General features: G+C 40.1%; 1 long non-coding RNA gene, 1 other non-coding gene and 1 pseudogene across 6 annotated transcripts; 2 read left to right on the top strand and 1 right to left on the bottom strand.

Moving 5' to 3' along the window:
• The first annotated feature begins 3,315 nt into the window (after positions 1 to 3,315).
• LOC119543813 lies at positions 3,316 to 5,308 on the top strand (annotated as a pseudogene).
• Positions 5,309 to 16,560: 11,252 nt separating this feature from the next.
• On the bottom strand, positions 16,561 to 45,942 carry LOC119544823. 5 transcript variants are annotated; one of them, XR_005218930.1, is made up of 5 exons: positions 45,860 to 45,942; positions 42,230 to 42,343; positions 41,431 to 41,592; positions 22,735 to 22,864; positions 16,561 to 18,361 (listed from the first exon to the last, which is right to left on the bottom strand). It is a non-coding gene; the product is annotated as an uncharacterized LOC119544823 (long non-coding RNA). The 5 variants fall into 5 exon arrangements; XR_005218929.1 differs by having other exon boundaries at positions 41,431 to 41,534; XR_005218931.1 differs by lacking the exon at positions 41,431 to 41,592 and adding an exon at positions 40,965 to 41,374.
• LOC119545076 lies at positions 45,852 to 46,014 on the top strand. Its single transcript, XR_005219052.1, has one exon. It is a non-coding gene; the product is annotated as a U1 spliceosomal RNA (small nuclear RNA).
• Positions 46,015 to 72,089: the final 26,075 nt, after the last annotated feature.

Raw genomic sequence — 72,089 nt, 5'->3', positions numbered from 1 at the left:
CCCTGGAACTTTGGATATCTGTGTGACACCTGAAACTCAGAGCTAGAACTCGGCAGATGTGAATGTCAGTATTAGAACATATAGCAGCTGTTAAAAAAGCTGAAAAAGAGTCCAGACTCCACCTAGAGATATGGATGAAGCAGATGTGGTTAGGACTAGGGCAAATCAGTCCAAAGGGTAAAGGACAATACCCACTGCATTTTAAAACCTCAAATTCCATGTGAGACCAGGGGAAGAGATGGTTAGTTGGTCCAAAAGCTATATTTCCTAAACAATTTAACTAGTACAGTTTGTTCAAATATCATAATCACATGGAACTTTTAATAGGAAGTGAGACCTGGTTGGTTTGCATAGGTTAGTGTGGATTAGTGACATATCCAAAAGTAATTTGGACAGAGAAAAAAAACATACATGCAGGGCCTCCCTGAGTAGCTGGGGGAAATGTAGAGGTGTTGGGCTCCCTCACCTGGATTGTTGCTGATGTTCTCACAAACATTGAGGACTGACCATTTAATGTGCCAAGTCCTCTATCATGGCACTTGCCCTTATGAGGCTCGTTACTTCAAAGGAGAGGCTAAACCTGCTTATAATTTTGCATAAGAGTGTCCCCCAGAGTACCTCTCTGTTGCTCAGGTGTGGCCCTCTCTCTCTAACTAAGCCAACTTGGTGGGTGAACTCACTGCCCTAAGCCCTACATGGAATCTGACTCCCAGGGGTGTCAATCTCCCTAGCAAAATGGGATATGACTCCTGGAGATGAATCTAGACCTGGCATCGTGGGATTGAGAACATCTTCTTGACCAAAAAGGGGCTGCAACATGAAACGAAACAAAGTTTCAGTGGCTGAGAGATTCCAAATGGAGTTGAGTGGTCACTCTGGTAGGCATTCTTATGCACTATATAGATAACTCTTTTTAGGTTTTAGTGTGGTCAAATAGCTAGAAATAAATACCTGAAACTATAGAACTATAGCACAGTAGCCTTGATTCTTGAAGACAATTGTATAGCAATGCAGCTTACCAGGGGTGAGAGTGTGATTGTGAAAGCCTTGTGGATCTCAGTCCTTTTATCCCAGTGTATGGATGGATGAGTAGAAAAATGGGGACAAAAAAACTAAATGAAAAATAGGGTGGGAGGAAGGGATGATTTGGGTGTTCTTTTTTACTCTTACTTTTTATTCCTATTTTCACTTTTTCTGGTGCAAGGAAGATGTTCAAAATATAGATTGGGTGATGAATGCACAACTATATGATGGTACTGTGAACAATTGATTGCACACTTTGGATGATTGTATGGTATGGGAATATATCTCAAAATTGAATTAAAAATTTAAAAAAAAATTCCCCAGTTGAAAACCACTACTTTATGCCCGTTTCATAAAAAAAACACATTCCATCTCAAATCTTACATTAATGGTTACAAAGTCATAGCTCTCTCCATATCCAACCTATCTTTGAACTGCCAAATAAAAGAATTGGAATTGGGAGGCAGGGGGTGGAAAAGAGAGGGGGAATTTGATTTCTGATGACTTCAGGATCAGAATTATTTTCTTAGTTAGGTCAAGTTGATAGAAATCTGATAAACTAGATCAAGCTGGCAAATTCAACAAATCAAAATCCAAATAAAACTAGAACGACCAAGAGAAAAAGAGAGAAGTAGCCATTACTAAAATCAGAACTGAAAGAAGGAACATGTCTACCAATCTTACAGAAATAAAAAGGATTATAAAAGAATACTATGAACAACTTTCTGACAATTAATTAGATAACTTAGATGAAATTTACAAATTCCTAAAAAGGCACAACTACAGAAACTGACTAAAGAAGAACTAGAGCACCTGAACAGACCTATAACAACTAAAAAGATTGAATTAGAAATCAGAAAACTTCCCATACACACATTAAAAAAAAAAAAAGCCAAAGTCATGGCTTCATCAATGAATTCTATAAAACATTCAAAGAATGATATCATTTCTTCACAAGTGGCGAGAACACACTACCCAACTCATTCGATGAAGACATTATTATCCTTCTACCAAAACCAAAGACATCACAACAAAAGGAAACTACAAATTAATATTTATTATGAATATAAATGGAAAAGTTCTCAACAAAAAAACTTACAAACCAAAATACCAGAATTATACACTTTGGCCAAATGAGATTTATCCCAGGAATGCAAGTGTGGTTTAACATGCAAAAATCTATTAATGTAATGTACCATATCAACAGAATAAAGAACAAAAACCACATGATCATCTCAATAAATTCAGAAAAGCATTTGGCAAAATTCAGTACCATTTTATGATAAAAACATTTAACAAACTAGAAATACAAGGGAAGTCCCTCTACCTGATAAAGAGCATCTATGGAAAACTCACAGCTAACATCATATTTAATGGCAAAAGACTGCAAGTCCCCCCACCTAAGTCAGAAATAAAACATTGATGTCTGCTCTTACCACTCCTGTTCAGCATTGTACTGGGCAATTAGGCAACAAGAAGAAATAAAAGCCAAGCAGATTGGAAAGGAAGAAGTAAAAGCATCTCTATTCACAGATAACATAATCCGCACAGAAAATCCTAAGGAATCCACTAAAAACCTATTAGAAATAATACGAGTTCAGAAAGGTTGCAGGATCAATATACAAAAATCAAATTGTATTTCTACACACTTTCAATGAACAATCTGAAAATGAAATTAAGAAAACAATTCCATTTAGAACAACATCAAGAAAAATAAAGTATTTAGGAATAACTTTACCAAAAGAAGTGCAAAACCTACATTCTGAAACTACAAATATTATCAAAAGGAATTAAAGAAGACCTAAATAAATGGAAAGACAAGCTGTATTCATGAATTGGAGGACTTAATATTAAGATGTCTACACTTCCCAAATTGATCTATAGATTAAAAACTATCCCTATCAAACTTCAAGCTGGTGCCTGTGCCAGGCACGGGCGGAGCAGAACCCCCTTAGAGGCGGGGCAGTTTCCTGCCAATCACCATTTGTTTCCCACCTCCTCACCCCCCAACCTGGCGGTAGCCAGCTGCCACCAGGTAGGGGAGGTCGGGGAGGGGGCGATAAAATGGCGCAGGGGGCAGAGTAAGGTACAGTGGTTCGCCCAGGCTTCGGCCCAGCTTCTGGAGGTGAGCTCATCTATAATGAGGCTCAGAGACTTCAATCAAATTGCTGAGGAAAGTGGGCGTCAATCATTTTGACAAGTCCCCTGAAAGGAACAGCTAACAGGAGCTGAAACCATTTTCCATTTGGTCTGGTGGCAAAGGCAGAGATTGCTCCAGCAGCTCCACACAAGATGACGTGCTCACTAGTACCCTCTGAAAAGTCTTCTGGTACCTGTCTTTTGCCTAAAAACAATGCCCCGTTTTCACAGGGTTCCTTGGATGAAGATGAATTGGATGACTCCTTGCTGGAGCTTTCTGAAGGAGAAGAAGATGGTGGCCATTTCAGTTACACAGAGGAAGAGATTCAGGAGATCTTGAAGGATGATGACCCATCAACTGAGCACTTTTCTTGGGGAAGGGAATTGCTTAAAGATGACAGTCGACATGTTGAGAAGGGAGGGAGAGAGAATCAAATTCTGCTTGATGCTTCCCAAGAGAAAAATTCATTTCATAACTTGGAACCAGTATCTAAGACCCCTGGCCTCTTGAGACTCCCTTAACTAACTACAACAGTTGGTCACAACTCCTACTAAACCATTAAATAGACACTTTGCACTAAAGAAGACTATTATAAAAATAACTGTTGTTGCACCATTTAATCCAACAGTTTATGATGCTGTGCTTGACAAGGATAAGACAGATTCACCCAAAGATATCAAAAAACCCTCCTCCCTTGAGGAATATATGAGAGAAGATGGTCTTAGCCCAAATGAGAGCAAACTGCACTGAATCTGAAGGGATCAACACCACTAACTTTACCTGGGATGGGCCCCCATTCCAATCTTCTTTGAACAATAACTTTTAACAAACTGCATGTGATAAAAATACACCTCAGATATTGGACCATTCAGGGAGTCCTTCTAATACAGGCTTATCCTGGAGAAATGATGGATCACATAAATCAAGTTGTGAAATGAGGTTTCTGATTATTTCTAGTTTGTCAGACAAAGATGTTCTTGACAAGGATGCTGGGAAGATGAAAGCCAGTGTTCTAGTTTGCTAATGCTGCTAGAATGCAAAACACCAGAGATGGATTGGCTTTTATAAAAGGGAGTTTATTTGGTTACACAGTTACAGTCTTAAGGCCATAAAGTGTCCAAGGTAACACATCTGCAATCAAGTACCTTCACTGGAGGATGGCCAATGGTGTCCAGAAAACTTCTGTTAGCTGGGAAGGCACGTGGCTGGTGTCTGCTCCGGAGTTCTGGTTTCAAAATGGCTTTCTCCCAGGACGTTCCTCTCTAGGCTGCAGTTCCTCAAAAACGTCACTCTCAGTTGCTCTTGTGGCGTTTGTCCTCTCTTAGCTTCTCCAGAGCAAAAGTATACTTTCAACGGCCATCCTCAAACTGTCTCTCATCTGCAGCTACTCTCTCAGCTCCTGTGCATTCTTCAAAGTGTCCCTCTTGGCTGTAGCTCCTCTTCAAAATCACACTCACAGCTGCACTGAGTTTCTTCTGTTTGTTAGCTCATTTACATGGCTCCAGTGATTTAATTTAGACCCACCCTGAATGGGTGGGGTAACACCTCCATGGAAATTATCCAATCAGAGTAATCACCCATAGTTGGGTGGGGCGCATCTCCACAGAAACACTCAAAGAATTACAATCTAATTAACACTGATAGGTCTGCCCCACAAGATTACATCAAAGATAATGGTGTTTGGGGAGACATAATATATTCAAACCGGCACAGTCGATGAGAGAAGACTAGGCAAACCAAAACAAGGACTAATGTGCCAACGTTTTCACAGTCAATCTAAAACAGCAGAAGCAAATTTGTCTCAGGAGAGTCATTGCTCATATAAAAGACCTGGTGGACTCTAATCAAGGTCCCTTAGGGGAGCTATGTGCCTTGTTGGATCAAGTGCATCATACGCAGAACCAAAAATGGAAGCATCCTTTGGACCTCACCATGCGAAACTATGCCCAGTTCCTACAGAAACCTCTGCAAAGACACAGCCTTACTCACTGGATTGATAGGAACATGCGAAGCCACCATCGGTTCCAGCATCTTCCAGATTTCCCATACAGTCTATTTGTCTCATCCCATCAGCAGGGAAGGTCCTCACCCAGGGTCCTGTCCAAAGCAGCATCTCATTTTCTTCTGCTGTTTTGTGCTTTGTAGATTTTGGATTTCATTTTTCATAAGATTTTTATTTAAAGAACTTGTCACTATTTGGAAATGCCCATTGCTGAGTTGACTTTTTTTGGTATGAGCTCCCTCTTGTTTTTGGTATGAGGTACATGTTTGTTAAGCAATGTTTAGTTTGTTTTTTGTTTGTTTGTTTTTTAATTTAAATTGAAGATGGCTGCCTTCTAAAAGCCAGCATTGAGCCAAAACATCCAGTCTCAAGAAAAACACCCACTCTGTGCAGAGGTGAAGTGTACTTCTAATCTCCCTGCCCCAAAATCATCTTTCATTCTCTTATAAGGAAGAGATCCTTACTAGGCCACCACATAACAGTGTCAATTATTGCTGATGACTTGTGAACTGACACAAGTCATTTTTTACACTCCCTCTTTTTAATTTGTATTTCTGAATACTTGTCAGTATTTTAAAGTTGGCAATCCGGGCATTTGAAATAGAGTGGAGTAGGACAAAATTCCTGTCGAAAGGACAAATTAAAGTGTAAACCCACTCTCTTTCTGTACCTACTAGCTGCCTTTATTTTGTGGCTTTTCTTCATTCTTCATTAAACTTATTTTGCACACACACACACACAAAAGCCAAGGTGACTCCTTTGCATAAATTAACAAGCTGATCCAAATTTTAAACAGAAATTCAAGGGACCCCCAAATAGCAAAAACAAACTCAAAAAAGAAGAACATCAGAGGACTAACACTTTCCAATTTCAAAACCTACTAAAAAGCTACAGTAATCAAAACAGTGTGGTACTGGCATAAGCAATAGAATATTAATCAATAGACTCCAGAAATAAACTCTCTAACTTATGGTCAGTTGATTTTCAACAGGGTGAAAAATGACAGCACCAGTCCAACAGAGAAATAATGGTCTTTTAAGCAAATGATGCAGAGACAGCTGGATATCCACATGCAAAATAATGAAGATGGACTCCCCACCTCACACCATATGCAAAAACTAACTCAAAATGTATTAAAAACCTAAATGTAAGATCTGAAATTATTAAACTCTTATAAGAAAATATTGGAGTAAATATTTCTGATCTTGGATTAGTCAATGGTGTCTTATATGCAACACCAAAAGCAAAAGCTGCAAAACTAAAAATAGATGAAAAGATGCTCAATAGCATTAGTCATCAGACAATGCAAATCAAGACCACAGTGAAATAGATAGCATTCCATACTCAATAGGATAGCTATAATCAAAAACAGATAATAACAAGTGTTGGTGAGGATAAGGAGAAATTGGAAACTTCATGCACTCTGGTGGGAATGTAAAATGGTACAGCTGCTTTGGAAAACAATCTGCAAGTTCTCAAAAGTTTAAACATAGTTACCATACGACTCAGTAATTCCATTCCTGAGTATATACCCAAGAGAAATGAAAACATATGTTCACAAAAAATGTATGCACTAATATTCATAGCAGCATTATTCATAATACTCAAAAAGTGGAAATAACCCTGATGGTCATCAACTGATGAATGAATAAACAAAATGTAGTATATATATACAATGGAGAATTATTCAGCCATAAAAAGGAATGGAATATTGAAACATGCTATAACATGGATGAATCTTGAAAAAATTAAAATATGTGAAAGAAACCAGACACAAAAGGCCACACATTGTGTAACTTCATTTATATGAAATGTCCATAGAGACAGAAAGTAGATTAGTAGTTTCCCAGACCTGGAGGCAGGAAGGAGAGGGGAGAGGGGAAAGGACAGGAGCAGTAGAATTGGGAAAAATGGAAAGTGACTGCTAATAGGTACAGAGTTTCTTTTTTGGATTGATAAAAATATTCTAAAATCGAATATGGTGATAATTATACAACTTGAGAATATGCTAAAAGTAATTAAATTGTATACATTTAATAGGTGAATTTTTTGGTATGTGGATTGCATTTCAATAGAGCAGTTATAACAAAAATCCACATGAGGCTCTGGAGCAGTTATTATGCATATTTCTTCATCCTGCAAAACCGAGCTCAACCTCACCTTCTCAAATGCAGCCTCCCTGACCCTCCTAGACTCAGGCACTCCATCCTTTCTGCTCTCACCATATTTTGTTTCTGCTTTACATTTATCAAATTCTGTTGCAATTATTCCTTACATGTCTCCCCTTTTGGTCCATGAATTACCAAAGTAAGGAACTATATATACCTTATTTATTTCCATTTTTAACAGTGACTATTAAATAGTGGGAGTTGAACAAGTTGGACTTAAATTGAATTGAAAGTTCCAAATACACTGATCTTCTTTTAGGTGAAACCTATTCAGAATGATTGAAACTGATTCTATTTAAATTACTATATTTTTTGTTTGCAGAATTTCTACTTATATTTTTCATATCTACTTATTTCTTTTCTGTATAAACAGTTCTTGTTTTATGAATCCATTCCTTCCTCCTTCTCTTTAATGTTGTTTTTTTTACTTTTTTCTTTTTTTACATTTACATATCCTGACTTCTTTCTTATAATGCCTATTATTCTGGGTCTTCTAAAAAGCAGAAACCAAAATGGGATTAAACATGCTAGGATTTTATTATAGGAAATGCCTGTGAAAGAAAATGGGGAGAGAAGAGGGGAAGGCTGGGAGAACCATTAGAACATGATACCAGTCTCCCCAAGTGTAAGGAGAAAGAGAGGACAGGTTGGGTGGAAGTGCCCTGGACTACTGTGAAAGTTCTGACAAGGCTATCAGGGATCTTTGAGCCAAGGCAGACCATTAGGAACAGACTTGCTTTAGAATTCCTGCTGCGCTTAGTCACTGGCTGGGAGTAGTGTGTGGGGAAAAGACCTCAGCATCAACCAGGCAATGGATGTCAGAGCGCAGCAGCTTGGGCCCTTGGTCAATTACCCTCTGTAGAGTAGGGGCTCTATGAGGCTTTTTTTCATGGTTGCAACAGTCCACCTCTTGTGCCACATGGATGCACTTCTCTACTCCTCTGACTTCCTCCACTATCCATTCTAAATTCCCCTCATCCTCAGCTATCACATCATCAAGTCTTGATGGTTTACCTGGTGATATAATCCAAACCTTCATTTGTGAAGGGTCTGAGCCCTTGACAATCATACCCTTCTCAGTTCTGTGTTGCTACATATTTATTTACAGCTACAATGGGGCAAAGAACTACCAGGAGGTGTCCAGATGGGTCATCTGGTTTCCATCCATATTCCTTCCTGTCCCCACTGTGCAGAAGCAGCCCTGCCTTCTCCTGTGAAGAGGGTCAGTTACTTCTACCAGTATTGTGACTGTTCTTCCAGCCTGTTGGTCCTTGGACACAAGGACTCCAAAGCAGTACAATGGGGCCCTTGCTGTGTCTCCTAGCAAGAATGGGCCCCTTTTGGAGATCAGGACCTCCAACCTTACAAAGCCCAGGGTAGCAGATATGGGAAGCACAAAATCCCCTAAGGATCATTGGGAGTGATAGTAAATGGGGCCACTTCTGCTTCCACCCCTTCATTTCTGGACTCATGTATCCTTCCTATTGGGACATGGCTCCATATAGGAGTCTCTGATTTAATAAATACTTTGCATCTGAAGGTTAGCATTCCATCCTTTCAGAGTGTTTCCCTTAAGCTGATGCTTCAGCTACACCTTTAGCAGGCCTTTGCAGCTTTCCATGAGGCCAGATGTCTCTTGGGTACAGTGTGTGATATGACCACTGGATCACATAGGCCCATCCCATTATCTCCTTCAGTGTTAGATGAGTTCCTTGGTCAGATGCTATTGTGAGTAGAATTCTATGCATGTGGACCAAGCTTTACATAGGTCCCTAGGTAGTAGTGTTAGATGAGACTCTGCAAGCAAGAAAGGCAAATCCATACTCAAAACAGGTATCTATCCCTGTAAGGATGAGTCACTTGCCTTTCTAGGATGGAAGGTCTCAATGTAGGCAACTTGTCACCAAATGGTCAGTTGGTCTCCTCAAGGAGCAGTGCCAATACTGAGGTTCAGTGTTGCTAACAATTTGGACATTGTTAGGCATCCATAGTTAGATCTGCCTTAAATGAAAGTCCTTGCTACTGGGCCCATAGGTTACTTCTATTTCTGACACTCTGTGCATGTGTCTATTGTACCAGTTCTGGGGATGGCCAGTGACAAAGGCTGGCTAATGCCAACTGGCCAAATCACTGTGTCTACTTGATTGTTCAGTGCCTCTTGCTTGGTGAATGCTTTCTGGTGGGTGTTAATTTATGATATAAAGTATTTTCACTTGTTCCCACTTGCATATGTCCAGCCACATGACTCTTCCTCATACCTCCTGTTCTCCAATTTTCTAGTTTTTTTTCCTTCCAGGCCCCTGTCCAGAGAGACTGGCATATCCCAGGATCTATTTTCTCATTTCAAGCCTCTTCTCCTTCCACTCAAAGAGGATGGCCAGGTGTGTGGCTCACAGCTCCATCCACTGGGAAGATTTTTCCTCTCCACTGTCTTTCAAGGCCACCCTTGAATGAGGTTGTAATGCAGTCACTGCCAGTTTTCAGCTTGTACCCATATTCCAAGCTGAGTTATCCATAAACAAAGTTCAGGCTTTTTCCTCCACTAACCGCTGGTCATACTGGAACACCCTTTTGGCCAAGGGTGCAGACTGGGGGAGGTGCAATTATAGTGGGTAACATGGAGGTCTGGACTACCTGCTCATTCAACTTACACATGCCCTATAATCCTGCTTGGACTCAATACCAGATGTACCATTTCCAACTTACAGTAGACTGCATCTGTGTCCATATGACTTCATGACTTGTTGGTGCATCTAACAAAACAGTTCATAACAGGCAGTTCCAGATGCATAGTCACTTTGGGAGTCCTATGATCAGCATCTCTACCAGGGTTAGTAACAAACCAAGAGCTATTTCTCAAAGGACATATAATTCCCTGCTGCAGATGGCATGGTCTTGCTCCAGGATCCCAGAGGCTTGCATTGTGATTCTCCTGCTGGAGCTTGCCATAGCTCCATACTGCATCTTTTTCCACACTGACTCCTCTGATACCACAGGTTCTTCTGGATCATATAACCCAAGTGAAAGGGCTGATTATACGATAGCCTGGACCTGCTGCAGTGCCCTTTCCTGCTCTGATTCTCACTCAGCCTTCCATGTCTCCCAGTGCACAGGTGTGGGCAACATCCCTAGCTGTGGAATGTGTTGCCTCCAGTACTCAGAGGCCTACCAGATTCTGTTTCCTTTTTTGTAGTAAGAGATGAAAGATGCAACAATGTGTATTTTACTTTGGAGGGGATACCTCAGCGTGTCCGTGACCATTGAACCCCTAAAATCTTTACTGAAATGGTTAACCCTGAATCTTCCCACTCAGTAGAGTACCTGTGGTTTACCAAGGTCCACTGTATTAGTCATCTTTCCCTCAACCTGTCCAATTAAACGTGATGTCAACCATATAACAGATCAATGTGATATTCTCTGTGATGTTCAAGCAGTCCAGATCTCTTCAGACTATATTATAAACAGGGACAAGAGACCAACAATAAATTATCTCCCAGGTGAATGCAAACTTTTCTTATCCTCCTTTCTAATTAGAATGGAGAATAATATATTCACCAGATCAATGGCTACGTACCATGAGCCCGAGGCTCTACTTATCTGCTCTAGGAAAGATACCACATCTGGTATAGCAACTGCACTCGAGATTGCTGCTTGGTTAAGTCTATGGTAGTCTACAGAATTATCAGGATCTATCCGTTTTCTGCAGGGTCCTTTAAGAGTGGCACTAATTTCTACCATTCCCTCACCCCAAGATATTACTTTTGGGGATTTATGATTTATTATATTGGCTGGAGTGGGGGTGGGCAATTTCAGAGGTTTCCATTTGGCTCTTATGCCACAGACCAGGAACCATGTGGGGGGTTTATCCAATTTCTAAATATATCTATCCCAATTGTGCATTTGGGGACTGGGAAAAAAAAACCTTGGATGGGTCCACCAGCTTTCCTTTTACTACCTGGCCCCGACTCCAACATAGGGCACCAATGAATATTTGGGTGTCCAGGTATTGATGTCAGCTCAGATCCTGTGTCCATTAGTCCTCAAAATGTCTGGTTTTTCCACTTTCCCTCATCCAAGTAAATGGTCCTAAGTCCCTTAGAGAAGGACTGAGGGAATTGTCACAGTATATTATTGCCATGGTGCTGCAGAGTCCCTCCTCCTAGGGACCTTGCCATCTCTTCCATCAATGGACTCAAGATCTGAAAATTGGCTCAGGTCTTGGAACTGAGCAACAGATCATGACTTTTTATTGGGACAACTGTCCTCAGCCTCCAGATCCTTTGTTTTCAACTTTTTTTTCCTTGCAGCTTCCTGGCTTCCTGGAACTCCATCATCCCCATGTATGTCAATTAGCCCAGCTCTGGCAGTCTCTCCTATCAAAATTCCTAGCCTTCCAAGGAAAACCACCACTGAGATGCTGATATCCACCAGCATATTCCTCTTGGTCTCAGTCTATGGCTTGTCCTTTGGACACTCTCATGGAACATAATCCTCTGGTGAATCTTCCGGCCTCATTCCAGCTTGCCTACTTATTCCGTCTCTTTATTCCTTCCTCTACTCTCTTCCACAGCAACTCAGGCATTTCTCCTTCACTGAAGTCTGGCCATTGTTTTATTCAACCTTCTAAGAGCCACCCCATCTGTGAGTTTGCCCCATCCCCTAACAACCTTGCTAGGGTATTAAACCCTAAGTCTCAAGAAACTCTCCTTAATTCAATGAATTCTTGCTTATTCAGTCTTCTATTCCAGCCTCCTCGATCAAGTACCCTCAAAATCCAAACCCAGGAATATTCCCCTGGTTTCTATTGATACATGCTGACTAATTCTTGCAATTTTTAAAGCAGAGAGTCTCTTTCTTCCCTTATCAAGCCCATTATGACCCCAGCCTTGGTAAAGAGGGATTAACCCTAGTTATTGGCTTAGCAAGCAGAAAAGGAAGTGGGGGCAGGTCCTAAAGCTGGCATCTATTGCCTTATGGAGAATAGACTTCTGCAGCATCTTCCAGCACTATAGAACTTCTAGCCCTTACTATGGAAGGTGGATCACCTCTGCAAGCCCAGAGGGTCTGGAGGTTGCAGAGCCAACTTTCTCAGGGGTACAATCCAGATGTCCCTACCCATGTTTCACTTATTCCATATTTTCCCAACAGGGCCCTCACCTTTGCATAATAGGCCTTCCTTGACTGAGCATTCAAACATCTCTGGAGCTCTATGACTCAAACAATTAGGTCTTCATCAGCTAAGTCTGTCCTTTTGCTGCAGCAGATACAGACCTCTTTGAAAACTACCATAGACACGCTTTGGCTCTCACACCATTTAGCTGCTTGCTAACAGTCCTTAGTCTGTCGTTATCCTTCTGCAGGACATTAATGCAACTTAGGAGTATACAACCAACTCCAGTTTATTTGTATGCATTGTTCTCCTCCCATATTTTTCAACTGCCTTGATCACCACACTTTATTCAGCGGATCACCACACTTTATTCAGCATTTGCCTCCACCTGGAGGTTTTTCCAGGTCACCACAGGTGAAATATTTAGCAATTGAGCCTCCACATTGTGCCAGGGACTATATATACTCTGCCTACTAATCAGCATTGTGTCCTTTTCACCTGCCGATTGGTGGGAAAGCCAGCCCCAAATTCCCATCTTACATCCTGTTTCCTCTGAAAAACAAATCCCAAGATGGGATTAAATATGCAGAGATTTTATTAGGAGAAATGCCTGTGAGACAAAATAAGAAGGGAGTTAAGGGAAGGCTGGAAGAGCCCTCTGACCATTAGGCAAGTCTAATTCTGAGAGAAAGAGAGAGGGAAGGAAGGTTGGGTGGAAGCACCGTAGACCGCTATGCAGCCTAAGGAAGGTTCAGCAAAACTTACAGGGAATCCTGATGCTAAAGACAGCTCTCAAAGGGGCGCTGTAGGACAGGAAGGGGCCTGCCTCGGTATCACTGCTGCAGTCGTGGGCTGGGAGCAGCCCATGGGGAGCTTCAGCACAAACACAATGATGGATTTCACAGTGTAACATCCAGGGCCTTGATCAATTACGCTCCTTCTAACTGGAGGTCTGGAAGCTTACATGGTAGCTTGTAATTTTTTTATTTACTGTGAGCTCATCTTCACTGAAATTGTTTACTGTTGGCATCCTAAGACATCAGGTGTGGAGATATCCCTATGGGGCAGTTTCTAGTTTGCTTCTTCCAGAACCCCAGCAGTTTTAAGACTACTTTTAACGTCATTTCCTTAGTTTGGGTTACCTATCCCATGCCGGCTATTCTAACTCAAATCCTGTGCAGTTACCTGGTAGTCTTCCTTTCAGATTCCTCAGACAACAGGGCTTAATTTTTGCAGCCTCTAAAATTAATGGGTGGGTAGGATAATCATTCATAGTTCCTAAACTTACAAAGGTTCCAGGTTTTATCTCAAAATTAAGGATTATTTTTATTCTTTAAGATTAATTTCTAGCAGTGGGATCATGAGTCAAAGAATGGTATGACTCAACATAGACATATAAACTACTTAGTGAAGTGTATCAATTTACACTGCCACCAGCACTACATAGATTTTGCAGCTTTTCTGACAAGGCTATGTTTTTCTTAATGTCTGCTAATTTTGTAAATGTGAAAGTCTTCTCCTTATTTTAGTCTGTTGTTATTAGTTACTTTTTGGTCATAAACCTGGGTGTTAACTGACTAGAGAACAGCAACATCCTAGAGGCTGTTGTCTGGGGAATGTTTACTAATAGTCCACAGCCTGGCCAGGTGGGTGGGGTCCAACTTCTCGGAGATCCCAGCCTGGCTCTTGAGCCCTCCATTCCCTTTGTAAACTTTGATCCTGTTCATGTAACTCCTGCCTGAGCTGCCCTACCTTTTCCTTAGCCTGGTAAATTCATCCTTTTTTTCACGAAGTCTTTTTTCTCACCCTCCTCACCACCAGCTACCCCTACAACTACTGCACCTCACCGGTACTTCTGGAAGCATACACAGCACTCCATTGCCCTTGGTACATTCCAGGTCTTCTTCTCCCCATATTCTATTCCTGGAGGGCAGGGACTGTATCAGTTCTATTTTAATGTCATCAGTATCTTGAACAGTAACAGTGCACACAACAAGGATTATCTCTGAGAGGAAAAAAATAGATAACATAGCTTTACATTCATGTTTTTTCCCCTATCTACCTTATTTGCATTTCTTTTCTTTCCTAAGTCAACACATTCAAGCATCCACCCATCCCACCATGCATATTCCATGGTGGTTTCTCAAAGACAACAACCAAACCTTCCCACAAGTGCAGACAGCCTGAGTCAACATGTTTTAGAGATTCCAGGTAGGTTCTAATAGGCACTTAGACTTTTCTTAGATCCAGATTTGGAGTGTTAAGTTGAAAAACATGAATGTCAAATCAGAACTTTTCCATGTTAATCTCTATATTTAGGTATATGTAGACACAGTCCTACTTTTACTGGGAAGCTAGAAGGAATGTTATTAAGGCTCACAGCTGCTCTTATGAATTTGTAAGTTCCAAATTGCATTAGAGTCCATGGCACTTGCTGGGTGTCCAGCATGCATAAGGAGGAAGTCTTAAATGGTTTCCAGATGCTCATGGAAAGAGACTTCAGTGGCTCTGGGCTGAGAAATGGAATTAAAAAATAATAGAATGCTGTTCTTAAGATTCATGCAGCACAGCCTCTTCACACATGAAAGCAACCCTAAAGTAAAGTTGTAAGTCCCATGAACTTACAACATACAACCCTGGTCACACACAGCAATCATCTCAGCAGTATTCTTTCTGTCATTCCCAAGATAGCAGTAACTTTACTGAGAGCATGGAGGGTGGGAGGGAGTCCCCAAGAAAAAGACCCTCATCCCTATTTCTACCTACATCTCTCCCACAGTTCTAAGCCTCCGTATTTGTCCAGAAGAAACAAGGCTTCTCAGGTTCCTGCCTATGGGCATTTGCATAGCACTAGAAATATATGAGGCGTTGGGTCTTTTGGGAGGGAATCAAGCAAAAATATTTGTGAGCTGAAAAATATGTTGAAAACATCCTCCTAGATCTAATAACCTAGGGTTTCAGTGGCTTTGCTAAGCCAAAAGAAGGAAAAAGGAAAAGAAAACCATATCTCTCATTTCTAGATTTGCATCAGCTGGAGTATGTGAATTTTGTCCAATAGGCTCCAATAAAGTTGAATTTAAGAGGTGGCACCTGTTTCAATCTTTCTATATATAGCTTATAAAATTATGAGGGTTATTGGAGCTACATCTATAAAACAGAAAAGATAGTCTGTAAACCAAATCTGGTCAGGGGAAAGAGGAAGACAGAAATGTTGCCTGACACAATTTCTGCTTTGCCCTCTTTCCCACCTGTCCCCACTGTCCCTCACTCAGCCAATACATTTCAGTTCAAGGTCCTTCTCTATTAAAGGCAGTTGACCGCCTTTAGTTCCTGTCTAGCCCTGTTTGGTCCTGCAAAAAAGGCACTAGTTAGAATTGAACATAAAATCACAGGAAGTACTCACACCCTACAGACCTTCCTGAAATACACTCTATTGCAGTACTGCCACTGACTGCTACCTCCTTTACCAGGAATTATTACTCATTTGTGTACCACGTGCTCTGACCTAGAAAGAAGCACCATAGTGGAGGACATTACCCATAATGCTTAGGAAAGGAGAAAACATGAATGATGGTTGTGAACAATACTTATGCAAGCAGATGTCTCTATGTTCACACATAGTACATGGATAATAAATTAAGTGGACTTGATTCTTATTCACACTAAGATTGTGGTGGGATAAGATTGAAGATCTGGATATAGAAAAGAAAGGGTAGACCATGATAAAAAAATTTAAATCTGGCATTCCGGTTTGCTAATGCTGCCGTTATGCAAAACACCAGAAATACTTTGGCTTTTATAAAGGGGGTTTATTTGGTTACACAGTTATAGTCTTAAGGCCATAAAGTGTCCAAGGTAATGCATCAACAGTCAGGTACCTTCACTGGAGGATGGCCAATGGTGTCCAGAAAACCTCTGTTAGCTGGGAAGGCATGTGGCTGGTGTCTGCTCCAGAGTTCTGGTTTCAAACAGCTTTCTCCAAAATGTCAGTCGCAGCTTCCAGTGGCTGTCTTCAAAATGTGTCTCTCAGCTGCAGCCAGCTCCTTCTGTCTGAGCTCTTATATAGGGCTCCAGTAAACTAATCAAGGCCCATGCCTCCATGGAAATTACCTAATCAGAGTTATCACCTACAGTTGGGTGAGTCACATCTCTATGGAAACAACAGAATCCAAAGATTCCAACTTAATCAACACTAATACATCTGCCCCACAAGATTGCATCAAAGAACATGGCTTTTTCTGGGCGACGTAATACATACAAACTGTTACATCTGGTATAAAAGAAGATGAAGGCAGAAAAGCACCCTGTTAACAAGGAACATGATTCATAAAATTAAAGACATATATAAGGAGACCATTTATATTCATTTTTTTTATTGTAAAAGCTATGTATGTTACCTACATAAAAATTATAAAATTCATTAAGCACTATAAACTCCTATATCCAGAAATAATATACTAATAAAATGATATATGATGTATACATATTAAACCATGAGAAAAGGACCATATCAATTTTGTTCATCACTGTTAACTCAATGAATAGTTTTTGAATGAATGAATGAATTTGAGATATGTTTTCTATGCATATATACATGTAAAATGGAATTATACCATATACACTGTTTTGCATTTTCCAACAAGTCATAGATAAATTTCCATGTCAATACATATTCATCTACAACATTTAAATTGCTGTATTTTATGATATGGAGATATTATTACATAACTGATTCCTTTTTGGTCTAAGCCCCCTGGTTGAAGTCTTTTCCTTCTTTCTTATTCTCCTTCATCAGGAATCTTGTTCATTCCTTTGTCTCTCTTTTTCCTTGAGCTCTATTAAATTGAGCTCAAACATTCATGAACATTGTGGTTTCCCAAAGAAGTTGTTAAAAATTGAGACTCTTGAGCTCCACCCCTAAAAATCTGAATTCATTTGATGGAAATGGGCCATGGGAACAAGTAATTTTAAAAAGGATCCCAGATGATTCATCTGCAGGGACCTGAAGAGACCACACTGCAAGAATCACCATTTGGCCAAACTACAGAATGTTGTGGGCATATATTCACAACATACATATTGTACAAATATTGCTCAATATTTGTAATCCTTAGCCTGTTTTGAGAGGAATATAAAGAGGTCTGCTTCCACATCCCAAAGATACAAAATGAAAGTCTTGGTGCTTAAGGATTCTTAGCCATTGGATGCGCCAACATTTAGTGAGAGACACACAGGTTTCATCAACTCTGAGGCTTCTGAAACAACCAAGCATTTGAGACAAACCAATAACAAAGAGACCTTCCTGTTGTCCTCTGATAAATTTTGACCCTCTGATAAAATTTTAACCTAATTCCAATTTTACAGAGGTCTTTGGTGTTTAGTTATGTCTTAGCGGTCATTAGCCCACAAGAAGTCCAAAAATGTTAGAAAACATGTTTGAAAGTTCCATCATCCTCCTGCTTTGTCTGTCCCTCCACCACTGCCCCACACCCCTGTCTTTGGAATGGTGTGGCAAGGGACTGGAATAGGAAGGCAGATGGAGAAGTTTCACCTGTTATGACTTTGAGTGAGATTCTCTTCCACAAGCAGGCCTGGAATCCCACGACTTATTGGAAGCCAAATAAACTTTCCTGGTGTTCTGTGACCAGACAGTCTCAGGCTTAATGTGCATCTTTCAAAGATGAGCGGGAACCACAATGACAAATGGAAATGAGTTCTCATCCCTATAATAAGGTTCATGATGGATCTGGAATCATGTGACAGGAGGAGCAGGAATCAACCAGTTCTGGCCACCCCCACCTCTCACCAGAATGACTACAGCAGCCCTCCAGTTGATGTCTCTGACTCCGATTAGTCCCCTTCATCTCTTCTCCAGAGGCTGGCACCGATCTGACCACGTGAGATCCCTTCCATCACATCTGGTATAAAATCCAAACACGTAGGCATGATCTAACCAGTGCTTTCATCTCTCCAGACTCACCTCTTGCCTTTCTCTTCCCTTTAGCACCCACTCCGCACACCCACACGCACACACACATACCATGTGCTCCAGTCATAACAACATCCATTCAGACTCTCAAATTCACCACCCTCCCTCTCACCTCTGGGCCTTTAACAGATACTGTTTCCTTTGCCTGAAACATTCTGGATCATTCTGGCTACCTCTCCTACTAACTTCAATTTATCTTTTATATCTCAGCATAAATCTTGCTCCATCTAGGAAATCTTCCCTAATCCTTATCCCTCCAACCTGGAAGAGATCCCCTTCTCTCTTTGCCCAAGGCATTCCCATCATAGCACTTACAGCACTGAACATTATCACCTATGCACTTGTCTTTAGAATCCATGAAATTAGGATTAGAAGTAGTATTTGTTCCATTCCCCCTAAGGTATCAACAGTCCTTAAGCAGGGACTTTCACATAGGAAATGATCAATAAATATTTGTAGAATCAATAAGTCAATACATGAATCAACAAGCAAAGCTTTGCTTGGAGAAGAGAAAATAGGGGCACCTAATAACAATTACTTGAAGAGCTATTATTTAAAAAGACGAAGAGGAAACAAAAATGTATTGAATGACTGCTGTCAACCACTATACCAGATGGTTAATGTATATTTTGTCATTAATCTTCAAAACATCCTTGAAAAGTAGTTACTACTGTCCTTGGTTTACAGAAGAAGTGGAGCTCAGAAAAATGAAGTAATTGACCCATGATCACATAGGAAGGAATAGACAGCCATGAGGGTCCTCGAGGTGTGACAAGGTCCCAGGGGCAGAAGTCACAGGGGAGGCAGAGTTCACCTTAGAAAATTTTTCTTTGTATTAATAATCAGAGCTATCCAACAATGAAACAAACTACCTCAAAGAGCAGAGAGCATCACTGAAAGTGCTCAAGCAAAGGATTCATCATTCATCAGGCTGCAAAAAAAAAAAATGTATGAACTAGAGGGAGGTTGGTGTAGAGTATTAGATGCCCTTCAAGGATCTTTCCATTTCAGACTGAGGTTCTTGGGCACACGGTGAAGTTAACGAATAAACAGATTTGTTCAAGGCTTAATAAACACATGAATTTCTTCCTGTGGGCTGTAAAATCTAGTAGAGGATTAGGAATTGTCTTAATTGCCTCCTATTCACCCCATTGGTGAGCAAGGAATTCCCACGCTAGGATTATGGGGATAGCCAAACACACAACACGCAACAATGGGCCAGTGAGATCGACAGCAGTTTATTAGTCTCATACAGTCACAACCCAGGAAAAGAAGACACTGCACACCAAGCAGGGGTTGTTCAACCAGGCCCTGTGGGAGTCAGGCTATGTAGTTTCAAGAGAGGATTGCTCCCTGATTCCCACAGAGCGTATGACTGGCTTGGTTGAATAATTCCACAGGCTGATAGTAAACTGAAACCTCTACTCAGGGATAAACAGGAGCTGTGTCTGGCCCTTTTGATAAGGAGGGTTGTTTATCTAGGGTACCTTATCCACAAGAGCAGACTGAGGAGGGAAACTTGTAGTTAGGCCATTCAAGGCCCCTGTGGTTTCCCCCAGATGTTGAGGCAACCAATAATATCAGTCTTAATTTTAGGCCTTACACCACAGCAACCTACCACTCACATACCAAAACAGAGGTGAGTGTTGGCCTAGCCTAAGAGCACAGTCCCCTTTAGGACCCTTCTTGCCCCATCTTTGGGCCAGTTATCCACCTTCCCTTTCCTTGCCCTCTGTAACCTAGCTCTTACAAGGACCGATCCACAGCATTAGCCCAAACCTCCTCCCTATCTCCTGATACTAAACTAGGATCCAAGTGTTAGGGAAATCACTCGAAAATTGTCTGATTCCAGTTCAACATTTCCCAAAGTGTGTTCAGGCCCACTGGATGTTTCATGAAAGGCAGTCTTCTGGAGATGGGGTTTCTCCAGAATAACTCCAAGATACAAGAGGCATTATAAATAATTACTTTCTTATTTTTTAATAAAACCACTGAAATTAACTTATTGTCATCTCATTTATCTTTCTCCCAAAACCAGGGTGCAAAAAATAAGATTGAGACGCTATAAAAGTTTCACTCCCTAAGTTTATTTTTCTGAAACTTAAATCCACCAGAGAGTTCCTATGGCAGATAAGTCCTAAAACCCAGAGGCAACAGCCTCTTTAAGAACATCAACCAGATGCAGCCCTCTTCCCCATACTGTTGACACCCCTTTTTAAGATGAACAAGTCAGGGTGGTAACTGCCTAGACACCGCTGAAGATCGAGAAAGTGATTAAATGAGAGGAAGCAGTAGCAACAGACAAGATAGGATTTGACAAAGGATGACAGATAACTGAATCTTCATATAATTTTTTTAGATGTTAGGGTATTAGACTAGCTAGAAGGAAATAATTGAAATAATGGAACTGTAACCCATAACATTCTTTGCAATTTGCTCTCTAACTTGTTAAATTGTACTTTGAAAGCTATCACTGTTCTGTATATGTTAAATTTCACAATTAAAAATGTATTTTAAAATAAAATTCAGCTAGCCTTCTGACCCCCAATCCTTCTTTTTGACATGCACACTTCAGGCTTTTCTTCAAGTCCTCATTTATCCAAGTTCCTAAACTGCCCTGTTTTATTGCTCTTTCTCATCTTGTCATCATCTCCCTATGAGATTTTCTCAGGACTAGCCTTCTCTTCCCAGGCCTCTTGCTTGCTACACTATAGCCACACTTGGCCAATTCATTCCCATGTGAAGACTTTAGCAGTCTGTGCCCTCTACCTAAAATGCTCTTCCCCTATATATGAATAAGGCTAGTTCCTTCCTGTCATCCAAATCTCTGCTTAAAAGTCATCTCGTCAATGACATCAGTGACCACCCACCCTAACAAAGCCCTCCAGATCACTCTCTAGTTTCCTTACAGCACTTATCATTGCCTGGCATTATCTTGTTTATGATCTGTCTCTCCCTACCAACTTGATAGCTCCAGTGCCAAGAATAATGCTTCATATAGAAGCACTCAGGAAATGTTTATTGAATGGGTGGATGGCTGAAGATATGAATATGTTTGTAAGAAATGCTCTTCTTGCAGAGACTACTAGGGAGGACGGATTACTCTTGGTACTTCCAGCCTAAGCCCTGTCAGTTACTTAACCTTTGCATCTCTGAAGCTTTGATGGGAAGGGTAAAAACTAGAACTATCATTTCAAGGCTGTAAGTAAGCACTTTTCTCTCTTACGAGGTGGGGACTTGAACTAATCTTTGGTACAGACCAACCTATCATTCTGGGAAACTTGCGGGGAAAGGCTTTTTGGTTGTAAAAACACAGAGCAAAGACCCTAATCACCAAGACAGGTACCTGAAATGATGTCACACTAAGAAAGCACACCGCTCTTCCGAGAATGAAAAGTTGTCTATAGGGTGGGCAGACCATGTTTTCTTTGAAGAAATGTTTCTTTTCTAAGAATGAGCCTGGATGGGGCTGTGCTGTGCACCCGCTCTGGTTCTCATGGAGAAGAGTTTTGCGTGACAAGAGGTGTGCAGGAGAGCTGTTGCTGCGAACGTGAAGACACAGAATGCACAAACTCAATTTTCATTTCATGTAGAAGTGAATATAGCTGGGCTTAGTGGAGTCCAGTTAAGACTCTGCCATCATGTCTCCACTAATGTTGCTATTGAAGACTGAGTAAACCCAGACTTAGGAGAAGACAGAGAGAGAAAGAAAGCAAGAAGAAAGCAAGAATGCAAGGAAGCAAGGAAGAAGTGAGGAAGGAAGAGGGATGGAGGAAGGGAGGGAGGGAGGAAGGAAGCAAGCAAGCAAGCAAGCTGTCTTTTTCTTTTGGAATTTTCTCACATACACATCCCACACACGTCCCATATACTTAGAATTCTGCCTCATGTTCTGTTGTGATTATCTGTAATTGGCTTTGGGATAGAGGTGACCTCCCGTGAAAGGAAAGTACCCACTAATCTTCCATCCTAAAAAGAGACCAATCTAGAAAAGGGAAACTTGACCTTGGAAGGGGTTGCAAAAAGAAAGCCTTCCACTGTTTGGGACTCAGTGTCTTGGGCCTGGATCCTGAAAAATCTACAGATTTTTAGAATGCTTCTATCAGAGATGTGATAGTCTCTGCCAGATGATGGAGTTAGGTGGGAGCAGTTTTATAGCTGAGTGTGGAGGACACACTGAAGCTAGAGAGCAGCTTCTTCAGGGTCAGCTCTAAAGAGTATCCATTTCTCATAATCAATTATCAGAGGAACTCTGTTTGCAATTATGTTCTACTATTCTAGTTAAATACTACCACTTCATCTTACCTCTTCTGTTAGGAATTCAGGAAACTGTACAGGTCCATAAAGAGGAAGAGTGGTAAAAAGGAAAGCAGCAACCCCAAGGCCAGTGAAGTGGTGGCAGCAATGACTCAGGAGACGGTGGGCAGGGCCAGATCTGCAAGAGGGGGACAGGAGCCACACAGAGAGTCACCTGTTTTTGAAGCGGAGAGTTGCAGTTCAGAGAAGAGCAGTTAGGAGGGAAACTTAACTTTGACCTTCCCACCCCAAGAGCAGAGTGACAGCTGTGAGGCAGGCAGAGAACTCCGGTGAACTCCAATAAGATACCGCCCTGGTGTTCCCAGAAAGACAATGGAAGGGGACTGAGTCTTTGAGACCTCATTGGTACACGTTGGCTACAGAGGCCTAGGGACTTTTCAACAACATAAGTTGTCAGGTCTCATGGTTTGATGTAGAGCAAATACAGAAGCATCCTTCAAAAAGCACACTTGATGTTTCACCAGGCTCAACTCACCTCAGATACTTACCAATTATTTTTTCTTTATAATGAAATAACTACTTGCAACAATAGCATCCTAAATTACGATAATAAACCCTTAATTCTCACAAAACAATTTGGTTTAGCCATTCACTCACATAATAAATATTTGCTGAGTACTACCAAATGCCAGACAACTTACAGGCACTTAACGTATAGTGGTAAGCAAAGCATAAATTAGCCCTACACTCGTGCTGCTTAAAATATAGTGGGGAGGTAGAGGTGGGGCACGATGTCTGTGTAAAGAGGTGTGGAATTTAGTTAGTCCTCTAGAGCAGCTAGTAAACAGCCAGGAACAGCTAGTAAATAGTCTGGAACAGCTGTTTAGGGGACATCCATAACCAGACACACATCGTACACCAGTCTAGGAAGGGTGGAAGGGCCAAAAACTAGCATAGAACTATAAGTAATGCCTTCAAATGGCAGAGGCTGACTCCCCTCCCCCACTGGCATGGGAGACTGAGTTGGAAAACTTCCCTGTGGGAAAAGGAAGCAGCCTCTACTAGGAGCAAGGGAAGGTAGCTCAACCAAGCTCCTACTGTGGTTTTAATTAACAAATTTGGACTACAGGATACAAACTATGTGCACAGATAAGCCCAGAGTAAGCAGAAAAGGAATCCTGAGGTCTCTCCCAGCAGACAGGTGGCAGGGCTCATGGAAAAATAAAAAATACATACATACATACATACATACATACATACATACATACATACATACAGAGGCTTTGGGAGTTGCCTGAACTCAGAATATGGGAAAAAGGTTGTGTCCACAGGAAAAAAGGCACATAGAACTGGGTAGCAACTCCAGCTCTTGACTGGTGAAACTGAGGGGCTGGTTGACTGGCTCTAAAAAGGGGATTTCTTTCTTTTTTTTTTTTTTTTCTCTCATTCTAAGTAGCTCATTAGAGAAAGCTCAGGTATTTTCAATTGTCAGCTGAGACCCAGGCAAGGGTGGAGTTAAGATAGTCAGGGAGACAAGGAAGAAGTCAAGTGAAGGAGATAATTCCCTAAAGGGTGTATCTTCCCTAAGAAAAGGGGGAGACAGGGCCCAGCTCAAGTGGTAACCTTCCCTTAGAAAATGCAGACTGTAGGGCCTGGAAAAAAAAACAAAACAGAAACAGCTGTTACAGTTTGCTAATACTGCCTTTTCGCAAAACACCAGAAATGGGTTGGCTTTTATAAAGGGGGTTTATTTGGTTACAAAGTTGCAGTCTTAAGGCCATAAAGTGTCCAAGGTATGTCATCAACAATCGGGTACCTTCACTGGAGTATGACCAATGGCATCTGGAAAACCTCTGTTAGCTGGGAAGGCACATGGCTGGTGACTGCTCCAGTGTTCTGGTTTCAAAATGGCTTTCTCCCAGGATGTTCCTCTCTAAGCTGCAGCTCCTCAAAAATGTAACTCATAGTTGCTCTTGGGGCATTTGTCCTCTCTTAGCTTCTCCAGAGCAAAAGTCTGCTTTCAAAGGCCATCTCCAAAATGTTGCTCTATAAGCTGCAGCCTCTCGCTCAGCTCCTATGCATTCTTCAAAGTGTCTCTCTTGGCTGTAGCAAGCTCGCTCTTTCTGTCTGAGCTTATACAGTGCTCCAGTAAACTAATCAAGGCTCACACTGAATGGGCAGGGCCACACCTCCATGGAAATTATCTAATCAGAGTTATCACCTACAGTTGGGTGGGCTGCATCTCTGTGGAAACAATCAAAGACTTTGAATCTAATCAACACTAATACATCTGCCCACACAAAATTGCATCAAAGATAATAGCATTTGGGGAGACATAATACATTCAAACTGGCACAACAGCTTAAGCTTGATTTCTGACTCACCCTTGGTCCCTGGCAGGGACAGGGTCTGCTGAGAATTAAAGGCACTGCACCTCTATACACCAATGGGATGCTGTGGGCTAACAAGCACCACCTGCTGGACAGGACAGGAAAAGCACAGAGTATAGAGAATTCACAGGAAAGTCTGACAATCTTCTGGGTCTCATCCTCAGGGAAACTTGATACTGATCATACCTTCCTTCTGATACCTAGGACAATCTGGTCTGGGAAAATCTGATTGGGTAATCAAGGAAACCAGATGCCTAGACAACAAAAAATTACATGTCACACTAGGGAAAATGAAGATATGGAGCAGTCAAAGGATCAAACTTACACTTCAAATGAGATACTGGAATTGAAACAACTAATTAAAGGTGTTCAAACAGATATGCTAAATCAATTCAAAAATCAAATCAATAAGTAGAGGGAAGATATGGCTAAAGAGATGAAGGGCTTAAAGAAGACATTGGGCGAACATAAGGAAGAACTCAAAAGTTTGAAAAAACAATTGGAAGAACTTATGGGAATGAAAGTTACAATAGAAGAGAGGAAAACACAAAATGGAGACATATAACAGCAGATTTGAAGAGGCAGAAGAAAGGATTCATGAACTACAGGACAGAACATCTGAAATCCTACACACAAAAGAACCAATAGAGAAAAGAATGGAAAAATATGTGCAGGGTCTCATTGAATTGAATGACAACATGAAGTGCACAAATATACATGTCATGGGTGTCCCAGAAGGAGAAGAGGAGGGAAAGGGGGCAAAAACAATAATGGAGAAAATAATCACTGAAAAATTTCCCATGTCTTTTGAAACATATAAAACTACAGATCCAAGAAGCACAGCGTACCCCAAACAGAATAGATCCAAGTAGACCTACTCCAAGACACTAATCAGATTGTCAAATGTCAAAGACAAAGAGAGAACTCTGAAAGCAGTAAGAGAAAAGCAATTCATCACATACAAGGGAAGTTTGATAAGACTATGTGTGGATTTCTCAGTAGAAACCATGGAGGTGAGAAGGTAGTGGTAAGATATATTTAATATACTGAAAGAGAAACAGTGACAAAACAATTCTATATCCAGCAAAATTTTCCTTCAAAAATGAGGGAGAGTTTAAAATATTTTCAGACAAACAGAAACAGAGAGTTTGTGAACAATACACCTACTCTTCAAGAAATACTAAAAGGAGCACTACAGTGCATAGGAAAAGACAGGAGAGAGAGGTTTGGAGAAGAGTGTAGAAATGAAGACTATCAGTAAGGGTAAAAAGATAGAGAAAAAATAAAAATAAAATATGATATGACATATAAAATCCAAAAGACAGAATGGTAGACATTAGACATTATGTTGAATGAAATTAGCCAGAAACAAAAGGGCAAGTACTGTATGGTCACACTAATATGAACTCTCATTAATGAGCAACTTTGAGAGTTAAAGGTTATGAGGAGACAGAAAAGAGGTTAGAGACTGGGCATCTGATGCTGAAGGAGTACAGAATGTTCCACAGGATTGATTGTATAGATCCAGAAATGGATAGCACAATATTGTGTGATGGTAGCAAAAAACTGTAAGTACTCTGAACAAAGATGAGTGTGTGAGTATGGTTAAAAGAGATAGGCTAGGGGCATGTAGGACACCAGAAGGAAAGACAGATGATAAAGACTGAAAAATTTCCCATCTCTTACAAAACACATAAAACTACAGATCCAGGAAGCACAGCATATAACTTAGCAAAACCTAGATGGCCAATGGTGGTGATTAAATGTACAAATATAGGAATGTTTTTACATGAGGGAAAACAAATTAATATCAACATTGCAAAGTGCTGAAATTTGGATGGTGAGGGGAAAAATACAATCAATGCAAACTAGAGTCTATAGTTAACAGTAGCATTGTAATATGCTTCCATTAATTGTAACAAAGGCAATATACCAAAGTTAAATGTCTGTAACAGGGGGATATAGGGAGAAGTATGGAGTTCTTGATGTTGTTGTTGTATGATCTTTTCATTGTATTTTATTTTATTTTTATTTTTCTTCTATCTTTTAAATTTTTTATTCTTTTTTTTCTCCTCTTCCTCTTTCTTTGTGGAAGAAATGGAAGTGTCTTCATATAGATTGTTGTGGTGAATGCATAACTAAGTGATTATACTGGGGATCACTGATTTTTTATTTAGGATGTATTGTATGGTGTGTGACTAAAACTGTGTTTAAAAAATAGAGGGATACAAGTACTGGAGAAAATGTGGAGAAAGGGATGTACCTAATCACTGTTGGTGGGGAAGTAGAATGATGCAGTCCATCTGGAGGGCAGAGTGGTGGTTCCATAGGAAGCTAAGTATGGGTTGCCATATGGTCCTGCAACCCTGTTATTGGGTATATACTAGGAAGAACTGAGAGTAGGGACATGAAGGGACTTTTGCACACTGGTGTTTATGGTAGCTGTATTCACTATTTTCAATGGATGGAGGTGGTCTAAAGGTACATCAATTGATAAATGGAATGGTAAACTGTGATATATACATACAATGGACTACTGAACAGCAGCAAGAAGGAATGAAGTGGTGAGGTATCAACTAGGTGAATGAACCTTGAGGACAGTATGTTGAGTGACAGAAACCAGAAATGAAAAGACAGACATTATAACACCTCACTAATATGAACTAACTATAATGTGAAAATTCTAAGAATTGAATATGAGAGCACATGTTTTCAGGGAAAGGCTTATTATACAGTTTCCTAGATTGTAAGCGCTTATAGCAGTCACATCTACTCATGAATTATAATGGTTACTTCTAAATTCTAAGATCCTGAGCTCTTTGTGTATAACCTGATCAGCCCCCTGGAACTTTGGGTATCTGTGTGACACCTGAGACTCAGAGCCAGAGTCCAACAGCTATGAATGTCAGCATTACCCCATACAGCAACTGTTAAAGAAGCTGAAAAAGAGATCAAACTTCAATTAGAGATATGAACAAAATGGATTTGATTAGGACTAAGGTGAATCAGACTAAACAGTAAAGGTTGATATTGACTGTTTTTAAAACTTCAACTTTTGTATGAGACCAAAGGAAGAGATTTATTCAGGGCAAAATCTTTATTTTCTGTAGCACACAATACAATTCAACTTGTATGGTCAGTTTATTCAAACACTATAATTACAGGGAACTTTGAATAGGGAGTGACATGTGGTTGGTGTGTACAGGTCAGCATGAAGCCCCGATGCATCTCTGAGTGATGGGAAGAGAATAAAATGTATTTGCAATGCCCCCTTGAGGGACTAGGGGAAAATGTGGAAATATTAAATTTCCCCACCTGGGGAATTCCTGATATCCTCGCAAACATTGGGGACTATCAGTTTAGTCAGCCAAGCCCTTGATCTTGAGGCTTGCCCTTATGAAGGTTGTTACCGCAAAAGAGAAGCTAAGCCTACTTATAATCGTGCCTAGGAGTCACCCCCAGAACACCTATTTTGTTGCTCAGATGTGGCCCCTCTCTCCAAGCCAAGTCGGTGCGTGGACTTGCTGCCTTCCCCCCTACATAGTACATGACTCCCGGGGATGAGCCTGAACCTGGAATCATGGGTCTGAGAATGCCATCTTGACCAAAATGGGAAAGAGCAATGAAACAAAATAAAGTTTTAGTGACTAAGAGACTTCAAATGGAGTCAAGAGATCATTCTGGAGATTATTCTTACACATTATTTAAATATTCCTTTTTAGTTTTTAATGTATTGAATAGCTACAAGGAAATACCTGAAACTGTTGAACTGCAATTCAGTATCTTGATTCTTGAAGATGATTGTATAACTATGTAGCTTATACGGTGTGAATATGTGATTGTGAAAACCTTGTGGCTCACATTCCCTTTATCCAGTGTATGGACAGATGAGTAGAAAAATGGGGACAAAAATTAAATTAAAAATAGGGGGAGTGGAGGGATATGGGATGTTTTGGGTGTTCTTTTCTTCTTTTATTTTTATTTTTATTCTTATTTTTAGTTTTTGGAGTAATGAAAATATTCAAAAACTGATTGTGGTGATGAATGCACAACTATATGATGATACTGTGAACAATTAATTGTACACTTTGGATGATTATATGGGATGGGAATGTATCTCAATAAAATTGCATAAAATAAAAAAATATTTAGTGGGGAGACAAACATGAATCAAATAAAAGAACCCAGTTACAAATCATGAGGGGTGCAAGGGAGCCATGGAAGTATACAACAGTATATAGTCTAGGGGGCAAAGGAGGCTTTCCTGAAATTATGCATGACTGAGCTGAGAGCTCGAGGATGTGAAGGACACAACTAGACAAAAAGTGGGGGGAAGAGAGTACCATGTACAAAGCCCCAGAAGGAGAAGAGAACATGGCTACGGAGATAGTGGTCCAGGATAAGGATGAAAATGCATTCATGGGTCAAATCATTCAGGGCTGTGGGTGGTGTTAAAGATCTTGGCCATTATTCTGTAGCTTTGAAGAGCTTTGGAAAGATCACTCTGGTGCAGGTGGAGGTCCCACAGGAGAAGGCAAGAGGTGATTAAGGAGAATCATTTAGGGTGTATGCCAATTATGAAGTTATTATCTCTCAGCTCAAACTGACTCTTCTCTACCCTGCATTGTGAGGCTGGGACTGGGCATCTACATCTATTTTTGGCTACTGGATCCGTGCTGAGCTCTCCCAATAGAAGGTGCTACAGGGAGACTATCAGGCTGAAACAGAACGAAAGGACTTGCCCTTTCCTGTCTGCTCCATGTTTGTGTGAACGTCCCCCCAGGCTCACTTCTTCATCCTGGCAGCGGCAGTTCCTTCCATCAGCAGCACCTGAATCCACTTTGTACTTTTTCCAACACTTGCGGAACCAGCTTCATTGCTCACTACTCGATTCCCCAGAAAAACCAGCACCAGCCGCCTAGAGCCTCCTCCTCAGAAGTCTGGGTCCCAGATGCACAGGGTCCCTCCTGTAAGTTTCTAAGTTTTAGTAATTCCAGCCTCGTCCTCTTGTTCTCCAGCCCTAGAAGTGGTAACTACAGTTGCTACCTCCACAATAGCTTAAGGTTCTCTTCTTGCTTTTCAGTTATCTCCTTAACAGCTGTATGCCTGGTTAACAATTGTTTATATTAAATTCTCTCTGCTCAAATAGTTCTTGTGGTTTCTGTCTCCTAACTAGGCCCTGGCATATATAGGAGGCTAGTGCCTTGCCTCGCTACAGCTGAGTTTGGGGTAGGGGTGGCAGAGGAAATGAGAAAACATAGCTTTTTTGTCCGAAGCTTGTATTCCAGCTTAATTGCTCCATAATTGATTTGTTCTTCAAGATTATGAGGAGACAGACTGCCTTCTTTGCATGTAATTGGTTTAAAAACAAACAAAACTCTGGTCCATAATAGGTACGTAAAAATGTTTATTGGATAAATTAAAATGGGCTTTAAAGGGTCTCTAGAGACATCTTTATAATTTCTCATTTTTTCTACCATCTTGTAATTTAAAAGATACCCAGATATGTTCAGAAATAGGTGTATCTACAAATCTGACAAGACACAATGGCCCAGTCTACCATACTAAGATAACATGGGAATATTGGCTAATTATAATGCAGGATTTTATAAAACACTCTTTTAACCCTACTGGTTAGGAGGCAAAATTTATTTTACCCAGCTTGATAACAGATTCATTTTCGTAGACTATTTTCTCACCAGAAATGAAACACACAGCTGTTGTTTCATTTAGGGTAAACTTTAAATACCTTGGGAGAATAAAAACCATAGCTTTCATTTATCTGGGTCATGAGAGAGGAGACTTCTAGCCCCAATACTATTAATAAAATATTTAAACTGCTCAATACATTAAAATGTTAATTATTCTTCAAAGAAAGTAGCTTGTGTTAAATATTTAATTCAATTTAATTAAAAATTGCAATAATGTCTTTAAATGTTTGTCATTACCCTAATCAAGACTATCAATTCACAGAACTCCTGCTCCATGTCAAGTTAGCCAAATGTTTTTCCCCTTGAAATATTTGAATTTGCTATTTGAAAACTACCTTCCTAGGTTCTGGTTCATATTTTATCTTCCCACGTTACGGTATTTCAAGCCACACCGTTTTCTCTTATCAGTTGCCAAGTCTTACTGATTTTACCTCCTTAATTCCTACTCAACCATCCCTTTCTGTCAATTTCATCTGCACCCTGGTTGGTTCTTTGTTACCTCTTAGACTATTACACTCCAACCAGAGTTGCCCAATTTAGCAAGTAAAAATACAGGACACTCAATTAAATATAAATTTCAGGAAAAACAGTGAATACGTTTTCCAAATATTGCATGGGACACACTTATACTAAAACAATTTTTTTTTTGCTGATCTGAAATTCAAAATTAACTGGGAATCCTGTATTTTACTTGGCAAATCTACTCATAACCTAGTCCTGATCATTTTATCTTCAGCTTCTCCTTTTTCTAAACCACCCTACAAATATTTCCAGATAATATCTAAAATATATACGTCTGATCATATTGCATACTACCACCCTATCCCTGCTATTAAGTTTGTAGGAAAAGGAAATAATTGACAATTTTTAAATACAAACACTTTACCCTAAAATTCAAGGCTAAAACAATATCCCCTTAAAATGCCATTTGTTATAACATCTTTAAATGTTTTGAGGTGAATTTATACTACTCACTAACCTCATAACTCAGTCCGTGCTTCCTGTTTCCATACGTATCTGTCAAAATAGACCAACTTCTAGAATAACTTTTCATCCTTAAAGGTCCATATCAAATACCACTTCTTCCAAAAAGCCTCTCTTGGTTGCCTAAGCTGGAATGGAGTATTTTGTCAAGGAACCCACTTTTATACCATACAGGGAAGTATAAGAGCAACATACTACCATGGGTAGGGTGAAGAAGAATTTAAAAAGCCATTTTTCTTTTCCTTCTGATTATCTATGTTTATCACCTTCAGTCTTAACCATCTCCTAACATAAAGGATTGACTGATTTAAGCATTTTCCTTTACTTCAATACCCATGCTCTCAAAATTGTGCCATGATACTTCTCCCGATAGCCTTGAGTATGAATCTTTGCTCTCCCTCCTTGTGTGACTTTAGGCAATTACTTAGCCTCTCTGAGCCTCTGTATACTCAGTGTGCAACACAGAGTAAGAATACCTGTACAGTAAATACACTCAGTAAATGTTTTGCTTTTCTATGTATTTTAATAGTTATAATTAGCAGCATTTTCTTAGGACGTCAAACAAAAAATGGAAGATGAGACAAAAATTGGAGCAAAATATTGATCTGACGTTTATTGCACATATGCTATCCTGAACCCGAAAGCTCCAACCTTGAAAAGAATATATTATTTTATAATAAATGGAAAAGTTATTGTTGAAACTAACCGGTAATGCCAAATCCTTGACACATGAAATATCAGTTAGTTGTCTAGAACGGAAAAACTTGGAAACAAACCACCTGGCACCTATACACTCCATGCCCATGCTGGTTACAAAAATAAACTGAGTCGTTTTCCAACTATCCTTGAGTCTTAATTTGTTCTTTCTATTTATATTGTATTATATATAAATATATTTACATTTTGAAATTCTGAGAGTTTGCCCTTTATTCGAAAATTCAGGTATTTAGCTTAAGCTCGGGTATTTAACTTAAATTAAAATAAAATACATATTTTAATTTTTCGAATCTGATAAAAATAAAATAATCTCAAGCATCTGAAATAAATTTTTATAAATTTCTCCACCAAAAAAAAAAAAAATAGAATGCCACCAGGATCCCAGGTTTTCTATTAAATTCCAGTTGGCTACAGATTTAAGCAAGGCAGATATTAACCTTATTTTTAGGGGCCTTTTTAAACACCAGTAACAACAGTGCCTGCATTGTGCTTTTTTTTGTCCCTTAATATCACCTTATTTGGTAACTTAACCTAAGGAAAGAGATTGCCTTCTGAGAAATTATATAAAGCAACTTACAGTATATGAGCTCAATGACTAAGATGTTGGGGTAGACGCAACCTATTTCTCCCTCTTTAGTTTTACCAGTTTACATACTTCCAAGTACTCTATGTAGATTCTTTTTTTCAATCTGCTTCTTTCTTAACCTTTAAAACCGATTTTACCACTTTGAGAGCAGTTAAATTGCTTTCCTAGTCAGAAATATCGGATGCCAGTAATAATGGAATCCTTGGTATCACCAAAGTAACCTGGAAGAGTGAAATGTGGGTGTGGTTAGGGGTGTGACCTCATTAGACGGAGAAATGACTCTTGTTCTCACCAGGATCATTCGGTCCCCACGATGATGGATGGATGAACCAGCAGCACCTTCCCCTCCCAGGACTGCTGAGTGGGCCTCCAGGAAATGAAATGTCTCCACCACGGCCAAACCCCAAACCAAAGAGAGGAGCAGCATTTCTGGCTTTAATCACACCCCACTCAGCTCTGTGGAAACAAGACTGCTGGCTTGCAAAGAAGCCAGAAATAACACTTCCTCCACTGATTCATGCAACAGCTGAGAGACACCTTCAGAGGTCACTGGGTTCATGCTCCTCTACCTAGAATTACATCTTATTTGCAAAGTATTCTGGAGGCTCATACTTTTGGCTAGAGAAGGAAACATCTGCATGCACGAGAACCATAGGCTCCATTCACACCCATTGCTGTATTTCGCCAGCACTCAGCCTAACACATAGTAAGAGCTCCATCAGTGGAGCTCCTACCTGCTCTTCAAAGCCAAACTGTTAGCCTCTATTCCCAACTCCTCATTCCGTGAGGCCATGTTGGTAGTTTAAAATCAGTCATGGCAGGAGTATGCACACCACGGAATTCAGTAAACCCTGCAAATCATCCTCCTCGTGGAACAGTTGTTAAACAATTACCAGCTCACTACTGGGCTCAATCATTGCCTGTTGTTGAAACTTATGGAGTGCCATCTCATTTGATCATCACAACATTAAAAGGTGGAAATAATAATAGGCAGATGTGAGCATAGAATAACCATGCTCTCTGTCATCCCTTTGAATGCCAGTGTTCATTATTATTGTCTTCATTTTACTGTACAGATGAACAGACTGAGGCTCAGCATGATAAAGTAACTTGTCCAAGATCATCCATCCAATATGGGGTATGCCCAGGACTTGAACTCTAGTCTGGCTGAAATGAAAGCCTTGGTGTGCTCCCCCATACACCACTGCCCAACAGGACACTGAGCTACACTCTATAGAGATGTTACAAGAAGAGTAAAAGTTAGGCACTGATCATGTATCTACAAGCTGCATTGCTGAAAGCAGTGCTGTCTTGTCCTTAGACTCGGGCAAGCAGGGCCCCTACCCTGGTCTGGACCTGCATCTCAGGGGCTCCTGCACTTGGGAATGCCTTTCTAAAAATGTTCTAAGTCCCCTTCTAGTGCCTAGGAACAACCAGAATTAGTAGTGCCATCCAGGTGAGGATGTACATTATCCCCAGTTCCTGATTCTCCCTTTGGGGACACTCTCCAACCCTCTAAACTTCTACCCTGCCCCTTTCCCTCAACCCCCCTAGCCACACATAGAGAGGATCTGCCAGCCTGTGGGGTATCTCCTTCAAATGGTCGTGTAATACTGGGCTTCCAGTATGGGTCTGACATGCCAATTTGGGGTGAAACTAACTCACATCAGATACAAGATGAGTTCAGGGCTTAGAACCCTCATCCCTAGAACCACTGAATATGTTACACTGTTTGGCACAATGGACATTGCTGATGTAATTAAGGTTACAGACCTTAAAATAGGGAGATTACCCTGGATTAACCAAGTGGGCCCAATCTAATCACATGATTCTTTGAAAGCAGAGAACTCTCTCCAGTTGGGCAGCAGAGGAGAGATGAGGCAAAGGGAAAGTCACAGAGACTCAAAGCATGAAAGAGAATCAACCTACTGCTGGTGACAGAGGAAGGGGTCTCAAGCCAATGAATGTAGATGGCCTGTAGGAGCTAAAAACAACCCCTGGCCCACAGTCATCCAGGAAAGAGGGACCTCAGTCTACAACCACATTCAACTGAATTCTGCCAACAACATGAATGAGCTAAAAAGCAAATTCATTCCCAGAGTCTCTAGAAAGGAACGCAGCTCTGCCAACACCTGAATTTCAGCCTTGTGAAACCCAGAGCAGGAAACTAGTTGAACCATGCTGTGCTAGGACTTCTCACCTACAAGACTGTGAGATAACAATAAATGAGTGTTGTTTTAAGATGATAAATTTATGGTGATTTGTTATGGCAGCAACAGAAAATGAATACAGTCCACTGCCAACCTTAGGGCTTGAGCCACATTTGTGGGTCCATGTGTGGGCCCTGACCTGCCCATGTTCTGACCACAGTCAGCCTCCTCTGAGGGCAGTGGGGGTGCAGGCACGTGTCACTTTAGCTTGTCCATCTTCCCACCCCCACCTCTAGTGTCCCACTAACAAGCCCCTTCCAGTTGATGTCCTCTCTTGCCTCCAAATGACGTGATGACATCATGCTCTCCTGGGTCAGACTTCAGCTATCCCAAACTTGGAATATATATTCCTTAGATGAATGAGAACACTTGTGCCAGTTTGTATATAATATGTCCCCCAGAAAAAGCTATATTCTTTAATGCAAACTTGTGGGGGCAGACGTATTAGTGTGGAATAGGTTTGAACCTATTGATTCAGTATTTCCATGGAGGTGTGGCCCCGCCCATTCAGCGTGGGCCTTCATTAGTTTACTGGAGCACTATATAAGCTCAGACAGAAAGAGCAAGCTTGCTACAGCCAAGAGGGACACTTTGAAGAACGCACAGGAGCTGAGACAGGAGCTGCAGCTGAGATAGATATTTTGAAGACGGCCATTGGAAGTGATGCAGACATTTTGGAGAACGCCATTTTGAAACCCAACCTGGGAGCAAGCAGATACCAGCCACGTGCCTTCCCAGCTAAGAGAGGTTTTCCAGATGCCAGCGGCCTTTCTCCAGTGAAGGCACCCTTTGTTGATGGACACTTTATGGCCTTAAGACTGTAACTGTGTAACCAAATAAACCCCCTTTATAAAAGCCAGTCCATTTCTGGTGTTTTGCATTCTGGCAGCATTAGCAAACCGGAACAATACTCCTCTCGATGTACCCATGGGCCCCTCATACTTCCTCCCTGCTGGTGGCACTGAAAGAGATCACATTCTAGGAATGTGAAACTTTTATGACCTAAAATGTTCAAGGGAAGACAGGGTTGGAAGATATGTTATTCCACATTATGCTATAAAATTCTAAACATAACCAGAAAACTAATTATCATTCGCATTTCTCTGCATCCTCTGGGTAAGACTTGGTTTGTGGTCATCCTCAGTGAAGCACAATCACGTACTTTGATTTCATGGGCAGCTGATGGATGATGCAGTATCATGAGTAATGTTGTGATTAGCATTAAAGAAATAGAATTAGGGACTTGCAGAGGCCAGAAGATCTATACTGTTTCAATATAAACAGGTTCTGAAGCACCAAGGCATTACTCTGCATAATAAAAGCACTACTATCTTTTCCTTGTGGTGGAAGATAAGAAATGAGCTAGGAACAGCACATTTAACAATAGAGACCCCAAAGAGATGGTTCCCATACCTGAACAGGAATCTCCATGTGCACTAATTTGACAATAAATAAATACATAAGTATTTTTTCTCTACCCATTATTCTAAATCTTCATTGATAAATCACATTGGCCTCACATGAGCCCATGAATTTTTGTAATTTTTTTTAATCAAAATATATAGTAGGTATATAGGTAGGACCCTCCACAAAAAAAAAAAAAAAAAAAAATTGCCCAAAGTCCCACATACCCAGTGGCAGCCTTAGCATTGTTAAACCCTTCAACAGCTGTGGTGGTGGCTGGTTTTTCTCCTCAGCAAAATACGTGTTGGCCAACATGCAGCCCCAGCTCTCCTCACATCCTAGCCAATGGGCAGAAGCAATAACATGGGGCAGAGGCAGCAGGTGGCTTCTCCTCACCCCACCTCCACCCTGCCTGAAATAGAACCTTTATTCAAGCTTCACCACTGCCCTGTGTCCATCCCCAGGGCTCTCATTCACCTTCAACTGCTGGTTGGGAAGCCACTGCCTGTGAAAAATATGGAGTTGTGTGTCATATTCAAGACACTCTCTTGGTCCTGACTACCGATCTTGACTGAACTTCTAATTGACTTTTCTGTGGAGGTGAATGCTGGGCCACAGGACTAGAGTGTAATTTGGTCCAAACCATCAGATCATAGAATGTTAGAGAATGTTAGAGCTGCTCCAAATACCCCATTTTGCATGTTAGGTCACTGAGGCCCAGAGAACTCAAACAGACCCAGGTTTCTGTGCCCAGGGCTGGTAAATGGTGAACGTACAGGAGCCACAGATCTTCTTGGTTAGGGCCTTCAGCTCTGGACTCAGACTGCCTGTATTTTATCCTATATCTCTGTTTCCCCCATAAGAAAAACAAGCATAATAGTAATAGTACTTACACTGTAAGGTTTTTATGAAAATCACATGAGAAAATACATGCAAATATGTAAATATATGCAGTGTGAAGAACACCTGGCACATGTAAAGCATTAAACAGATGTTGCTCATCTGACTATATAAGGCCGCCTCACTGGTCAAGCATGTTGACCTAACTCCATACCTAAGCCAGTGCACATCAGAGTAAGGCAACATGGCAGGCCTTACTGGGAGGTTGCTGTGTGCCCTATGCTATACTGCTCCCTGGCAGAGCCTCACAAAAGTGTTTATGGACAGTGGGGGTAAAAGCTGCCAAACTCCAACCTGGAGGCCATGCTTGTGTGTGAAACATACCACCTCCTCCTTCGGATGATTCAGTCCTCAAACTGACTGCAGTCTGGTTTCCAGCCTTGTCATCCATGTCTCTTGCTAAGATCACAGAATTTCCAAATTCAGGGGACACAAGTCTACCCTTACCTTTGTTGAAATTTGTCTCTCTTTAAACAGTCCTTGAAACTCTCTCCTCTGTTGCTTCCATGGATGACTCTTGCATGGCTCTCTCTACCTCTCTACCCACTCTGCACTCTCTGCAGCCCTCTTCATTCCAAACGCTGGAGTTCTCCAGAATTTCACAGTCTGACTTCTTCTCCCGCAGGTCTCAGGCTGGGTTAGATCCCTCTCCTCAGGGCTCCTGTGCATAACGTTGTTATAGGATAGATCACACTGCCTGGTGATGTCGCTCCTTTCTTTTCTGATGTCCAGCCACCACTGAGAATATAAACTGTCTGCCAGACACTTCAGTATCCAGAGCACAAAAAGTCATGCGAGACAGTGGTTAGAACCTCTTTGGAGTCAGAGTGATAAGGATTCGAATTCTAGCTCTGCCACTTAAGCACTCTGAGCCTCACTTCTAAAACAGGTCTTTTTAACAGATAAACTATGGAGGGTAATCTCAATGTTATGGGAATGCTCAGGAATGATTATGGTTTGTAAACTTTCTTGGATATAGTAAGATCATGTTGGAAGCAATAGAGTTATTTTAGGTTTTTTTTTCTCTTATTCCTTTGTTTTCTTAGGGGTTGTTAATTTTCTTGGGGTACGGTAGGAACATGTTGGAAGCAATGTAGTTATTTTAGATTATTTGTTTTTCTTACTCCTCTGTTTGGACATGGTTTATGAATTTTCTTGGGGTATGGTAGGAACATATTGGAAGCAAAGTAATTATTTTAGGTTATTTGTTTTCCTTAATCCATTGCTTTGTTTGAAATGTTGTGGGGTTTTTTTGGTTGTTGTTTGCCTGTTTGTTTTTAATTTTTTGATAAACAAAGTTAAAAAATTGAAAAAAAATCAGTAGAAAAATGAGAGTAAAAACTAAATGACAAATAGGGTGGGATGGGGGGATGGTTTGGGTATTCTCTTTTCACTTTTATTTTTTATTCTTATTCTGATTCTTTCTGATGTAAGGAAAATGTTCAGAAATAGATTGTGGTGATGAACGCATAACTATATGATCATACTGTGAACAGTTGATTGTATACCATGGATGACTGTATGGATTGTGAATATATTTCAATAAAACTGAATTAAAAAAAAAAAAAAACAGGTCTTTTTAGAGCTACTCATTAGGGTAGGGTTGTCACAGAGACTATTAAACGAGGAAATAAATGCACAGCACCTAGTACAGAGTTTAATACATAATAGAGTTTTAGTAAATGGTTACAGAATTAAATAAATAATTAGTTAATTAAAACCATAGCTTAATTAATTAATTAAACAAAGCTGTGAGTTAAGTGTACAGGTTGGGTGATTTTCTTCTACCTCATTTATCTAGTCCCTAGTCTTCCTTGATCAAGACTTGTTGTCAATGCGAAGGTGAAACTCATATTAGAACGGTCCCTAATTCATTCGTTGCAGCAGTGTTGGACTGTGTTGAACTACTATCTGAAATAAATGAACCCACATCAGCAGGGTTTAGGCTGGGAGGGTGCTCTCCGGAGTGCAAGATTGCTTAAGCAATATGCTGCAGGGAGCTCTGTTCCCAGGCTTCTCATTCTTCCTGCCACTTCACTCTCTCCTTTTCTCACCCATATGTCACATGCCCTGCACTCCAAGACTGATCTTCTGTAGAAGAGTGAAACGAAATGAACTGGAAACCTTCAGTGACAAAGAGACACAATGCGAATACAGTGAGATATGACACCTCTTTTCGTTTCAGTAGAGGTGGCCCATTAGACTCCTGATTTCTTATGAAACCAAGGAGATATTGGCTAAACTGGGTTAAGGGAAACCTCATGATCCTCTCAGAGGTTTTAAGGACTGTAGCTCTACAGTTTGGAGATTTCTAGAAACATAATCCCTACATACAAATTAGATATTTCCATGAATGGACAAAACAAATCCATTCCAATCCAATTCTGTGGCAAGCTTCTGAAAAGGGAAAAAACAAAACTCATTTAATGAAGATACTTGGATGAAGCTGTAAGCTCCTAGTCTAGTAAACTTTAAACAATTACATTTGAAATAATTCTCAATAGTGAGATGCTTCAAAAGTAAGCAAAAAGGAATAAAATGTCTCTTTGTTAACATGGTTTCTATTGTCAGTTTTTGGTTTGGTTTGGTTTGGTTTTTAACAACCAGTATACAGCAAGGTTTTTGTCATCTTTCTAGGGGGTTGGTATGAGTTGGTCCATATCATGGGCAGTTGTCATTCCTTTAGGCTGCCTACCATTTGAACCTCCTGCCTGTATTTAGGAAGTTGCCTCTCTTGTGAATCTTCGTGGTTCGCAGAGCCCGCTTTCCACTGTAACAGCTAAAGTGCCCGATATTACCTTTCCCAGCCTCCCTTGCAGGTAGTTATGGTTGTGCCAGTTTGAATGTATTGTGTCCCCCAAACGCCATTATCTTTGATGTAGTCTTGTGGGGCAGACAGTTTGGTGCTGATTAGATTTGCTTGGAATATGTCCCACCCAGCTGTGGGTGATGACTCTGATGAGATATTCCCATGGAGGCATGGCCCCACCCATTCAGGGTGGGCTTTGACCAGTGGAGCCATATAAATGAGCTGACTCAAAGAGAAGGAACTCAGTGCAGCTATGAGTGACGTTTTGAAGAGAAGCAAGCTTGCTAGAGAGGAACATCCTGGGAGAAAGCCATTTTGAAACCAGAACTTTGGAGCAGACGCCAGCCACGTGCCTTCCCAGCTAACAGAGGTTTTCTGGACACCATTGGCCATCCTCCAGTGAAGGTACCCAATTACTGATGTCTTACCTTGGACACTTTACGGCCTTAAGACTGTAACTGTGTAGCCAAATAAACCCCCTTTTCATAAAAGCCAATCCATCTCTGGTGTTTTGCATTCCGGCAGCATTAGCAAACTAGAACAATGGTCATGTGATCCAGAACCTACCAATCAAAAACACAGACCCTGGAATCTGAATCAGGTGCTTGTGACACAAAGCAACAGCGACTCTGAGATCCTTTCTAGAGGTGGCAGCAGTTGCAGCAAGATGGTGTTTCTATGGCAGCAGCGGTTGCAGGGCTGTCCCCATCCTATACCTGGAGCAGCAGTGCTTCTGTGTCAGCGGCAGAGACAGCACCTGCCAAAAGCCACAGCAACTGCTAAGAACCACAGCAGTGGCGTCCTCACCAGGCCATTCCGTGGCATGATTTTGGTGCTGTGCTCTGCCGTCCTAGCCGCCAGCCCTGGTTCCCCAACTCTCCTAACAGTCCTATGAACAACTCAATGTCTTTTAATAAATGAGTTTAAATCAGCTGGAGTCTGTCTGTGTTGCCCATGTTTAAGAATCCTGATAGATTCTGAGAGCGTAAGGGGGAAAAATAAAACATTCAGAAAGCTGGAGCTGGGCTCTTACCACCTCTGGGAAGGATAAAGCCAGCCGTGATACCTCCTTCTGCTTCAGACCGTCCACCAGAAAGCTTTTTAACACATTTGGGGGCTTTTTAACATCTCAGCCTCCTGGAAAAGGCAGCGGAAGCAGAGTGGGCTGTCAGGAGACGCAGACGAGTACAAACCGCTCCATGTTCAGTGAAGCATAAAAGAAAGCAAATCAGTGCAATGAACTGTACTGACGTGTCATGAGAGAGCAAGCACTAGGCGCCCAGGACAGTGAATATTTGAAACCACAAATCGAAAATCTGTGTTCCCTTGGGTTTTTCAATTTGTTTTGAATATGCTTACATTCCTGTTAACTTAATTCTCAAGGTATTTAAATAAGTGGTTTAGACTATTTACTTTTAAGAAATTAATTCAACATAATTTTAGCATGAGTTTAACATATAGAGAGCATTGTGTGAAGTTTGTCAAGGATTCAGACACGCATTAGAGGCAGGCCTCACTATCTATACATTTTCAAAAATGTTGTGTCATGTGCTCACACAGTATTCCAATTAATTCCTAATCCCACATCCTTTTGATACTTCCTTTAATAAATATTTTCAGTTAACAAGGTGATCTCATTTTTTTAAAACATCCCAAGTGCTATCAAAGAGCTTATTATCTTACGTGGGTAAGATGTATCTATGCAATCCTTATGTACTTATATAATAAATTCCCAGACATTCTAAATAGTTGAGTATTCTGGATATAGAAAATCTCAATCTATCCCATAGATTACAAACTCACAAAAGCAGAAAACAATTAGATGAACTTACCGTTTAAAATACATGTTTCTTTGAGAATTCAGAAAAATCCTTCTCCTTCAAGATTCCTCAGCAAGTGCCTTTGGAGTGACATTGTGAACCCTGATGTAGATGTGTCCATGCCAGCTGAAAGAGAAGGAAATAATTTATTCTAATTTGTTTAACACAATGGGTTTGAGAATACAAATAAAGGCAGATTTCAATGAAGTCTCTTTCCAAATTAGACAAATTCCCAAGAACAGAAATGTGAACAAATAAGATTTCACCCTAGACCCCTGGGAGTGTGGCTGGCTGTGTCTGGGGGCAGGCCTGGCACCCACGTGTGACTCCCACAGCAGGACCAGACACAGTGTGTTCACAGGAACCTAAAGCTCTCCTTTAGCCCTGCAATCTCCACCCCATTGTGTAGTGCCATGAAAGCCTGGACAAGATCTATAGCGGCCCCACAGAAAGCTTGGGGACTAGACTAAGTCCTTGACACTCACACTTGCCCTTACTCTGGTTCTTCAGATCCCTCAGACTCCCCACAGCACCCGTGTATTTGGCATCCAGCTCTTCTACAGCTTGCCTGGCTTCTCCTCCATGAGTCCTTGGAACAGATCATTTCCGAGAGATCACTCATTGTCCTAGTACAGTCAGGCCCCAGAAAAGGAACTCCTAAAGAAGAGAAGACAGTTCCACATTCTTTGTCCTTGTGTTCTAGGCCTTTGGGGTAACAGTGTAGACCTTCTCTTCTAGAAATAGGTAGCCTACAACTCACTTGTTCCACAGCTGCCCACTCTACCCAGAGCCCCATGACCTGGGTATTTTGGCAGAAGCTCCAGAAAATTTCTTTAGTCTGTAAGAGCACCTTTCCAAAAATTTCATTCCCAAGATTGGACATGGTCCCTGTTGGACATTCAGGGCTCCATCCAGGGAAAGATGTGATCACTTGGTCACTAGGGTCCCACTAGACATGGTCCTAAAAGTGCCACAGCAGAGAACTGTCTTTTTGTCCAGGTTCCAGTTTACTTTGTCTTTCCTTTGCCAATGGAAAAAGTTAAATGCAAATTCTCAGGAGGCCACTGTCCAATAAATCACTGCCTGGCTCTTGAGGGATGAGGAAAGATACCTCTATTTGCTTTCTGGCATGAAGCCACATCACCACCTCCAGTTAATGGGTCATAGAACTGTAGAATGTTGGAGATGGAAGAAATGTTAGCTCTGTAAGATGGATTCCAGGTGGGTGAAGTGACTTATCCAAGCTGATTTAGCAGAGAATGGTGGGGCTGGGAGTAAGACCCTGCTTCCCTCCTGCCAGGTCACTGCTCTAATCCACTGCCTCAGGCCCCCCCAGGCAACTCTTCAGACAACAACTGTAAGGGCCAGATTTAGGGTTATTTTCAAGGAAGGGCTTTACAACATTACCTGCTACCTGATGGTGAAAGATTGTCTCAGGAGACCCACAAGATGTTGTATAGTCAGCACAAACCCAATGCCTATTCCTTAAAGCCAACACTTAGCATTTTCTATCAAAATAAGGATCACAGAGTCAGCCAGACTGGATTCAAAGGTTTTAGCCAATTCTGTGCAGCCTCTCTGAGTCTATAAGGGATTCCTGAAACCAAAAGGGATGTCTTTGGGTCTCCTTTTTTCTTGACCCCCTTACCCAGGAAAACCCATCATAATCACAGCACAACGATCAAGACCTAAGAGCTCTCCTCTGCCCTTGTCCTTCTCAGATCTCTTTGGCCACCAGCGGTCAAATTACCAGGCCTGCTTGCAAACGCCAGCTCCTATTTTGTCCCAGCTTTGCAAAACCAGGTGCTTCCTGCTGGCTACAAAAGCAATCCTTTCATGAACCTCAGATAATGCTGACAGAATACATGAATGGCCCTGGGACACAAGAGGCCATGGTTGCCTGCAAAATACTGTGGACAGCTTTCCAGAACCATCTAGACCCTCTAATTGCTAAGCTGTGTGTCCCCAAGAGCCCAGCCACTCCACTGGGCACCCCTAGCACACTGCAGACTCCTGCTTCATGGCTTCTCTTCCATCCCTGACACTACTATTTCTGGATGGATCCCCTCCAATTCGTCCCAAATACTTTAGCAAAATTAGCCTCTCAGGAGAATTAGCCTTTGCTCTTTTTCATCTTCCATAGGAAAAAACTACATATTTTTTAAAGGGTTGCACTGTGGGCATAATTATTCTTTACAATTCTCCCCTGCATTCTAGGAAACATGTTTTCTCAATTAGTAGAAAGAGAAATGTTCCCACCCTGCTTTCCTCAGTGTGGTGGTCTTGTTATGTCCAAACCAGGGAACCCTCTAGTCAGTCACCCTTCTACTCCATCCTCAGAAGCAGGAGTGAAAACACAGCCTTCATTCCCAAGTTTTGCCTCCTCCTCTCCCCACAGGACCAGAGTGAAATCAGAAAACAGGGGCTCACCACCCCATTGCTGTGCTAGGAAAATGCACCCACAGAGTTCCTTTCCAGTCTTATCGTGAGTTGGTGACTGGCACATTTGGTCACCTTTATCTTGGCTTCTAAATAAACCTTCAAAGAAAACCTAATAATTGCAACAAGCAAAATTGTGCTGCGGTTTCCTCCTCCTGCCTCCCCCCACCCCCCAATATTCCTCTAGTGGACATTGGGGATATTGGCAGGGTCCCATACTTGCAATATAGAGAAGACAGATGTCAGACAAGTAATGATGAACTATCCAAAGGGGACATAAGAATGAGATGCACAGTATGTATGACAGGGATCTGGCCTCATCTAAGGAATCAGGGAAACCCTCCTTGAGGAAGTGACTTTTAGGCTAAGATCTAAAGGATGAAGAATATGGAGAGTTTCAGACAGAGGGAGCCACATATGCAAAGGTACTTTCCAGAAACTGAATGGAACCACCAAGGTTGAACCAGAGAGAAGGACAGGGAGCTTAGCACAGAAGCAGGTGGGTGAGATAAACCTGGAGATCATGGAGAGCCAAAGGAAAGAAGCTTGATTTGAGGTAGGCTTATGAAAAAGTCACCTCTTTGTACATGAAGCAGCCTTGAAAAACAGCTACAGGCAGAGAAAATGGGTGGTGTTCTCCATCAGCTCTTCCCTGTTTCCCTGTGACCCTCACTTCTTTTAAAACCCAGGATCATCTGCAAATAAGTCCTCCCTGATTTCCCATGCCTAATGCCCACTTGCCTGCCCCGCCCTTCACAGCACTTACGGGTTACCTTTGTCTCAGTCAGTGACTTTTCCTTCACCAGTTGGTGGTAAGAACAAAACATGAAACAATAGAAAGCAGAAATGCTCCAACACCTGGTCTGCTTCCTTTTTCCAGCAAACTGTGGGAAAATGCAAGCACCACAGGATTTTTTAAAATGACGTCTTGGTCATTTACTGTGGAGGGAAGGATTTCCTGGCGATAGAAACACATTAGCAAATAGAATCAGGGATTCCAGATACTTCCTCATGCATGTCTACATCTCAAAGCAAAATTTCTCCCCTTGTTCCAAAGAGGGAATTGTTGACAATCACAGTGTTAAAACCAACCAACCAACCAAAAAAATCACAAAAAATGAAAACGACATACACGTGCTCCACACACAGCTTTCACCAGTAAAAGAAAGGTGAGACTAGGTATAATATCAAATCAATACTTACCTGGCAGGGGAGATACCATGATCACAAGTTGGTTTCCCCAGAGCACGGCTTATCCATTACAATCAAATGTGCTGAACCCTGTGATTTCCCCACATGTGGAAACCTCAGTTGCATAATTTATGCTAGTGGGGGGGCTGTGTTCGCACTTGCCCCAGAAAAAGAAAGAGAAAAAGAAAAAAAAAAAAAAGATCAAGTCACCAGCAGCACAATGAAGGGCACGATTATCCTGTAATTGCAATGAGACATTCTGACCTATAGATGGCGCAAGATGACTGCTAAATAAATACCTGGTTCCAGATGACCTCAATCAGGTCTAAAAGGGGCTGTTTCAAGACTGGATCCTCCGGTCCAGGCCCCCTCCTTCCAATTTTGCTACAACCACTCTAACTTCTCTGTTACATCTGAATATTTATAGAGGAGGACTTGTATTTCACCATTTTCTTTGAAACCCCATTTTGGTATTTTAAATTCCGTGCTGTATGAAAATTAGCTCAAATTACTTAGAACTTGCCACAGTTCACCCTGCTCCATCTTCAGTGGTTAATATCTGGTCCAAGTATGCTAAGTGAGAAGTCCCATCTCCCTCACGTCTGTCCTCAGCCTTGGACTTTTTCCAAGTTTTCCAGAGTCTCCCTTGGTTTTAGTGCCAGGACTTAGTCATAAATACAAAATAAGTTTGGGCGGCAACGGAGCTGAGGGACCCAAACTTTTTAGTAGGAACAATATAATTTCAGATAGTGACAAATGCTATGAAAAATGAAACTGGGAGTAGGGTCTGCTAATTAGATGCAGTGGTCAGGGAAGGCCTCTCTGAGGAGGAGCTGTGCAAGCTGAGGCCTGTGTGGAGAAAGGAGCCAGCTTGCAAAGGTGTGGGGCAGGGCATTCTAGACAGAGGGGCTGCAAGGACAAAGGCCCAGAGGGGAGTGGACTTGGCATGTCCAATAGAAAGAAGTCCAGAGCAGCCGGATTGAGTCAGCGAGGAAGAGGTACAGGGTTGGAGAGCTGGGCAGGGGCCAGAGGTAGGCCCATTTAGGCCTGCTAAAAAGTTTGTGTCCCTGCAGAAGTGCAATGGAAAACCATTGGAGGGTCTTAAGCAGGAGAATAACATGAACTTATCTGTGTTTTTGAAAAAGCATTCTGCCTGCCACGTGGAGAATGGCTTAGGTAATGGAGGCACAAGATCAGAAGCAAGGGGACCACTGAGAAGGCTATTGCCAATGAGGAGAGAGAGAAGTGAACAAATTCAGATACACTTAGGAGTTGAATCGATAAGATTTGCAGAGGGATTGTATGGGGGTGTGAGAGAGAAGGAATAATCAAAGAAGACTCCTGTTTGCTTACTTGGGTAGCTGGGTGGACAGTGAGCCACAGAAGCCTGGAGAAGAAAAAGTTGGGGTTGGAGAGGGAGCACAATCCTTTTCTTCCCTTGGCGTAGAGGATATTGCCCTCTCCTGGTTTTCAACTTCCCTTTCTGACTTTTCTTTCTGTGTTTCTTCTTGGCTTCTCTTCCTTTAGCCATAGAAAGATTGGCATTTCATGTTCTTCTCTCCTCGCTCCTCACAAATTTCATCCATTGCCAAGACAGTGGTATCATCCATCCATAAATTGGTACCAAATGTCCAGCCCAACTTCTCTCCAGAGTTCCAGGAATGTATTTTCAGCTGCCTTGTGGATTTCATACCTGGCAATTCAAACCAATGTGATCAAGCCTCTCTAAGACCAGGCTATCCAGCTTCAGGTCCAAATCTGCTCCTCCTCAAGTGTCCTCTAGCTCAGCTAATGGCTCAGCCACCCATCTGGTCTCTCTTGTTCTCACCTCCTCCCACTCCCACCACACATTGGTCCCTAAGTCCCGTGATTGTTAAAAGTCTTCATGACAACTATCACTGCAGGGAATAAGAAAAAGAGATCATTAGGAATTTGGATTTTAAACAGTATTAATGACCTAGGTGAAATTAAAATCCTGTGTTTTCAAGACCTTACTGGAAGGTTATGTGAAAAATTGCGAAGTTATCTGAGTTATGTAGAGATTTAGATATCTGCTTACTGGAAACACAAATTTCTTAGGGGAGAGTAGAGGAAAAAATCCCTGGGCCAGAACAGATTTTGTCACTTGTTTGCTATTTGTTCTTGGCTAATACATCATTTACCATCTTGTCTCGGTTTCTCAATCTGTTAAGGGGCTATGGAAATTAAAATCATCCCTGCCCAACTCACAGGAATGTTTCACTATAAAGGAAAGTAGATTATTTTCCATATTAAGAGTGTAAGGGGGAAAACACATTAAATCAAATAGAATACTAAAAGAATAATGTATCATGACCATGTAGGGTTTATCCCAGAAATTCAAAGATAGTTCAATATTTGGATATCTATTAATATAAATCACTACATTAACATATAAATTGACTAAGTCATTTGAAAAAAGACATTAATTTCTGATTAAAATAAAATCTCTTATCAAGTTAAGCAATTTTTCTTTTAATTTTTGGTTTGCTAAGTTATATTTAATGTGTATTTCTCAGAGGTATATTGAAGGCTGCAAGTTTTAATAGCTCTTCCTTTTAAAAGTGATCTTCAACTAAAAATTAAAAGCTAAAAAAATGTTTTTTCTGTGATAACAAGCATGAAGGAATAGAATTTGAAAGAAAATTTTATTTGAAATCATCTTAAGGGCTTATACTCATTGCATTACTTTCTTTTTTGTGGATATTATTGGTCATAACCTTAATTTATTGATGCAGAGTCTAAAATCAGAAGTGCGGTCTCCAATAATAACTGTTTGAAAGAACACCTGCTCTGGGGGAAAGGATGAGCTCAACAATATAGAAGCAGGGGCACAAAATAAATTTTGAATTTTTTATTTTAAACCATTGACTGCAAACATTCCTTTCTCTTGCTAGCAACTTAAGTTGACTAGACCTAAATGAAATACGAAGACCAGTCATTCAACTTTCCCACCCCTGGCCTTTCCCGCTGCTTCCATACCATGAACTGAATGCTGGCTGTCCTGAATCATTTCAAGTCACTGGTAATGCAGTGCAGTTGGTAGAGCTTGTATTTACGTCCACTTTCTTCAGTGTAAAAGTGATTTGTCTGTATTTCAAGCCATAGACTCAACCCTGGCTGCACATTAGAATACCTAAGAAGATTCTGAAAAATAACAATGCCCAGGTTCCACCCTCAGAGTTGGATTTAATTGATCTGGCAAGAGACCCTAGCACACCCACCCACATCCCCACCCATCCCCATGCCGGTGATTCTAATATACAGCCATAGTCAAAAGCCACTGCTCTGATTTAAGCCTCTATAAATGAGCAAATGAGTGAATGCTGGCCCAGAGTGGCCAGGTATAATGTAGGTCTCACTGACTTACAGTTTTCCATTAGGTAGTTCTTGTGTTAAGAAAAGTTATTCAAAACTTGGAAATAAGGCACAAAGATGACTGTGTGTCGGTCCATTCATGATCTTACTAAAACACTGTCTTAAGCCTGTTCAAAGGTCATTGCTCTCTAAGAGAAAGTAACTTTTATTTTATTTACTATTTACTATTAATTATGGTCCAGACATTTTTTAAGTCTGTAAAGTTTAGATGTTATTTTGTGGAAAACTAATATGATTCAAATGAGTTTTTGTATTATAAAGATAAAAATTATTTCTGTTCAGCTGAGAAAAGAACACCAAAGTTTAAGTTTTTATTGCCCTGTGGGACATTAACCAATTTTTGTATCTAATGTAGCAATGTTATACCAGCAATTTTTCCGATTCATTTTCTTTCCTTCACCCCTCTCTCTTCCTGTCTGCTGATAGGTCACTTACCTTCTCTGTGTCTCATTCTCCTAACTGGATTTATCATCCCGCTAGTTCCTTCATTAATGAGTTAATAAAACTGTGACACTTGCTCCTTAATTATTTATATGAAAATTATGAGTACAAAATTTTGATAATTATGTTTTGACAGTTGAAAATGACATATGTTTTACCAGAGTGTCTTAAACCATTAAGTAAGCTTTAATTGGTCATTTAAGATGTAATTTATTCTGTTCTCCAAATATATTATGCATCAGCCACATTCAGAAGCGAAAAGTTGAAGACTTTTGCTTCAGGCAAAAGAAGTAACAGGGACCTAATTGTCCCTCCTGCTTGGAAAAAATAAAAATAAGAATAAAAAATAAATGGGCAAAATTTATGAAACTACAGTTTTTAGACTTTGAACACCAGGTAGGGCAGTACAATGATCCCCAAGAGAAAAGAAACAAGTGAGGTGAGCTCTATAATTACCCCAGCTTACTTCTTAGAGTTTCCTAGACACAGTGCAGGGAAGAGAAGCCCAAAGTCCAGTGGTCTCCCTGAGTTTAGAAGATAGACCTGGGAGTCCAAGGAGGCCCAGGCAGCTAGAGTTTGCAGATCAGAGTATCAGAGTGGAGACAGCTGCACAGAGAGAGCTCCAGAGATCTGAGAAGGTGCCCCCACCCCACCCCAACCTTGAATCTTCAGCTAAGAAATGTCTAGTGCAAAAATGTAAGGAAACTCCCTGAGGCTAGGGAAAGGATTAGATGGAATAATACTTGTTTCACACACAAGGCTGGAAACAGTTCCTGTTCTTACCAGCCAGAGTGGAAAACCTCATATTTCATGGGGCACTGGGTACAGGAATCAGTAGTGAGGATAAATCAGCTCTAGTCTAATTGCTGTTCTGATCACACCTAATAAAGATTAAAAGCATGCCTTAAAAGAACCAAACTGTTTCCAAATAACTTAACTTCATCCTAGAACAAACTTCAATAATATTTATAGGAATATAAAAATAACCAGCACCCACCAAGGTAAAAATCCACAATGTCTAGCATCCAAACAAAATTACCAAACATGCAAAGAATAAAAAAAAAAAAAAAAAATAGAAACAGACCCAGAAATGTCTGAAATGTTAGAACCAGTAGACAGGACATTAAAACAGCTATTATAACTATATCCCATATGCTCCAGAAGGTGGAAGAAAGATTCAGTATGTTAAGAAGAGACATGAAATGTGTGTGTGAAAAGACCCATTAGAATTTCTAGAGATGAAGGCTACAATGTCAGAGATGAAAATTACACTGGATGGGATTAACAGTGGATTAGGGACTGAACAAAATCAGTTTAGTAAACTTAAAGACATGCGATAGAAACCGTCTATAATAAAACCCCTAGAGAAAAAAAGACTGAAAAAACAATGAATGGAGCATCAGTGAGCAATGGAACAGCTTCAAGTGGTCAAAGATACATGGATTTGGAGTACTGGAGTCCCTGAAGGAAAGTGGTGGTACAGAAGAAATGTTTGAAGCAATACTGGCTCAAATTTTTCTAAATTTGAAGAAAATTATAAACCCACAAAATGTTATTCTCATCTAGATTGTGAAATGTCCAATTTCATACACCTTGGCCTGGGGAAACCGCAGAAGGCAGAGCCCAGCACCTCTGGACCTAGAGAACATATGCTTAACTTCTCAAATAGAGCTCAGAATGCAACCAGAATTTTTAATGTATAATGCAAAATCTTTCCTTATTTACTAATGTTTCTCCTTAGCAGGATAGGAACTAGGATGAGGCAGGTCCAAAATTTAAGGGGGTGTCAAACATCTCAGTAATTAAGATAAATAATATTTTTAATGTAATATTTTAAAAATTAAAATGAATGTAATCAAATCCATGAAGAAAATATCAAATTTTTAATAAAGATAGGGTCTAACCCTGCACTTGCATGTCTCACCTCACTCTCCTCGTCCCAGCCCTGCTCTTCAGAAACAGTGATGAAATCCTTAGAGCAATTCCTTCTTATCTCCCCTTTACATTGCCCTTAGCAGCTCCAGCTCTCTTTCCTGGAGTAGCACAAGAATTCTCTCCTTCATGTACAGATTATACTTCTAGAACTTTTGCCCCTATATTAGAAAGGGTTGTCATGAAATCAAAGTCTTTTAACAAGGCTTTCTTTATCAAACAGGTCAAAAGGAAATAAAAATAAATACAAAACTTTACTTATTGGAAAAAGCAGAGTTTTTTTTTTTTGTTTTTTTTTTTTTTTTTTCAATTAAGGAAGAAAGATGTACAACTGAAGCAGATTTTTTTAAAACTAGGACTATTGTGTTGCTATGGTTGCACGTTTGCATTGGCATTTTCAGTAGGAAACCGTGTGGTCTGAACATTCCTCCCACTTTTCACATCTGCCCACGGGCTTCAGGCGGGGATTTGGAAGCCTGGCTTCTAGCCCCAGCCTCCTCTGCCACCCCAGTGAGTACACATTTTTCAGTCCCATCTCAGCACATCAGAACTCCTCCGAAATGTGGTGAAGTTAGGCCCAGGCTCTGGCTCAAAACGCACGTTGTCAAACCACAGAACACTAATGAGCTTCCTTCATGAGGCTCAATAACCTTTTCCCTCTTTGGCATGATCTATATGCATGAGATCACTATGAGATAATCCATTTATTTTAATAACAAGCTCTTAAAATGCATTTAGAAATAAATTTAATCCCTAAAGAAGATATCTAGCTTGATATTCTGGGTGTTTTCCTTAAAGTAATACTTATGAAATATTCTTGCAAACCAAGAATGACTTCTTGATGACCTTTTCTCTCTTCCTTTCCTTTCTCCTTTTTTTTGCCTCTTCTTCTCTCCTCTCTTAACTAATTTTTCTTGTAACATTTATACTCATCGTCCAAGTTTGTTTCTCTGAAATTTGACTCTCAAATCTGATCATAGGAATATCTCCTAAGAAGTAAAAAGTCATTGGGCAAAACATTCCTAGTATTGTGCCTCCTAAGGACTGACCCAGTGGCAGCAAGTGACACTGGTTGTCCTCAAGCTTGGGAAGAACTGCTATTACCTTAGTTTGGACCCTTATCATTTCTAACTGGTCTTCATTCCTACACTCCCTTTCCAACTTCTCTCCATACTGCAACTTGAGTGATCTTTCTAAACTGCTTTTCTGACTGCATGGTTTCCCATTGTCAATAAGATAAAGTCCAAGCTCCTTAAAATAGCATTGGAGGCCCTTAGAGATCTGAATTCCACCTCCAACTCTGACCTCCCCATCGCTGCCCACATGCGTGTGTGCACATACACTCCTTAATGCAGGCACACTAAACGCCATATCCTTCCCAGTTCCCCTAAGGTACCATGTTTTCTTATGCCACCATGCCTTTGCACATGAAGCTTTCTCAGCCTAGAATCCCCCTTTCCCTTGTATCCCCTTGTATCCCCCACCCTAACATCCTTGCAAAATGCACAAAGCACTGTCTCACACCTTCCGTTGTCTCTGATCTTTGTAGCCAGTGTATTTAGAACTATTCTAACTATGAATTGGAATTCTCTCCAGTTGTTGTTCCATGATGTTAGATGCCAGCAGAAAACTGAACACTTTAGACAGTGATCCATATGTTTGAAAAGACTTGAATGCCTAGTGTTTTAGTTTCCTAGGCTGCTCAAAGCAGATACCATGAAATGGGTTGGCTTAAACAATGGGAATTTATTAGCTTACAGTTTGAGGCCAGGAAAATGTCCAAATCAAGCCATCATCATGGCGATGTTTTCTTCCCTAAGGCCAGCTGCTGGCGAGGCACATGGCAAGGCACATGGCACCGTCTGCTGGTCTCTCCGTTCTCTTCCAGGGTTCACTGCTTTCAGCTTCTTGCTTCTGTAGATTTTCAACCTCTCTCTCTCTTTCTCTGTCTCTCTCTCTTTCTCCACCCCCCCCCCCATTCCATTTATAAAGAACTTCAGTAAGAAGATTAAGACCCATCCCGAATGAGGTGGGTCACACCTCAACTGAAGTAGCCCCATCAAAATGTTCTATTTACAAAGGGTTTATACCCAGAGATATTTCTTTAAAAACTTTAAGAACTTTAAGAACAGATATTTCTGGGGTTCATACAACTTCAAACCACCACACTTAGCATTGTGTGACTCTGGTCTAAGAAGAAATGAATAATTACTGGGTCACTGTGTTACTACTCTCTAAAATATCTGAGTACTTCCAAACACTTCCCCACATTCCCTGGCCTTTGAACAGAGTGGCATCACTCAGCATTCTGGCAATCTGTATAAGATGCTCTTTCTGTGCAATAGCAGTACAAATTCTGACTTCCTGAGCCATGGGCAGTTGTATGGTGGTTTTAATGCTCCCTGGCACATGGTCCACTATCTCCCAGAGCACATCTGAGCAGTAGCCCTAAGGCTGTTCTAACCAAAACATATGAAAAGGAATGTGATGAAGTAGAAAGAGCATGAGACTGCAGAAGACAAAACTTGAAGTTAAATTCTTGTTCTATCCTTCTGCCTCTGTCTTGTGACCTTAATCAAGTCATTTCCATTCTCTGTGTCTCAATTATCTCATCTGTAAAACCAGTCAGTTGGACAAGATCATTGTTTTATACAACTGGGACCTAGAGACTACCTATATCAGAATCACCTGGGATGATTTTTTGGTTATGTAGACACCTGGGTGTCTCCCAGACCAATTGAATTAGAATCTTTAGCACAGAGAGGGGGGATGGGGGCATGGAAGGGGACATGGGAAAGATCCAGAAGTTAACATTTGTAGTAGCTTCTCAAGTAACTGTTATGCATACTAAAATTTTAAAATTTTAATTAAAAATTTTAATCCACTGAAATAGATGAACTTTTAAGCACAGTTCTAGGTTACTATCTGTTGTGAGATGTGTTGCAAAAAAATTTTATTAATGTTTTTTTCAAATTATTAAAGTTTATAATTGTATTTTGAAAATTAACTATGGGTGATTCAAGGTAATGACTGTAAGTTGCACCACTTCCATTCATTCATTTTACCTTTTGCTTCAGTGGAAGAGCAAGGCACAAATTCAGCCATAAAACTCTAGGAAAAGCAAATAACCTGCAGCTTATTTTACCTATTTTCAGGTTGTTTTGTAGATATCTTTGGTGCCGGAGATAACATCCCCTCAATCTACCTCAGATTTCAGCCATGATAGTGGTGGATATTTTCATGTGAGCTCATATTTATCTTTAGCTGACAGTGTCCCACTTCAAGGACCAACAAAGTGGTTTGATTGTTTGTTTGTTTGTTTGTTAATAATAGCTTTATTGAGATATAATTCACACACCATTAAGTTCACCCATTTAAAGTGTACCATTCAGTGTTTTTTGTGTGTTTGCATTATTGTGCATCAGTCCTACTATCTAATTCCAGAACATTTTCACCACCCTAAAAAGAAACTCCGTGCTGATTAGCAGTCACTGTCAACTTACCCAACACCCCCAGTACCTAGCAAAAAAAATCCACTTTGTATCTCTACTGATTTGCCTATTCTGAGCATTTCATATAAATGGAAACATATAATATGTGGCCTTTGTGCCTGGCTTCTTTCACGTAGCATACATAATGTTTTCAAGGTTCAGCCACATTATGACATAAGTCATTTCTTCATTTCTTTTTATGGCCAAATAATATTCCTTTGTAAGGATATATCACATTTTTGTTTATCCATTTATCAATTGATGAACATTTGAGTTTTCACTTTTTTATTATTATGAACAATGCTATTATGAACATTCATGTACAAGTTATTGTGTGAAGATAATGTTTTCATTTCTCTTGGGTATATACCAAGGAGTGAAATTTTTGGGTCATATGGTAACTATGCTTAACTTTTTGAGGAACTGCCAACTGTTTTCCAACAGGGCTGCACACTTTTACATTCCTACCAGCAATGTATAAGAGTACCAAATTCTCCACACTTATTATCTGCCTTTTTGATTATAGCCATCCTAGAAGGCATGAAATCGTATGTCATTGTTGTCTTGAATTGCATTTTCCTAATGATTTATGATGTTGAGCATCTTTTCATGTGTTTATTATCAATTTGTACATCTTCCTTGGAGAAATGTTTATTTAAATCCTTTACCCATATTTTTAATTGAGAAAATTGTCTATTTATTATTGAGTTGTAAGTGTTCTTTATAGATTTTGGATGTAAAACCCTTATCAGATATCAGGTTCACAACTATTTTCTCCCATTCTGTGTGTTATCTTTTCATTTTCTTGATGGTATCATTTGAAGCATTAAAGTTTTTAATTTTGATGATGTCTTATTTATATATTTTTTCTTTTGTTGCTTGGGTTTTGGTGGCATATCTAAGCAATCATTGTCTAACCCAAGCTCAGGAGGATTTACGTCTTTGTTTTTTTCTGAGAGTTTTATAGTTTTAAGCTTATAGGTTTTGGTCTCTGATCCATTTTTTAATTTGTTAATTTTTGAATATGATGTGACGTAGGGACCCAAATTCATTCTTTTACATGTGAATATTCAGTTGTCCCTGTACCATTTATTGAAAAGACAATCCTTTCCTTACTGGAGTGTCTCGACATCCTAATCAAAATCAATTGATCATAAATGTAAAGGTCTATTTCTGGACTTTCAATTCTATTCCATTGATCTATATTCTATCCTTACTCTAGTACCACACTGTGTTGTTTACCATAGCTTTGTTGTAAGTTTTGAAATCAGGAAGTGTGAGGCCTCCAACTTTCTTCTTCTTTCTCAGATTGCTTTGATTATTCTGGGGTTCTTGCATTTTCATATAAATTTTAGGATCAGCTTGTAAATTTCCGCAAAAGAGGAAGCTCATATTTTGATGGATTACATTGACTGTATAGCTCAATTTTGGCAAATTTGCTATGTTAACAATTTTATGTTTACCAATCCATGCACATGGTATGTCTTTCCATTTATTACATATTCTTTCCTTTATTCCTATGGGGTCCATTGTTTTCAGTGAATAAGTCTTGCACCTTTTAGTTAAATTTATTTCTAAGTATTCTTTTTGAGTCTATAATAAATGGAATTGACTTCTTAGACTTTCATTTTGGGTGACTCATTGTTAGTATACAGAATTATAATTGATTTTTGTATATTGATCTTGTGTCCTGCAACCCTGCTAAACTCTTTTATTCATTTTAATGTGTGTGTGTGTGTGTGTGTGTGTGTGTGTGTGTGTGTGTATTCCTTAGAATATTCTATATACAAGTCATGTCATCTGTGAATAGACATAGTTTGGCTTCTTCCTTTCCAATCTTCCTTTCCAACTTATTTCTTTTTCTTGTCTAATTTTCCTGGTTAGAACCTTCCATACATTGTTGAAAGAAGTGGTGATAGAAGCATTTTTTACTTGTTTCTGATATTAGAAGAAAGCAGCCAGTCTTTCACCATTAAATATGGTGTTAGCTGTAGGTTTTTCACAGATGCTCTTTATCAGGTTGAGAGAATTTCATTTTATTCCTAATTGTTGAGTAGGGTTCTTTTTATCATAAAAAATGCTGCATCTTATCAAGTGCTTTTTCTGTGTCTACTGGATAACTGTGTGGTTTTTGTACTTTATTATATTAACGTGTAATTTTCCATTTATTGATTTCCAGATGTTAAACCAACCTTGCATTCCTGGAACAAATCCCACTTGGTCATGATATATAATCCTTTTAATATATTGCTGAATTTGATTTGCTAGTATTTTGTTGAGAATTATTGAGCTTATTCCATAAGGGATATTGGTCTGTAGTTGTCTTTTCTTATGATGTCGTCTAGTTTGAGTATCAGGGCAATACTGGCCTCATAGAATAAATTGAAAAGTGTCCCTCCTCTTCTGTTTTTTGAAAGAGTTTATGAAGGATTGGAGATAATTCTTCTTTAAACACTTGATAGAATTCACCCATGGGGGGTGGGGGGAAGACTGAGCTTTTTTTATGTGACTTTTGTTTTGTTTTGTTTTGTTTTAATTTCTAATTCAGTCTCTTTTTACAGGTTATAGTAGGCAGAATAATGCCTCCCCCCAAAGATATCCATGTCTTAATCCCCATAACATGTGTATATATCCGTTTACACGGCAAAGGGGAATTAAGGTTGCAGATGGAATTAAGGTTGTTAATCAGATGACCTTCTCAGGGTGTGTTGTTGTTTTTGTTGCAGTTTGTTTAGTGACTTCCTGAAAATTTGTAAAGTCTATATTCTTTGACCTATGTGATCACTGAAATCTTTGCTCAGTTAGATCAGTGGTCTGCTAATGACTGGATGGAGATTTCCTTAAATGCATTGAAACAATAAGTCTCCCACCCTTTGCCTAGGGGTTCTGTATGTGTGTGTGTGTTGAAGGAAACCTTCACTACTCCAGAAAGCTACTTACAACACTGCCTTTGCCTTCACTTACTGCTTGTGCAGAAACTCAAGGTCAGGCAAAGATGATTGCTTAGAGCCTTTTCTGAGCATGCACACAGCCCTGGGCATGTTCACAGCCCTGTTTGGGCCAGTGGCCTTCTAGAGTTCCAGGAATATATTGGAGCTTTTCAAAAGCCTTTGTGGACTTCTCATTCCTCAGTTTTTCCTTTTAAGTTCTGTGGCCAACTTCTTGTTAGCCCCAACTAGTAAGGTCTTCTCAGGGAGCTGCAATGTTAAACAATTGCCACTGATCATTTTTGACAAACACTTTGTGGGTAGGGCTGTACACAGAGCAAGCTCTGAGTTAGGAAATAAAGTCCTGAAAATAAAGCCCTTCAGTGAGCTTCCAAATAGGTCAAACAGTGTCAATTCTCTGGAAATGGAGTTTTGGGGAAGTTTTAAATCCTTTCTGAACCCCCTGCAGTGGGTGCTAGGCTGTGGGTTTCCACAGCTGCCATAGTTGTGAGGTTGTTGGTTTTCAAAGCCCCACAGAGCCTGTGAAAGTGGAAAGGGATTTGGGCAATTTAAAATGTCTCAAGTCTTGCTATTCTTACCCAGAGTCAACTGTTTTCTTGAATAAATTCTCCTTGGATTTTTGAAAGTCTTAGTTAATTTCCATAGTTCTGAACAAGTTGATTTTGACAGTTTTCACTGCTTTTATGGAGGGGTGGATTTTTGGATGTCCTTACTCTGCCATTCTAGACGTGCCACCACCACCACCCACAGTTTGTTTCTGTTTTTGTTTTACCTCAGAGCATTTTCTGAAATCCACCTAGCTATGTGAAAACATATTTCCTGAATTTCAGGGAAATTAACCACCCAGCCAATCCTCAACAATGAGAGTCAATGGTTCAATGTTCCAGCCTCTAGTCCTAATGATGGCTATTTCTGACAGGCATCCTGCATGCTTCTTAGAGATCTCAGGAAAATCTAGCCCCCATTACCTAAAGGGACAACCTCAATAATGCACCCTTATGTTAGCTTTTCCTCATTCCTGACTCATTCTCCCCACTGCTTCATTCCCATTTCATGGTATCACCTCCCAAATAAGCTACCTGTACCCAAGACATTGTCCCTGGCCCTGCTTCAGAAGGGACCCAAAACAGAGATGCTATCAGTTCTGGTGAACTATTTATAGTTGTGGCACTCATGAAATTCTGCAGCACTTTGATTAATGACAACTTGCTGAGTTCTAACCAAATCTAGATACACTCAATGGGAGTATGTAGTGCACATGTTTGTCCCAGCATAAAAGGAGGATGTGAGGCATTAAGAAGAGCTATTTTTAAACACCATGATTTATAGGACAGAAAAAGAGCACATGGACTTGGGAGAAAAGCAGGACATTTCCATATGTCACAGTTTCTGTGCATCCTAAATAAGATTTTATAGCCAGAAAAGCACTCTCCCTTGCACTAAATTTATCCAGCAATCAACTAGAATGAGGGGTCTGGGCAAGCTCTTTCTCGGTAGAGCCCTCAGATAATAAGTCCGGGGCCACGATTATGAAGATTCAATGCTGACAACAGAAATAATAGTTAGCATTGTATCTGCTGACCATGCTAGGCACTTTGCATGCATTATCTCATGGGGCCCTCACCATAACCTCTTAAAGCCAAGAGTTCTCCAGCTAATGAAAGGTACCACCTGATGGGAACATGTGTCTGAGTTGCCTTCCTTGATCAGGTGCCAGAAGGCCATGATGTTTGTCTAAATTCAATCTAAATTTACATGAAGTACACATACACACCCAGACTTCCAAATGTTCTTTTGACTATATAAAATCGTATTCACAGCATTCCTCCATCTGGAGTCTCTTGTAGCCATGAGATGTTTTAAACACTGTTGACACATGGTTACTGTCACTCGGAACTCACAGAAAAACTCCTACCTAGCAGTTTTTATCAAACAGTCAAGTGACAGACTCTGGAAGGAGCTGAGGCGCCCCTGCCTTCCCGCTTTTTTTCACACCGAAATCCATATCATCATCACCTTGCATGCAGGTAGGGCGCGGCTCACCTCCAAGCAAGAAGCTTCTCGGCTACCACTGGGCAAGGAATGTGGCTTGCCTACCTGGTAGGGTTAATAAAAATACAGATTGAGCTGCTCTGATTCAGGGACTAGAGACATTGTTCAACTAATGGCTTGGCACAAACAACAAAAATTAGTTTGAAAATTGTAGGGAAGAAATGAATCCACCTTGTGGGAAAAAAAAATGTGCAGTTTCTACACTGTGAATTGTAAATAGCAGCTAACAAACTGTGGTGCCAATAACTCCTCACTACAATGGTTGTGAAACCCCTTGACAAGATTGATTTTCACTGAGCTGGGCACCTAATTATAATAATAATAATAGTAATAACAACAAGTTCTATTTTTTGATTACCTACTATATGCCAGGAACTTCACATTCATTATCCCTTACCTTAAGAATTATCCTGTAAATAAGATAAGTATAGTGCCCATATTATCCCCATTTTACAGGTGAGAAAATTAAGATTCAGAGAGGTTAACTTGCCTAACTCGGTATATATTATCTAAATGAATGAATATTTGTATGAATGAATGAAAGTAACTAATCACAAAGGGAAGCAACTCTTCCCAATCTGGTCTGGAAATGCTTCTGCTTTTGTCATATTGGTTCTGAAACATCCTCTGAACTTTCTTTTCTCTCTTCAATGTCACATGCCAAGCTGGTATTTTCCTGATAGTGAAACCAAAATACTAATTCCAGAGTAGTCTCATTTTTATATCTGTTTGTACTTTCTCATAGTTCTGTTTTTTGAATACAGAGATTTTTTTGACCTGGTTAAGAGAATTTACCAACAAGCCCCTATTTGATATTTCACAGATCTACGTAATGCCAGAAATGGTGGGAAAATCACTTTAATAATATACTCTGCAAAATGCTTATAAATGCTTTTTCTCAAAATAAATTTTTGCTCTTGAATTAGAAATGGCATTTTACAAAGTTTGTTGGTTTCTTTTTCCATCATAAAAATATTATAAATTCATTACAGAAAGTTTACAAAACAAAAAAATAGAACTATTTATGACTATGCATAGCCCCACTTTTGAAAGACAATCATTGTTAACACTCTGGTGTTTTTGGCTATCCTATCATCTTTATAAACATAATTTTTAAGGATAACACAAAAATTATATTTATTGTAGTATTTATCTTATCTGATTTTGGAAATAATCTAAAGGTCCTACAATTGGAGAATAGTTAAGTATCATCTACTTGAAGTACAAAGTATTTTCCAAATTTATATACATTTACTTAGGATGTGAACTTAAGTTTGCCCCAAACTTATTGTTTGGGGCAAACAATAAGAGTATGTTTTAAGTTTTCATGATCTATTGCCAAATCACCTTACAGCTTATGACAATTTACTCTCCCACCAGCAACTAACTAGAATGCCTATTTCACCATAAATTCACAAACATTGGATACCATTTTGTGACTATCAAATTAGCAAATAATTTTAATGACATTTCATTGATGGAAGAGTTTTATAAACCTCTGAAGCAAAATATAGGAAGGAAAGTTTACCTCCAAACTTATCTAAGTAAAAAGCAAATGTATGTGTGCATGTGTGCATATATGTGTGTGTGTGTGAAATTCTTCACCTCATAATTCATAAGCCCTTTCTCCTATTACTTCTTTTTTTAGCTTTTTTAATGCAATTTTATTGAAATATATTCACATACCATACAATCATCCAAAGTATACAATAATTGTTCACAGTATCATCATATAGTTTTGCATTCATCACCCCATTAATTTTTGAACATTTTCATTACTCCAAAAAATAAGAATAAAAATAACAGTGAAAAAGAACACAGCCGTAAAGCTTTCACAATCACACAGTCACACCATATAAGTTATATAGTTATACAATTGTCTTCAAGAATCAAGGATACTGGATTGCAGTTCAACATTTTCAGACATTTCCTTCTAGCTATTCTAATAAACTAAAAACTAAAAAGGGATATCTGCATAATGCATAAGAGTTACCTCCAGAATGACCTGTTGTCTCCATTGGAAAACTCTCAGCCACTGAAATTTTATTTTGTTTCATTTTGCGTCACCCTTTCAGTCAAGAAGACTCTCAATCCCACAATGAGGGCCAGGCTCATTCCTGGGAGTCATGTCCCACATTGCCAGGGAGATTTACATCCCTGGGAGTCATATCCCACATGGGGGGTAGGGCAGTGAGTTTACCTGCCAAGTTAGCTTAGAGAGAGGAGCCACACCTGAGCAACAGAAGAGGTGCTCTGGGAGTGACTCTCAGGGACAATTATAAATAGGCTTAGTGTCTCCTTTGCAGTAACAAGTTTCATAAGGACAAGGCACAAGATCAAGGGCTCAGCCTACTAAACCGGTAGTCACCATTGCCTGCAAGAATATCAGGAATTCCCTAGCTGGGGAAGTTTAATATTTCCACTTTCCCCATACCCCCAGTCCCTCAAGGGGGTGTTGCAAATACTTTTAATTCTCTGCTCAAATTACTCTGGGATGTATCAGGGCTTCACACTAACCCATACAAACCAACCAGATCTCATTCCCTATTCAAGTTCCCATACAATTTATAGTGTTTGAGTAAACTGACCATACAAGTTAAATTATATAGTGTGCTATGGAAAATATAGATTTTGCACCAAATAAATATCTCTTCCTTTGGTCCTATGCAGAAATCACATTTTTAAACACAGTTAATATCATCCTCTACCCTTTAGTCTAATCTACCCCAATCTCAACCAAGTTTATTTCATTCATATCTCCAATCGAAGTCTGATCTCCTTTTCAAACTCTTTAAAAGTTGTTGCATGGGGCAATGCCAACACTCACAGCTACTGAACTCTGGCTCTGAGTCCCAGGCACCACAGACACTCAAAGCTCCAGGGACCAACCAGGTCACGCACAAACATCTCAGCATCTCAGAATTTAGAAATAACTGTTACAACTCATGAACAGATGTGACTGCTTTAAGAACTTACAATCTAGGAACTATCTGCACAGAACCATCTGTAAACCAGGCCCGAGTTTTCTCTTCCTCAGTCAACTGATTGTAAAGAACTCCCCAAGATGCCATAGCTGTGGGCTGGGAAAGAGAAGATAAGGTGGCAGGAATGGGGGCCATGGGCATTTGGGCCACTTCCTCATGTAACTTACTTGTACCTTCAGGACCTGCTCGAGCTCTATCTTGTATATACCATTTCCATTTTATGATGGAGTGCTGCTGTGCACACCCAACTTTATGGCTTGGTGGGTCAGATAGCACCCAGCTCATGATAGGTAACTCAGGTCTCATGGTAACTTGGTGGCCCATGGTTAAGCGTTCTGTCTCTACTAGGGCCCAGTAGCAGGACAACAGCTATTTCTCAAATGGAGAGTAGTTATCTACAGAGGATGATAAAGCTTTACTCCAAAATCCTAAGGGTCTGCATTGTGATTCTCCTATAGGAGCCTGCCAAAGGCTCCAAACAGCATGTCTATTTGCCACTGACACTTCCAGCACCATTGGGTCAGCTGGATCATATGGTCCAAGTGGCAGAGCAGCTTGCACAGCAGTCTGACCCTGTCACAGAGCCTCATCTTGTTCCAGTCCCCACTCAAAACTAGAAGCTTTTCTGGTCACTTGGTAAATGAGCCGGAGTAGCACACCCAAATGAGGAATATGTTGTCTCCAAAATCCAAAGAGGCCAACTAAGTATTGTGCCTCTTTTTTGGTCATAGGAGGGGCCAGATGCAACAGTTCATCCTTCACCTTAGAAGGGATATCTTGACAGGCCCCACACCACTGGAAACCTAGAAATTTTACTGAGGTGGAAGACCCCTGTATTTTTGTTGGATTTATCTCCCATCCTCTGATACACAAATAACTTACCAACGAATCTAGAGTAGTTGCTACTTCCTGCTCAGTAGGTCCAATCAACATGATATCATCAATCTAATGGATCAGTGTGATGTCTTGTGGGAGGGAGAAATGATCAAGGTCCCTGCGGACAATATTATGACATAGAGCTGGAGAGCTGATATACCCCTGAGGTGGCACAGAGGTAGCCAGCTGAATGCAACCTGTTTCTGGTGGTCCTTACTAACAGCTATTGAGAAAAAAGCATTTGCCAGATCAATAGCTGCATACCAGGGACAAGGGGATGTGTTGATTTGCTCAAGTGATGATATTACCTCTGCAACAGCAGCTGCAATTGGAGTCACCATCTGGTTAAGCTTACAATAATCAACTGTCTTCCTCCAAGACCCATCTGTTTTCTGCAGAGGCCAAATAGGAGAGTTGAATGGGGATGTGGTGGAAATAACCACCCCTGCATCCTTCAAGTCCTTAAGAGTGGCATTAATCTCTGCAATCCCTCCAGAAATCTGGTATTGCTGCTGGTTTACCATTTTGTTGGGCAGGGGCAGTTCTAGTGGCTTCCACTTGGCCTTTCCCACCATAATAGCCGTCACTCCACAAGTCAGGGAACCAATGTGAGGATTCTGCCAGTTGCTGAGTATGTCTATTCCAATTGTGCATTCTGGCACTGGGGAAATAACCACGGAATGTGTCCAGGGACCCACTGGACCCACTGTGAGACAGACCCGAGCTAAAACTCCATTGATCACTTGACCTCCATAAGCCCCAACTCTGACTGGTGGGCCAGAGTGATGTTTTGGGTCTCCTGGAATTAATGTCACTTCTGAACCAGTGTCTAATAATCCATGAAATATCTCATCATTTCCTTTTCTCCAATGCACAGTCACCCTGGTAAAAGGCTATAGGTCCCCCTGGTGAGGGCCAGGAAGAAGATTAACAGTATAAATTTTTGGCAGTGTAACAGGGTCCTTCCCCAAGGGTACCCAGCCTTCCCCTCACTCAGGTGGCTCTGGATCTGTAAACTGTCTCAAGTCTGGGAATTGATTAAGGGGCCATGACTCTCTGTTTTTGTAATTCAAGGGAGACTTTTGTTCACTTGACCTAGAATTCTTCTGCTTATATAGTTCAAACAAGAATTTAGTCGATTGCCCATCTATTTTACTACTTGGTATTCCATGATCTACTAGCCAACGCCATCAGTCTCTGCGAGTCAGATTATTTTGATTGCTGCTTTGAGCCTGTTTTCCATTATGGTAGCCACACCTACCTTGTCTGTGGCTATTAACTGCAGCCACTTGGCTTCTGCCGACTCAGGATCCGATTATCCCCATTGTGTTTAAGAATTCCAGCTCAGTGACAGCAGTTCCTACAGTAATATCTGACCTACAGAGAAGGGTGACTGCAGAGCTCTTCAGAGATGATGGAGCTAGTCTCACAAATTTATTCCTCACAGTCCGGGTAAAAGGTGTCTGTCCTCTGGACATTCCAGGGGTGTGTGAGCAGGTCTTCCATGATAAATCCACCCTAACATTCCAATCTCTCTAAGCCTTTGAATCCCTTCCTCTACATTTTACCAGGGCAGTTCTCACATTTCAACCTCCAGCAATTCTGGCCATCCTTTGATCCATGTTTCAGCCAACCACCCAAACTGTTAAGACCCCCTTTCTAACCCCTTGAGCTACAACACTGAATACAGAATCTTTACTTAGTGGGCCCATATCAGTAAATTCAGCCTGATCCAACGTTATATTCCTTCCACCATTATCCCACACCCTTAATATCCATTCCCACACATATTCCCCTGGTTTCTGTCTGTATAAGTTGGAAAACTCATACAGTTCTTTTGGAGTATAGCATACTTCCTCATGGGTCACACTTTGTACCTCACCTTTTGGGGTCTATTGGGACTTCAGTCTAGTTATAGGTCTTGAAGAAAAGACTGGTGATGGGGATGGGTCATGTAAAGAATTAGAGGTATCCCTCAAGCCATTTACCTCAGGACATTCTGTTGCATTTTCATCTCATAAAACAGGATTAATCTCTCCAGACAGAGGAGTGAGGGCTGCTTCCTCAGGGGAGGTGATTACAGGATTAGCAGGCACTGAAGGGTTAATCTCTTTAGGTGGAGGTTGGATGGCAGGTTCCATAGGGCAGACTGGAGATGGGGGGCTGTTTCCTCAGGACAGCCCACAACAGGTAAATCTAACAATGACTCATCAGAATCCAGGGTTCCATGTCCTCACTGCCATTATTATCAATCCATATGTCCCCATCCCAAGTTTCAGGATCCCATTCTTTTCCAATCGATGCCCTTACTTTAACAGCAGACACCCTGAGAGGTTGAGATTTTAGTTTACGTTGTAAATCTGCTACTCACACAATGAGACTTTGGTTCTGATTTTCAGAAATCTCAAGTCTGCAGCCACAGGAAATAAGATTTTCTTTCAGGGCACACATAGAACCCTTTACATCTGTTATACAGTGCTTAAGTTTTAAATTTGAAGCCTTTAGCTCACCCCTTTCCCTTATAACTTTATCCAACGTATCTAAGAGCAGCCAGCCAACATCATTAAACCTCTTAATTCTGCAAAATTCTGTGAAGGTATCAAAAACACTGTCACCCAGAGCCTTATTTCGTACAAGTGTATGATTAGGATAATCAAACAGTGCTATTTTGCATATCTCCATTGCCAACTCATGCCATGGACTGTCAGTGCCATCTTGATTATTGGAAATGGAGTCATTAGTGCCTTTAAATCTAATCAGAGTAGAAAACAAATTGTAAAAGCCCATTTTAAGATTCTGTTTCTCAAGAACCACTCCTGGTACCAAGTTGTATTAGGATTCTCTAGGGAAACAGAATCAATGAGAGATATCTATAAATATAAGATTTATATAAGCGTCTCACTTAACTGTGTATGCACGAGTCCAATTCTATAGGGCAGGCAGCAAACTGGCGACTCCAATGAAGATGTTCGATGAACTCCTCAGAAAACGAACTGGCAATTTTAACGAACTCCTCAGGAAACACTTCGCTAGTCAGCCAAAGAAGTGAAGGTCCTCTATCTGTCTCACTTAAAAGTCTTCAACTGATTGGATGAAATCCAGCTGACTGCATTCTCTCATTGTGGAAGACACGCCCTTTGTTGACGTCATCAGTCACAGCTGCAGCCAATTGACTGAAGATTTAATAAACCAGCCTGTTGGTTTATTAACCAGCCACAAATGTCCTCACAGCAACAGTTAAGCCAGTGCTTTCTTGACCAGACAGCTGGGTACCATCACCTGGCCAAGTTGACACATGAACCTAACCATCACAGCACTGAAAACTGAAAATGCCTGAGGCTTTCCCTAATGACCTACTTAGAATGGGAGAAAAAAAAATTAACAAGAAAGAAATCCCCTTTTCAGAGCTAGTCCCCAGCCCCCCAGTTTCACTGGTTGACCAGAGTTGGTACCCAGCTCTCTGTGCCCCAATACCAATAATCCGGCAGGCTTCCTTCCACCTTTATCCTTTTTCCTGGTACAGAAACCAGTACAAGCATACATAAAGATATATGTTAGAGTTTCTTACTGAAATGTTTCCAGATGAAATTATATGGCATTTGGGATTTGCTTAAAATAATTCATTTGTTTAATTTTCTTAAAAATTAATTCATACATAAATACATATCCATATACATCCTTTTACATAGATAGAATTATATTTCATATGTTGGCTCTGAGAACAGTCTATTTTTTATAAACCTGCTTTTCTGTCCCATCTCTGACCCCAAGTCCATTCACACTGACCTACTTTCCATCCTTCTACCTCTTGATAAAAACCAGTGTACACTCTCCTATATTTTTCTATGTACTTATAACCAGATACAAGCATATTTATGTATATATATGCATAAATTTCCATAAATTGTGGGATATAAAGTGGGATTTTTGGCATTGTTTGCTTCACAAAAATAAGTCATATTATGCATATCTCTGCATCTTAACTTCTCCTTCTACAAGATTTCACAGCAGTCCCTTCAGTCAACTGATTTCATTCTGTTTAATAACTGTATGATATTCTATGATGTGAATGTACTGTAGTTTATCTATTTCCTTATTTTTAGGCATTTACTTTTTTTCCAGTTTTCTGTCATTACAAAAAAGCAATGCTGCCATAAACATCCTGTGCTCATATCCTTCCCGGCTGTTGCTTTGGTTTCTGTGTGGTTGTTCACAGCAGTGTGATCACTGGGTCAAGGTGTATATGAACTTTTCATTTTAAAATATGTAACCAAATTGCTTTCTTCAAAGACCAAAAGAATTTACAGCATTAATGTTTGAAATTTTCCTTTTCCCTGTGTCTCCACCAATAGTGCATGTTTTCACACCCATCCTACTAACAACAGTTCAAGAGAGAGATATCTTTCTACTTTAATTTGCATCTTCAGCTAGTTAGTTTAAGCATCTTCTGTTATTCTATTTCTCATTTGGATTGCTCTTTTGAGAACTATATAGTCATATCATTTGCCCCTTTTATTTTTTTGGATAAGTTGTAGATATTAGCCATCTGAATCACAAATAATTTTCCAACTCTGTCATTTGCCTTTTGAGTGTTTATAGAATCTTTTGCCTTGAAAAGACTTTAAATACAGTTTTTATATCGTCGAATATTTGTTTTTGGTGGGGTTTTTTTGTTTTTTTTTTTAAGATCCTGTGTTGCCTGTCTAGTTAAGAAAGTCTCCTGCATCTCCCAAGTTGTATATGCTGTCCCTTAGAGTATCTTCCAAGGTCTTACTACTTTTTTTTATTTTTTAGAATTACATCTTCATGTTGAGTGAAATTTATTTTTGAACCTTATCTGAGATAGAGGTTCAACTTATTTTCTTCCAGATGGAAGTGGTTTCAGTGCCATTTATTAGATAGATTCTCCTTTCCCACAGAATTGGAAGATACTTTTGGTCAAAAATGCTCTATTTTGCCTCACTGATTTATTTGTCTACTCCTATGCCAAAGCCGTACGGATTTTATTTCGGCAATTGTAGTTTGTTCCAATACCTAGAAAGCAAGACCATTGTATAGTGCTTAAGCATACTGGCTTTGAAGCCAGACTACCTGAGTTCAAATCACAGGTCTGCCACTTAAAAGCTGCATAATACTTCAACAGTGTTAACATCTCTAGGTGTTGGTTTTCTCACCTGTAAAACAGAGCAAAATATAAAACCTACTTCATAGGGTTATTTGAAGATTACTAAGTTAATGTACACAAAGTGCTTAGAGCAGTACTCAATAGAAGTTATTCTTTTTCATAACTTTCTGACCTATTTTCAAACATTCATTCTTCCATATGAATTTTAAGGACAATTCACTTCTAGGTACATATAGAAAAGAATTGAAAGCAAGGATTTAAACAGATATATGTACACCAGTGTTCATAATGGCATTATTCACAATTGCCAAAAATGAAAGCAACCAAAGGGTCCATCAACAGATGAATGGATAAACAAAATGTGGTATATGCATACAATGGAATATTATCCAGTCATAAAAAGGAATGACATTTTGATACATGCTACAACATAGATGAAACTTGAAGACATAATGTTGAGTGAAATAAGCCAGGCACAAAAGGATAAATATTGTAGAATCTCACTATTATGAAATAATTAGAATAAGCAAATTCATAGAGTAGAAAATAGACTATAGGTCATCAGGGGCTGGGCTAGGGGTAAAGAATGGGGAGTTAATGTTTAAATTGTGCAGTTTCTATTTGGAGTGAAGGAAAAGTTTTGATAATGAATGGTGGTGATGGTAGCACAACATCATGAACATAATTAACATTGTATTATATATTTGAATATTGTTTAAAGGGGGATATATGTTACTATAATTAAAAAAAAACTAGGACTCTACAACACAGTGAACCCTAATGTAAACCATAGACTATAGTTAATAGCACAATTCTAGTAATATTCTCTCATTAATTGTATCAGATGTGCTACACTAATGCAAAATATTAACAGAGGGGTCTATGAGAACTCTATTTTCTGCATGAATTTTCTGTAAACCTACAACTTTTCTAATAAATAAATAAATAAGGGAGTTATATTTAGAATTACATTATATTTACATAGTAATTTGGGGTTTACTGACTTTACACTCAAAAATATGATATCTTTCCATTTTTTAAGATCTTGTCTTATGCAGGTCAATAAGACGATTCAGTTGTTTTCTGAGATCTATTAAACATGGAAATGTAGGGAAAGTAGGACTTATTGAGCCATCATCTTCCCAGCATTCCCTGCACCATGTTTAATATATACCATGATTATATAAGTTCTGCAAAGCTTTAAATTATCATTTACAGATATATGTACCCTACTCATATTGCCTATTTCCACCTGGCCCACCTCCACCTCCTTGAGGAACAGTCCTGCTTGGGGGAAACTTGTTTCTGAAAATGCAATGGACATTTATCCTGTTTTTGCCCCACCCAACATCTGAACACCTTTCCTCTTGAGGATAATTCGGCACTTCATGTGTCTTGAAGTGGCAGCCAAAATGACCTGATAATTCACCTCAGCCTCAATAGATAAAGTAAAGGACATAGACTCAACCAACCAGATGCTTTCATCAAGGACATTGACAAAGTCAAAGCTCTAAGGATAGCTGATAGATTATGTATGGTGATAGCAATAGCATCACAAGTCTAGTGATGGTGCCATTGAGAGGTGGTGAAACTCTGGCCATGTTTATTGCAACCATACCTCCCTTTGTTCATGTCTATATCCCAAGCCTAATTCTTCAGACCTCCCATTGATTCTATGAGTTGCCTGACAATTCCTTTTTTATTTAAGTTAAGTGAGGGTGATTTCTGATGCTTACAACCAATGCCCTAATGGATACAGAATGCCAGAAAACTCTTTGATGTCTAGGAGCTGGTTAGATGACTATACGTCAAAGACAGATTAACTTGGTTTGCCTGATCCAGGATGTATGCTATTTTTAGTAACTATGGCATTAACCAGTGCTGAGCAACACCAGTTTTTCATCACTATCCCTTTAAACCCCACCCTCCCCCAATACACTGTGGGCTTCCAGTGACTACATCCCTTGAAATGACCAACATTCTTCTCAAGAAATATAGCCAGATTAGGTCATAAAAGTAAGAAAATCCAACATGTCAGATTACTTGTGTGTTTTTTGGCTCATATTTTTTTTTAGATGATGGTCATAAGATTTTGTAATAACCTCCTCTGGGATATAATCTGCTTTAGCCCAAGAATATACAAAATATTAGGATAATAAAAAATCAGGCTGCAAGTGGGTAAAGCATTCTGACAGAGGTTATTAGAGGTTTTTGACTGGTAAAATTTTTATTTAGTCCAGACAATTTTCTTTAGATTCACCCCCTTTTATTAAAGCCATAATTCATTCCTCCTAACTCTTCTGTTTTTTTAACAGCTATATACCTAGGCTAAGAAAATATCCAATGCATGACAAATACTTCAGCACCAAGCTGTCAGGAAGTGAAAATTAGTCAATTTGTTAGTTTCTTATATGAAGTTTCTCACTGTACATTACCACCCCAATACAAGTGAAAGGAGGTAGTTTTCCTAAAGATAGTTTATCTGATTTATTCATATAAAATATATTGGATTTTCTAATTAGTTGTATGCCTGTAAGAGATATGGATAGTAGAACATTCCACTTCTCATGTGCACTAGTTTTGACCTTTGATCTCTTCTGGTTTTCAGGGTAAAAATAAATAAATAAATAAATAAATAATCAGGGTAAATTTGATCAACCTTTATCTTTGTCATCCTCAAGTGATTGCTTTTAAACTTTCTGGCTTATTTGATATAAATCTTTGGTCCTGACTCAGATCTATGGAAAACTAGGCACAAATTTTCTTAACACTTATGTCATGTGCTTTCTGGGCATACATTTATTATTTGATAATCTTTTGACTTTTATATATTCTACCCTTCTGTGACAGAGAATTATCCCAATGCATTTGCAAGATAAATGCATTCCCATTGGTGGCTGGGTCTGTCTCTTTGGAGTATTTCTTTCTCATTTGTTCATCTTTTTCATTTTCTTCCCTTTGTTCTAAAACCTGTTTGTGAGGTTCAGAGTATTTACT

Source organism: Choloepus didactylus, chromosome 9 (assembly GCF_015220235.1).
Source record: "Choloepus didactylus isolate mChoDid1 chromosome 9, mChoDid1.pri, whole genome shotgun sequence".
NCBI lineage: Eukaryota > Metazoa > Chordata > Mammalia > Pilosa > Megalonychidae > Choloepus > Choloepus didactylus.
This window is presented reverse-complemented; position numbering and strand designations above follow the sequence as displayed.